Genomic DNA, 72,089 nt, shown 5'->3' with positions numbered 1-72,089 from the left:
ACTGGCGATCAAATTACAAACGATTCATAACCGTGTGGTACAATCATTGAGAATGATGAGTTTATGACCTCCATACTTTGTGGCGAATCCACATTGTAACGCATTTGCACTATTTATTTGATATCTTTAAAGAATTCATATTGTAACGAGAATGATGTGTTGACCTCCATACTTTGAAAAAAATTACGTGTATTTCCAAGGATTTTCCCCATATTTCATGATGTGTCCCTATACTTTTTTTAGTGGGCTTCACCGTAATTTGTAAAAGTTACATGGAGATCCCCGACAGTAACGAGCGTTAAATAAATTCGTTAATTTAGTCACGTGCAAAGCACATGAAGGGTAAAATTTTCATTCTACCCTCCATTCCGTTTTCTCTTTTTTGTTTCATTTTATCTTCATCTTCATCCGTTTCTTTCATTTCTTTACCCCAAATTAATTCATTTTTCATTTCTTTCTTTTTTTACTGTACCTTAGTAATAACCACACATTAATTATTCATAATCAACTTACACACTAACTTAATTTACCATTGACCATGCATAATAAGTTTTGTTAAATTTAGTTTAAGGACTAAGGTTAGATAAATCCTATTTAAAAAATACAAATCATACATATTGAAAACTTCAAATAAGAAATCACAAGTATAAATCAAATACTCATCACATGTACCCATTAAAAGATACTATTTTTGACAAAAAAAAAAAAATTAAAAAAAAAAAGAAAATAAAAAATAATTATAGCCTAGGCATTTCATCAAGGGTGAAAAAGACCCTTTAAAAGAATAAATAAAAACCGACTCGGGATTGCCTCGCACCTAGAAAGCAAAACGAAACAAACCTGACACAATAATTACTAATAATACTGTCTAAAAGCGAGTTGATCTAGGAAAGGACTATCGAACCAACAAACTAAAAAACACTAACAAGCACAGAAACAACAAACAATAACAAAAGCAAAACTAAGTCAAAGACCCAGAATACCCCTGCGTCAAGGACGCCTTCGTTCCCCTCTTATTCGATTTGATGAACTTACCCCTCACTTGCTTATACAAAACCGTGTGACCCACTTGCTTGCAGAACGATGCTTGATGCACCTAAAGATCTTCCTCATTAATGTGAAGATCAAAACTTAAGCTCAAACACTTTCAACATCGACACTCAAGATCTGGGTTTGTTCTGTTAGGATAGTCACGCGATTGCAGGAGTCTTTTTAAATCCGAACATCATAAACATCACCGGAATGTATTTGCTGATCTAGATGGTTATATATGTGATCACCAGAATATGTATGCAGACCTGAATCATTAAAACTGATTACTTTTTTAACGCCAAGTGCTAATTGAAGGAAGTTATAGATGAAGAAATGATGTGCTCATTTATGTTAGTAAGGTATTAATCAAGAGGGAAGTAGATTTCAGTACAGAAGGGGGAAAGAAGAAGTAATTTTTTTAAAAAAAATTTACAAAAGTTAAGTTCAGTGAAAAATATGAACATTTAAAAAAAAACATTTTGTGATGAATGTTATTACATTGACCAAAAAATGCTCGGAGAATAACATTCATCACCATTTATCGTGATGAATGTTATTCTTCGAGTATTTTCCGGTCAAAATAATACTAACATTCATCGTTAAGTGCCTTTTATAAATGTTTATATTTTCACTTGATCTTAGCATTCATAAATAACTCCTTTTTAAAAAAATGGGAAAAAATGAATTCCCTTTTTCCCTCGTAAAATTCACTTTCCTCCTCATTAGGCCACCATTAACTCTGCGCATGACGTCACAGGCAGGGCGTGCACTTTTTGCCAAAAAGTGTAAATAGACTGTGAATAGACAGGGTCATAATCCGACAACCATTAACCCAAAATGTCAAGGTTTTGTGTCAAAATTCAATAGGGTCCACGTCTTTTATATTTTAACATTTTATTATTTAAATTTAATACATTATTTAATAAATATAAATTTAATATTCATAAAATAAAAAAATTTACATTTGGAAAAAAAATTTAAAAAAACAAAAACATAAAAAAAAAGACTACTCGTCGTCGGACGATTCTTCGTTTTGTTGCGGTGGTGGTGGATCGAGCAAGTACTTGTATTTGTCGAGGAACACTTTTTGAAGCCCTTCGATCATATTTTTGCGGGTTTGGTGGTTGATTCCCGATGAGTATGGATGTGAAGATTGAAGAAAAGAGAGAAGATGAGTATGGATGTGAAGATGAAGATATGGATGGAAGGATATAAATATATAAATTTTCGGAATAAAAAAAAAAAAAATAAACTGTCATGTAGTCGTTGTGACGGGAACCAGCGAATCAGAAAACGCCACGTGGGTTTGATGTTTTATTTCGTTTCGCTGCCGACTGACGCCCCGGAGGTGTTGGTAGTGACGCCGTGTTGCAGGCGTCAGAGGGCGTCAGCGAGCCTGACGGGATAACTCTGACGCCACTTTAATGGTGGTCTTAGCGCAAGTTAGTAATTTACTATTTACTATTTTGTAGTTTACCAAAAACAAAATCAAAGACTAAAGAAGATTTTTAGAATCCAAGAAAATAATACTCCCTCCGTCCCATATTATTTCATGACCCATCCTATTCCATCTGAACGAATACATTTCATTTGGTTACATCGCGAGGTACTTGACCTCTATATGATACATTTTACAAACATTGCATTCGTTTTAAAAAAAAACAAACTTTCATTACATCGAAAGTTGACGGCATACATACCATATCATAATATATCCAACTATAATTGACTTAATAATAATCTTGATGAACTCAACGACTCGAATGCAACGTCTTTTGAAATATGTCATGAATGACTCCAAGTAATATCTCTAAAATGAGCAAATGCACAGCGAAAGATTTCTTTAATACCTGAGAATAAACATGATTTCAAGTGTCAACCAAAAGGTTGGTGAGTTCATTAGTTTATCGAAATCAATCATTTCCTCATTTTAATAGACCACAAGATTTCATATTTCCATTTCTCATAAACATCATGCATAAAAATCATTCATATGGATTGAACACCTGGTAACCGACATTAACAAATGCATCTAGAATATCCCCAAAAAATAAAATCGAAGTACTAAAGCAGTTCAAATTCTCTAACTGGGGCTTGTCAAGGCCCATAGATCTATATTTAGGATTCGCGTCAATTGGTGGCAATTATAATAAACACCAATTCTTAGGCTACCAAGTTCAACAAGGGCGATATCCGGTATAACAATTCAACTATAGAATGTAGTTTCGATTACTTGTGTCTATTTCGTAAAACATTTATAAAAGCAGCGCATGTATTCTCAGTCCCAAACATATATATTGCAAAAGCATTTATAAAGGGAGCAAATGAAACTCACCTAGTGTATTTTGTAGTAAAAATACATATGACTATATTGAACAATGCAGGATTGGTCTCGGATTCACGAACCTATATCATTTATATATATATATTAAAATATATAATGGAAATTACATAATTTTATTTATTAATATTTATTATTTATTTACATATTTAGTTATATAGGATTTATATTAAATTCCATTCAAAAAAACATATACTTATATTATATCTAATTTATGTATATAATTAAAATAGTTAATATTTATATAGTTATGTATATACATAGGATTAATATTATATTAAAAATCAATAATTTGTTATATGTAAATATTTATATAAATAATCTTAATATATATAATTATATGTAATGTTATGGTAGTGTAATAAGTATACTCTTATATAGGAATTACTTATTTGTTATAGTAATATTGTTACTAATAGCAATCTATATGATAATTTTATTAATATTATAAATTTTGATAAAAATGATAATAATAATAATAATAATAATAATAATAATAATAATAATAATAGTAATAATAACAATAATTATATTAACTATAATAATAATGATCTTTCTAATAATGATCATAATAATGATATTAATAATAATGATAATAACAATATTAAAAATAATACTTATGCTAATGATAATGATGATAATACTAATAATTATAAAAAGGATACTAATACTAATATTAATGATAATAGAACTAGTTTGCGTTATTTTCATAGTAATGATAATAATGATGATCCTAATTATAATAATACTTATAATAACAATAATAATGATGATAATAATAATAATAATAATAATAATAATAATAATAATAATAATAATAATAATAATAATAATAATAATTATAATAGTAGTAGTAGTAGTAGTAGTAGTAGTAGTAGTAGTAGTAGTAGTAGTAGTAGTAGTAGTAGTAGTAGTAGTAGTAGTATGAAGACTACCTCACAAAGAGTTCCAATAAAAAAATAATTATAGTTGCCCACGCCCGGGCTCGAACCCGAGAACTCTCGCTAACCCAATATGAAATATCCCGTTCATATTGATTATAAACGTTCCATATTAATTGATTTCGTTGCAAAGTTTTGACCTCTATATGAGACGTTTTTCAAAGACTGCATTCTTTTTTAAAACAAACCATAACATTTATTTTATCGACAAGGTTAAAAGGACACCACCTAGATTATCCAGAAATGATAATCTAAAAATATCACACTTACACACTACCAATACATATTGGTTTACAATATTAATGTGTTACAACAAAGTAAATCTCGAATGCAGTTTTAAACAATATTATACAAGCATGTTGACACCAAATCCTGTCCATATTTTAGCATGCAACAGCGGAAGCTCTTAATAATCACCTGAGAATAAACATGCTTTAAACGTCAACAAAAATGTTGGTGAGTTATAGGTTTAACCTATATATTTATCAAATCGTAATAATAGACCACAAGATTTCATATTTCAATATACATCCCATACATAGAGATAAAAATCATTCATATGGTGAACACCTGGTAACCGACATTAACAAGATGCATATAAGAATATCCCCTATCATTTCGGAAAATCCTTCGGACATGATAAAAATGAATTCGAAGTACTAAAGCATTCGGTACTTTGGATGGGGTTCGTTAGGCCCAATAGATCTATCTTTAGGATTCGCGTCAATTAGTAGATCGGTTTACTAATTCTTAGGCTACCAAGCAAAAGGAGCATATTCGGCTTCGATCATTCACCCATATAATGTAGTTTCAATTACTTGTGTCTATTTCGTAAAACATTTATAAAACTGCATGTATTCTCATCCCAAAAATATTAGATTTTAAAAGTGGGACTATAACTCACTTTCACAGATTTTTACTTCGTCGGGAAGTAAGACTTGGCCACTGGTCGATTCACGAACCTATAACAAATATGTACATATATATCAAAGTATGTTCAAATTATATTTACAACATTTTTAATATGTTTTACTGTTTTAAGTTTATTAAGTCAGCTGTCCTCGCTAGTAACCTACAACTAGTTGTCCACAGTTAGATGTACATAAATAAATCGATATATATTATCTTGAATCAATCCACGACCCAGTGTATACATGTCTCAGGATAGATCACAACTCAAAGTATATATATTTTTGGAATCAACCTCAACCCTGTATAGCTAACTCAAACATTACTGCATATAGAGTGTCTATGGTTGTTCCAAATAATATATATATATATGGGTCGATATCATATGTCAAAACATTTGTATACGTGTCTATGGTATCCCAAGATTACATAATACATTAGAATACATGTATAATACAATATGAGTTAGCTATGATATGATTAATATAGATTTGTTATCAATTTTCACGTAGCTACAACAAACAAAATTATCCAATCTTGTTTTACCCATAACTTCTTCGTTTTAAATCCGTTTTGAGTGATTCAAGTTGATATGGTTTCATATTGAACTTAAGTTTATGAATCTAAACAGAAAAAGTATAAGTTTATAGTCAGAAACAAGGTTACAAGTCAATATTATAAGAGGTAGTCATTTCAGTTGAAAGAACGATGTCTTGATGACCATTTTGAAAAACATACTTTCACTTTGAGTTTAACCATGATTTTTGGATATAGTTTCATGTTCATAAGAAAAATCATTTTCTCAGAAGAACAACTTTTTAATCAAAGTTTATCATAGTTTTTAATTAACTAACCCAAACCAGCCCGCGGTGTTACTACGACGGCGTATATTCGGTTTTACGGTATTTTTTGTGTTTTTAGGTTTTAAATCATTAAGTTAGCAAAATCATATAGATATAGAACATGTGTTTAGTTGATTTTACAAGTCAAGTTAGAAGGATTAACTTTTGTTTTCGAACAAGTTTAGAATTAACTAAACCATGTTCTAGTGATTACAAGTTTAACCCTTCGAATAAGGTAGTTTTATATATATGAATCGAATGATGTTATGAATATTATTACTACCTCAGGTTTTGTGGATAAACCTACTGGAAATGAGAAAAATAGATCTAGCTTCAAAGGATCCTTGGATGGCTTGAAAGTTCTTGAAGCAAAATCATGACACGAAAATAAGTTCAAGTAAGATTTCCACTCGAAATAAGATTGTTATAGTTATAGAAATTGAATCAAAGTTTGAATATGAGTATTACCTTGTATTATAAAGATATCTTACTGTAAATAAGAAAGATTTCTTGAGATTGAATGATCACTTGAAATGGATTTGCAAGATTGAAAGTAAGCTAGCAAACTTGGAAGTGTTGTTGGTGTGTTCTTGAGTAGTTGTTTTGTAACTTGGTTTATGTATGGATTTATGAACTAGATTAAGCTAGATTTTGATGAAGATGATGAAAAACACTTAGAACAATGGAAGAACACTTGAGAGAGAGTAGTTTGATGCATGTAAGTTGTAAAATGAAAGTGTGTATGTGTGTGTTCATTCACGTGAATATGGTGTCACCATATAGGCTCCATTAGTTTGTAATTTTGTATAATCATTCATGCTAGTTACCAAATGATGGTTTCCACATGGTTTGGTGACTCACATGGGCTACTAATAGCTGATAATTGGAGTGTATATACCAATAGTACATACATCTAGAAGCTGTGTATTGTACGAGTACGAATACGGGTGTATACGATTAAAATTGTTGATGAAAACGAATGAGGATGTAATTGTAAGCATTTTTGCTGAGTAGAAGTACTTTGATATGTGTCTTAAAGCCTTTCAAAAGTGTTTAAACATATTTAAATATACTACATGTATATACATTTTAACGAAGTCGTTAAGTCATCGTTAGTCGTTACATGTAAGTGTTGTTTTGAAACCTTTAAGTTAACGATCTTGTTAGATGTAATTAATCCATTGTTATTATACCTAAATGAGATTGTAAATTATTATGTTAACATAACAACATGGTGTAAAAATATATCTTAACATCATTTATATATGTTAAAATACTATTACAAGGATAATCGTTACATATATGTCTCGTTTCGAAATTCTTAAGTTAGTAGTCTTGTTTTACTTATGTAGTTCATTGTTATCATACTTAATGATATATAAAATTATCATTTTATCCTATTAATGTAGTGCAACCATATCTTAATATGATACATATGTATTTAGTAAGACGTTGTTATAACGATAATCGTTATATATATCGTTTCGAGTTTCTTAACTTAGTAATCTCATTTTTATGTATATAACTCGTTGTTAATGTAGTGACCCGAACTTTTCCATGTTTATATATATTAAATGAAATTGATATTTATATGATTAAGTGTTTCCAACATGTTAAGCAATCAAACTTGTTAAGACTTGATTAATTGAAATAGGTTTTATATAGACAATTGACCACCCAAGTTGACCGGTGATTCACGAACGTTAAAACTTGTAAAAACTATATGATGTCATATATATAGATATATATATATAGTTAACATGGTATTATGATAAGTAAACATATCATTAAGTATATTAACAATGAACTACATATGTAAAAACAAGACTACTAACTTAATGATTTTGAAACGAGATATATATGTAACGATTATCGTTGTAATGACATTTAATTGTATATATATCATATTAAGATATATTAATATATCATAATATCATGATAATGTAATAATTTAACATCTCATTTGATATAATAAACAATGGGTTAACAACACTGTAGTGACCCGAACTTTTCCATGTTTATATATATTAATTGAGATTGATATTTACATGATTAAATGTTTCCAACATGTTAAGCAATCAAACTTGTTAAGACTGATTAATTGAAATATGTTTCATATAGACAATTGACCACCCAAGTTGACCGGTGATTCACGAACGTTAAAACTTGTAAAAACTATACGATGACATATATATGGTTATATATATATTTAACATGTTTTTATTATAAGTATGTATCTCATTAGGTATTTTAACAATGAGTTATATACATAAAAATGAGACTATTAATTTAAGAAACTCGAAAACGATATATATAACGATTATCGTTATAAAAACGTCTTACTAGGTACATATGAATCATATTAAGATATTGATACACTTGGTTAATTATGTTAAATGATAAGTAAATATATTATTAAGTGTATTAACAATGAAATACATATGTAAAAATAAGACTACTAACTTAATGATTTCGAAACGAGACATATATGTAACGATTATCGTTGTAACGACATTTAACTGTATATACATCATACTGAGATATATTATATATCATAATATCATGATAATATAACAATTTAACATCTCATTTGTTATAATAAACAATGGGTTAACAACATTCAACAAGATCGTTAACCTAAAGGTTTCAAAACAACATTTACATGTAACGACTAACGATGACTTAACGACTCAGTTAAAATGTATATACATGTAGTGTTTTAATATTTATTCATACACTTTTGAAAGACTTCAAGACACTTATCAAAATACTTCTACTTAACAAAAATGCTTACAATTACATCCTCGTTCAGTTTCATCAACAATTCTACTCGTATGCACCCGTATTCGTACTCGTACAATACACAGCTTTTAAATGTATGTACTATTGGTATATACACTCCAATGATCAGCTCTTAGCAGCCCATGTGAGTCACCTAACACATGTGGGAACCATCATTTGGCAACTAGCATGAAATATCTCATAAAATTACAAAAATATGAGTAATCATTCATGACTTATTTACATGAAAACAAAATTACATATCCTTTATATCTAATCCATACACCAACGACCAAAAACACCTACAAACACTTTCATTCTTCAATTTTCTTCATCTAATTGATCTCTCTCAAGTTCTATCTTCAAGTTCTAAGTGTTCTTCATAAATTCCAAAAGTTCTAGTTTCATAAAATCAAGAATACTTTCAAGTTTGCTAGCTCACTTCCAATCTTGTAAGGTGATCATCCAACCTCAAGAAATCTTTATTTCTTACAGTAGGTTATCATTCTAATACAAGGTAATAATCATATTCAAACTTTGGTTCAATTTCTATAACTATAACAATCTTATTTCAAGTGATGATCTTACTTGAACTTGTTTTCGTTTCATGATTCTGCTTCAAGAACTTCGAGCCATCCAAGGATCCGTTGAAGCTAGATCCATTTTTCTCTTTTCCAGTAGGTTTATCCAAGGAACTTAAGGTAGTAATGATGTTCATAACATCATTCGATTCATACATATAAAGCTATCTTATTCGAAGGTTTAAACTTGTAATCACTAGAACATAGTTTAGTTAATTCTAAACTTGTTCGCAAACAAAAGTTAATCCTTCTAACTTAAATTTTAAAATCAACTAAACACATGTTCTATATCTATATGATATGCTAACTTAATGATTTAAAACCTGGAAACACGAAAAACACCGTAAAACCGGATTTACGCCGTCGTAGTAACACCGCGGGCTGTTTTGGGTTAGTTAATTAAAAACAATGATAAACTTTGATTTAAAAGTTGTTATTCTGAGAAAATAATTTTTATTATGAACATGAAACTATATCCAAAAATTATGGTTAAACTCAAAGTGGAAATATGTTTTCTAAAATGGTCATCTAGACGTCGTTCTTTCGACTGAAATGACTACCTTTACAAAAACGACTTGTAACTTATTTTTTCGACTATAAACCTATACTTTTTCTGTTTATATTCATAAAATAGAGTTCAATATGAAACCATAGCAATTTGATTCACTCAAAACGGATTTAAAATGAAGAAGTTACGGGTAAAACAAGATTGGATAATTTTTCTCATTTTAGCTACGTGAAAATTGGTAACAAATCTATTCCAACCATAACTTAATCAACTTGTATTGTATATTATGTAATCTTGAGATACCATAAACACGTATACAATGTTTCGACCTATCATGTCGACACATCTATATATATTTCGGAACAACCATAGACACTCTATATGTGAATGTTGGAGTTAGCTATACAGGGTTGAGGTTGATTCCAAAATATATATAGTTTGAGTTGTGATCAATACTGAGATACGTATACACTGGGTCGTGGATTGATTCAAGATAATATTTATCGATTTATTTCTGTACATCTAACTGTGGACAACTAGTTGTAGGTTACTAACGAGGACAGCTGACTTAATAAACTTAAAACATCAAAATATATTAAAAGTGTTGTAAATATATTTTGAACATACTTTGATATATATGTATATATTGTTATAGGTTCGTGAATCAACCAGTGGCCAAGTCTTACTTCCCGACGAAGTAAAAATATGTGAAAGTGAGTTATAGTCCCACTTTTAAAATCTAATATTTTTGGGATGAGAATACATGCAGGTTTTATAAATGATTTACAAAATAGACACAAGTACGTGAAACTACATTCTATGGTTAAATTATCGAAATCGAATATGCCCATTTTTATTAAGTCTGGTAATCTAAGAATTAGGGAACAGACACCCTAATTGACGCGAATCCTAAAGATAGATCTATTGGGCCTAACAAACCCCATCCAAAGTACCGGATGTTTTAGTACTTCGAAATTTATATCATATCCGAAGGGTGTCCCGGAATGATGGGGATATTCTTATATATGCATCTTGTTAATGTCGGTTACCAGGTGTTCACCATATGAATGATTTTTATCTCTATGTATGGGATGTGTATTGAAATATGAAATCTTGTGGTCTATTATTATGATTTGATATATATAGGTTAAACCTATAACTCACCAACATTTTTGTTGACGTTTTAAGCATGTTTATTCTCAGGTGATTATTAAGAGCTTCCGCTGTCGCATACTTAAATAAGGACGAGATTTGGAGTCTATGCTTGTATGATATTATGTAAAAACTGCATTCAAGAAACTTATTTTGTTGTAACATATTTGTATTGTAAATCATTATGTAATGGTCGTGTGTAAACAGGATATTTTAGATTATCATTATTTGATAATCTACGTAAAGCTTTTTAAAACCTTTATCTATGAAATAAAGGTTATGGTTTGTTTTAAAAATGAATGCAGTCTTTGAAAAACGTCTCATATAGAGGTCAAAACCTCGCAACGAAATCAATTAATATGGAACGTTTTTAATCAATAAGAACGGGACATTTCAGTTGGTATCCGAGCGTTGGTCTTAGAGAACCAGAATTTTGCATTAGTGTGTCTTATTGAGTTTGTTAGGATGCATTAGTGAGTCTAGACTTCTACCGTGTTTACTTGAAAAATGATTGCTTAACAAATTTTGTTGGAAACTATATATTTTTAACATGTGAATATTATGTGATATATTAATCTCTTAACGCGTTTGATATTATGTGATAGATGTCTACCTCTAGAACAAGTCCCATTGACTCACCTAATAATAATGAAGAGTCAAATGTAAATTGGAATGATTCGTGGACTGATTCACAAGTTCCCGAAGAGGAACCGGAAGAAGAGTCAGAACCGGAAGAAGAATCGGAACCGGAAGAAGAATCGGAACCGGATGAAGAAATAGAACCGGTGGGGGAAATAATAAAACGGTTAAGTAAAAGAAAATCCTCAACCAACCGACCAAGGTTAATTATGGTCAATGGTGTTTCCGCCAAGGAAGCAAAATATTGGGAGGATTACCAATTCTCCGATGAATCGGATTCCGACGAGAATTCCGATGATGTTATAGAAATTACCCCAACTGAATTTAAAAAGGCAAAAGAAAATAATAAGGGAAAGGGCATAAAAATAGAGAAATCTAATTCCAACCCCAATGAACTTTATATGTATCGTCAACCCCCAAAGTCCTTAAGTTGTAACAATGACCCGGGAACCTCTAAACCACCAGGTTTTTCTAAACCAATGTGGAAAACGACGGCTCGTATTAGGGGAACATCATATATCCCTAGAAACTTGGCAAAACGAACCAAAACCGAAGAAGAAGAAACAAGCGAGTCGGAATAAGATAGTTGTATTCGTGTGGTGTAATATATGTAATATAGTGTGCTTATGCTTTATGATATATGTAAAAATTGCTTGTATTAATAAGTATTTTTTTTTTTATGAATCTAACTCTTGTCTATTTTACAGTATAAAAACACAAAATGGATAGACAACCCAATATTTTAAGAGACCTACCCGGAGACATGATTGATGAAATCTTGTCTAGAGTCGGTCAGAATTCTTCGGCACAACTATTTAAGGCGAGATCAGTTTGTAAGACATTCGAAGAACGTTCCAAGAATGCCTTGGTTTATAAAATGCTTTCGTTCGAAAGATGGGGGGTATCACATTGGGAAATCCATAAGTTACGATGTGTTTACTTTGACGCATATATTGCGGGGAACCCAAATGCTATTTTACGCAATGGGTTAAGAAATTATTTTGACTCAATATATCCGAAAATTGGACTTCGTGATTTAGAAAAAGCGGCTAACATGCAACATAAAGAAGCATGTTATGCTTACGGATTAGTAATGTTCGCTTCTCACCAAAGTGAGAACAAGAACATCGGGCTACAACTATTAAACAAAACATTTCCACAAGTGATGGAGTCGGTAATTGGGGTAAGAAATGAGGTTTTTAGATTGTTACGGGACTGTTGGACATTACGTAACCCTCGTCCCTTTGACGACGTTACAACACGCTGTCTTATCAACGGCCATAACGGTTATGTTCCACAAGACCAAGGATGGGAAGTAATCCTAGTAAAACCAGAATGCATGACTTGTTTCTGGACGTATGAATTACGTGTCTTTATTGCCTTTGCTGAACGACTTGTGTACTAGCTAGAATTATCTTCACAACCATCTTGTATCAAATTTATTGTGTGCTATATTTCATGCTATATGTAAAATAAGAGGTATTGTAAGTTTGTAAAATATTGTGTAAAAGTTTGAACGCGAAATATTATTATAATCAGTTTTTCATATAGAATTGTAGTAGTTGAATTGTATATTAGCTACTAAGTATGAACTTAACGGGTAGGTACTACCCGAATTTAAACTTATAAAACGCTAATATGAAGAAAAAGCTTTTATAAATGAGTTCATATTATGCTACGAAATACTATTAACTACTCTTAATATTCTGTATGATTAACTTGTTCCATTTGACTATTTTGAAGGAAATGGCACCGACTACTCGACACACCGTGAATATGAATGAAGAGGAATTCCGTACTTTTCTAGCTTCAAACATAGCCGCAGTACAGGCTGCACTACATACCAACAATAACCTTAGATCTAGTAGTACAGGAAATCGTGTAGGATGCACCTACAAAGAATTCACTGCCTACAAACCTTTGGAATTTGATGGAACCGAAGGACCGATCGGATTGAAACGGTGGACCGAGAAGGTCGAATCGGTGTTTGCCATAAGTAAGTGTACTGAAGAGGACAAAGTGAAGTACGCTACGCATACCTTCACAGGTTCTGCGTTAACATGGTGGAATACCTATCTAGAGCAAGTAGGACAAGATGATGCGTACGCACTACCGTGGTCAGCATTCAAGCACTTGATGAACGAGAAGTACCGTCCCAGAACCGAGGTCAATAAGCTCAAGACAGAACTTAGAGGGTTACGAACCCAAGGATTTGATATTACCACGTACGAAAGACGATTCACAGAATTGTGCCTATTGTGTCCGAGAGCATTCGAAGATGAGGAAGAGAAGATCGACGCATTTGTGAAAGGATTACCGAAAAGAATCTAAGAAGATATAAGTTCACACGAGCCCGCCTCTATACAACAGGCATGTAGAATGGCTCACAAACTAGTGAACCAGATTGAAGAAAGAATTAAAGAACAGACTGCTGAAGAGGCCAATGTGAAGCAAGTCAAAAGAAAGTGGGAGGAAAACGGTGATAAGAATCACCAATACAACAACAACAGCAATTACAACAATAATCGCAACAATTATCCCAACAATCGCAACATCAATCGCAACTACAAAAAACGGCCCAACAACAACAACAACAACAACAACAACAACAACAACAGCAACAACAACTACAACAATCATCCCAACAACAATAATAACCGCAACAACAACAACAATCAGAAGCAGCTATGCCAAAGGTGTGAAAAGTATCACTCGGGGTTCTGCACCAAATTTTGCAACAAGTGTAAAAGAAATGGTCATAGCGCGGCGAAGTGTGAGGTCTACGGACCAGGGGTTAATAGAAAGAAAGGAACAAATGGTGTCGGAACGAGTAATGGCGGAGCAAGTAGTGTCGGAGCAAGTTATGCCAATGTAGTTTGTTATAAATGTGGAAAACCAGGCCACATTATTAGAAATTGCCCGAACCAGGAGAACACGAATGGACAAGGCCGCGGAAGAGTTTTCAATATTAATGCGGCAGAGGCACAGGAAGACCCGGAGCTTGTTACGGGTACGTTTCTTATTGACAATAAATCTGCTTACGTTTTATTTGATTCGGGTGCGGATAGAAGCTATATGAGTAGAGATTTTTGTGCTAAATTAAGTTGTCCATTGACGCCTTTGGATAGTAAATGTTTACTCGAATTAGCAAATGGTAAATTAATTTCAGCAGATAATATATGTCGGAATCGAGAAATTAAACTGGTTAGCGAAACATTTAAGATTGATTTGATACCAGTAGAGTTAGGAAGTTTTGATGTGATAATCGGTATGGACTGGTTGAAAGAAGTGAAAGCAGAGATCGTCTGTTATAAAAATGCAATTCGCATTATACGAGAAAAAGGAAAACCCTTAATGGTGTACGGAGAAAAGGGCAACACGAAGCTACATCTTATTAGTAATTTGAAGGCACAAAAACTAATAAGAAAAGGTTGCTATGCTGTTCTAGCACACGTCGAGAAAGTATAAACTGAAGAAAAGAGCATCAATGATGTTCCCAATGCAAAAGAATTTCCCGATGTATTTCCGAAAGAATTACCGGGATTACCCCCACATCGATCCGTTGAATTTCAAATAGATCTTGTACCAGGAGCTGCACCAATAGCTCGTGCTCCTTACAGACTCGCACCCAGCGAGATGAAAGAACTGCAAAGCCAATTACAAGAACTTTTAGAGCGTGGTTTCATTCGACCAAGCACATCACCGTGGGGAGCTCCTGTTTTGTTTGTCAAGAAGAAAGATGGTACATTCAGGTTGTGTATCGACTACCGAGAGTTGAACAAACTTACCATCAAGAACCGCTACCCACTACCGAGAATCGACGACTTATTTGATCAACTACAAGGCTCGTCTGTTTATTCAAAGATTGACTTACGTTCCGGGTATCATCAAATGCGGGTGAAAGAAGATGATATTCCAAAGACTGCTTTTAGAACACGTTACGGTCATTACGAGTTTATGGTCATGCCGTTTGGTTTAACTAATGCACCAGCTGTGTTCATGGACCTTATGAACCGAGTGTGTGGACCATACCTTGACAAGTTTGTCATTGTTTTCATTGATGACATACTTATTTACTCAAAGAATGACCAAGAACATGGTGAACATTTGAGAAAGGTGTTAGAAGTATTGAGGAAGGAAGAATTGTACGCTAAGTTTTCAAAGTGTGCATTTTGGTTGGAAGAAGTTCAATTCCTCGGTCACATAGTGAACAAAGAAGGTATTAAGGTGGATCCGGCAAAGATAGAAACTGTTGAAAAGTGGGAAACCCCGAAAACTCCGAAACACATACGCCAGTTTTTAGGACTAGCTGGTTACTACAGAAGGTTCATCCAAGACTTTTCCAGAATAGCAAAACCCTTGACTGCATTAACGCATAAAGGGAAGAAATTTGAATGGAATGATGAACAAGAGAAAGCGTTTCAGTTATTGAAGAAAAAGCTAACTACGACACCTATATTGTCATTGCCTGAACGGAATGATGATTTTGTGATTTATTGTGACGCATCAAAGCAAGGTCTCGATTGTGTATTAATGCAACGAACGAAGGTGATTGCTTATGCGTCTAGACAATTGAAGATTCACGAACAAAATTATACGACGCATGATTTGGAATTAGGCGCGGTTGTTTTTGCATTAAAGACTTGGAGGCACTACTTATATGGGGTCAAAAGTATTATATATACCGACCACAAAAGTCTTCAACACATATTTAATCAGAAACAACTGAATATGAGGCAGCGTAGGTGGATTGAATTGTTGAATGATTACGACTTTGAGATTCGTTACCACCCGGGGAAGGCAAATGTGGTAGCCGATGCCTTGAGCAGGAAGGACAGAGAACCCATTCGAGTAAAATCTATGAATATAATGATTCATAATAACCTTACTACTCAAATAAAGGAGGCGCAACAAGGAGTTTTAAAAGAGGGAAATTTAAAGGATGAAATACCCAAAGGATCGGAGAAGCATCTTAATATTCGGGAAGACGGAACCCGGTATAGGGCTGAAAGGATTTAGGTACCAAAATTTGGAGATATGAGAGAAATGGTACTTAGAGAAGCTCATAAAACCAGATACTCAATACATCCTGGAACGGGGAAGATGTACAAGGATCTCAAGAAACATTTTTGGTGGCCGGGTATGAAAGCCGATGTTGCTAAATACGTAGGAGAATGTTTGACGTGTTCTAAGGTCAAAGCTGAGCATCAGAAACCATCAGGTCTACTTCAACAACCCGAAATCCCAGAATGGAAATGGGAAAACATTACCACGGATTTCATCACTAAATTTCCAAGGACTGCAAGTGGTTTTGATACTATTTGGGTAATAGTTGATCGTCTCACCAAATCAGCACACTTCCTGCCAATAAGAGAAGATGACAAGATGGAGAAGTTAGCACGACTATATTTGAAGGAAGTCGTCTCCAGACATGGAATACCAATCTCTATTATCTCTGATAGGGATGGCAGATTTATTTCAAGATTCTGGCAGACATTACAGCAAGCATTAGGAACTCGTCTAGACATGAGTACTGCCTATCATCCACAAACTGATGGGCAGAGCGAAAGGACGATACAAACGCTTGAAGACATGCTACGAGCATGTGTTATTGATTTCAGAAACAGTTGGGATCGACATCTACCGTTAGCAGAATTTTTCTACAACAACAGCTACCATTCAAGCATTGAGATGGCGCTGTTTGAAGCACTTTATGGTAGAAAGTACAGGTCTCCGATTTGTTGGAGTGAAGTGGGGGATAGACAGATTACGGGTCCGGAGATTATACAAGAAACTACCGAGAAGATCATCCAAATTCAACAACGATTGAAAACCGCTCAAAGTCGACAAAAGAGCTACGCTGACATTAAAAGAAAAGATATAGAATTTGAAATTGGAGAGATGGTCATGCTTAAAGTTGCACCTTGGAAAGGCGTTGTTCGATTTGGTAAACGAGGGAAATTAAATCCAAGGTATATTGGACCATTCAAGATTATTGATCGTGTTGGACCAGTAGCTTACCTACTTGAGTTACCTCAACAACTCGCGGCTGTACATAACACTTTCCACGTCTCGAATTTGAAGAAATGTTTTGCTAAAGAAGATCTCACTATTCCGTTAGATGAAATCCAAATCAACGAAAAACTTCAATTCATCGAAGAACCCGTCGAAATAATGGATCGTGAGGTTAAAAGACTTAAGCAAAACAAGATACCAATTGTTAAAGTTCGATGGAATGCTCGTAGAGGACCCGAGTTCACTTGGGAGTGTGAAGATCGGATGAAGAAGAAATATCCGCATCTATTTCCAGAAGATTCGTCAACACCTTCAACAGCTAAAAATTTCGGGACGAAATTTATTTAACGGGTAGGTACTGTAGTGACCCGAACTTTTCCATGTTTATATATATTAATTGAGATTGATATTTACATGATTAAATGTTTCCAACATGTTAAGCAATCAAACTTGTTAAGACTGATTAATTGAAATATGTTTCATATAGACAATTGACCACCCAAGTTGACTGGTGATTCACGAACGTTAAAACTTGTAAAAACTATACGATGATATATATATGGTTATATATATAGTTAACATGTTTTTATTATAAGTATGTATCTCATTAGGTATTTTAACAATGAGTTATATACATAAAAATGATACTATTAATTTAAGAAACTCGAAAACGATATATATAACGATTATCGTTATAACAACGTCTTACTAGGTACATATGAATCATATTAAGATATTGATACACTTGGTTAATTATGTTAAATGATAAGTAAATATATTATTAAGTATATTAACAATGAAATACATATGTAAAAATAAGACTACTAACTTAATGATTTCGAAATGAGACATATATGTAACGATTATCGTTGTAACGACATTTAACTGTATATACATCATACTGAGATATATTATATATCATAATATCATGATAATATAGCAATTTAACATCTCATTTGTTATAATAAACAATGGGTTAACAACATTCAACAAGATCGTTAACCTAAAGGTTTCAAAACAACATTTACATGTAACGACTAACGATGACTTAACGACTCAGTTAATATGTATATACATGTAGTGTTTTAATATGTATTCATACCCTTTTGAAAGACTTCAAGACACTTATCAAAATACTTCTACTTAACAAAAATGCTTACAATTACATCCTCGTTCAGTTTCATCAACAATTCTACTCGTATGCACCCGTATTCGTACTCGTACAATACACAGCTTTTAGATGTATGTACTATTGGTATATACACTCCAATGATCAGCTCTTAGCAGCCCATGTGAGTCACCTAACACATGTGGGAACCATCATTTGGCAACTAGCATGAAATATCTCATAAAATTACAAAAATATGAGTAATCATTCATGACTTATTTACATGAAAACAAAATTACATATCCTTTATATCTAATCCATACACCAACGACCAAAAACACCTACAAACACTTTCATTCTTCAATTTTCTTCATCTAATTGATCTCTCTCAAGTTCTATCTTCAAGTTCTAAGTGTTCTTCATATATTTTACAAGTTCTAGTTACATAAAATCAAGAATACTTTCAAGTTTGCTAGCTCACTTCCAATCTTGTAAGGTGATCATCCAACCTCAAGAAATCTTTGTTTCTTACAGTAGGTTATCATTCTAATACAAGGTAATAATCATATTCAAACTTTGGTTCAATTTCTATAACTATAACAATCTTATTTCAAGTGATGATCTTACTTGAACTTGTTTTCGTGTCATGATTCTGCTTCAAGAACTTCGAGCCATCCAAGGATCCGTTGAAGCTAGATCCATTTTTCTATTTTCCAGTAGGTTTATCCAAGGAACTTAAGGTAGTAATGATGTTCATAACATCATTCGATTCATACATATAAAGCTATCTTATTCGAAGGTTTAAACTTGTAATCACTAGAACATAGTTTAGTTAATTCTAAACTTGTTCGCAAACAAAAGTTAATCCTTCTAACTTAAATTTTAAAATCAACTAAACACATGTTCTATATCTATATGATATGCTAACTTAATGATTTAAAACCTGGAAACACGAAAAACACTGTAAAACTGGATTTACGCCGTCGTAGTAACACCGCGGGCTGTTTTGGGTTAGTTAATTAAAAACTATGATAAACTTTGATTTAAAAGTTGTTATTCTGAGAAAATGATTTTTATTATGAACATGAAACTATATCCAAAAATTATGGTTAAACTCAAAGTGGAAGTATGTTTTCTAAAATGGTCATCTAGACGTCGTTCTTTCGACTGAAATGACTACCTTTACAAAAACGACTTGTAACTTATTTTTCCGACTATAAACCTATACTTTTTCTATTTAGATTCATAAAATAGAGTTAAATATGAAACCATAGTAATTTGATTCACTCAAAACGGATTTAAAATGAAGAAGTTACGGGTAAAACAAGATTGGATAATTTTTCTCATTTTAGCTACGTGAAAATTGGTAACAAATCTATTCCAACCATAACTTAATCAACTTGTATTGTATATTATGTAATCTTGAGATACCATAGACACGTATACAATGTTTCGACCTATCATGTCGACACATCTATATATATTTCGGAACAACCATAGACACTCTATATGTGAATGTTGGAGTTAGCTATACAGGGTTGAGATTGATTCCAAAATATATATAGTTTGAGTTGTGATCAATACTGAGATACGTATACACTGGGTCGTGGATTGATTCAAGATAATATTTATCGATTTATTTCTGTACATCTAACTGTGGACAACTAGTTGTAGGTTACTAACGAGGACAGCTGACTTAATAAACTTAAAACATCAAAATATATTAAAAGTGTTGTAAATATATTTTGAACATACTTTGATATATATGTATATATTGTTATAGGTTCGTGAATCAACCAGTGGCCAAGTCTTACTTCCCGACGAAGTAAAAATCTGTGAAAGTGAGTTATAGTCCCACTTTTAAAATGTAATATTTTTGGGATGAGAATACATGCAGGTTTTATAAATGATTTACAAAATAGACACAAGTACGTGAAACTACATTCTATGGTTGAATTATCGAAATCGAATATGCCCCTTTTTATTAAGTCTGGTAATCTAAGAATTAGGGAACAGACACCCTAATTGACGCGAATCCTAAAGATAGATCTATTGGGCCTAACAAACCCCATCCAAAGTACCGGATGCTTTAGTACTTCGAAATTTATATCATATCCGAAGGGTGTCCCGGAATGATGGGGATATTCTTATATATGCATCTTGTTAATGTCGGTTACCAGGTGTTCACCATATGAATGATTTTTATCTCTATGTATGGGATGTGTATTGAAATATGAAATCTTGTGGTCTATTATTATGATTTGATATATATAGGTTAAACCTATAACTCACCAACATTTTTGTTGACGTTTTAAGCATGTTTATTCTCAGGTGATTATTAAGAGCTTCCGCTGTCGCATACTTAAATAAGGACGAGATTTGGAGTCTATGCTTGTATGATATTATGTAAAAACTGCATTCAAGAAACTTATTTTATTGTAACATATTTGTATTGTAAATCATTATGTAATGGTCGTGTGTAAACAGGATATTTTAGATTATCATTATTTGATAATCTACGTAAAGCTTTTTAAAACCTTTATCTATGAAATAAAGGTTATGGTTTGTTTTAAAAATGAATGCAGTCTTTGAAAAACGTCTCATATAGAGGTCAAAACCTCGCAACGAAATCAATTAATATGGAACGTTTTTAATCAATAAGAACGGGACATTTCAAACACTTAACAGGATCGTTAACCTAAAGGCTTCAAAACAACATTTACATGTAACGACTAACGATGACTTAACGACTCAGTTAAAATGTATATACATGTAGTGTTTTAATATGTATTGATACACTTTTTAAATACTTCAAGACACTTATCAAAATACTTCTACTTAACAAAAATGCTTACAATTACATCCTCGTTCAGTTTCATCAACAATTCTACTCGTATGCACCTCGTATTCGTACTCGTACAATACACAGCTTTTAGATGTATGTACTATTGGTATATACACTCCAATGATCAGCTCTTAGCAGCCCATGTGAGTCACCTAACACATGTGGGAAACATCATTTGGCAACTAGCATGAAATATCTCATAAAATTACAAAAATATTAGTAATCATTCATGACTTATTTACATGTAAACAAAATTACACATCCTTTATATCTAATCCATATACCAACGACCAAAAACACCTACAAACACTTTCATTCATCAATTTTATTCATCAAATCGATCTCTCTCAAGTTCTATCATCAAGTTCTAAGTGTTCTTCATAAATTCTATAAGTTCTAGTTTCATAAAATCAAGAATACTTCCAAGTTTGCTAGCTTACTTCTAATCTTATAAAGTGATCATCCAACCTCAAGAAATCTTTCTTATTTACTGTAATATATCTTTCTATTATAAGGTAATACTCATATTCAAACTTTGATTCAATTTCTATAACTATAACAATCTTATTTCGAGTGGAAATCTTACTTGAACTTGTTTTCGTGTCATGATTCTGCTTCAAGAACTTTCAAGCCATTCAAGGATCCTTTGAAGCTAGATATATTTTTTTAATTTCCAGTGGGTTTATCCACAAAACCTGAGGTATTAATGATGTTCATAACATCATTCGATTCATATATATAAAACTACCTTATTCGAAGATTTAAACTTGTAATCACTAGAACATAGTTTAATTAATTCTAAACTTGTTCGCAAACAAAAGTTAATCCTTATAACTTGACTTTTAAAATCAACTAAACACATGTTCTATATCTATATGATATGCTAACTTAAGGATTTAAAACCTGAAAACACGAAAAACACCGTAAAACTGGATATACGCCGTCGTAGTAACACCGCTGGCTGTTTTGGGTTAGTTAATTAAAAACTATGATAAACTTTAATTTAAAAGTTGTTCTTCTGGGAAAATGATTTTTCTTAAGAACATGAAACTATATCCAAAAATCATGATTAAACTCAAAATGGAAGTATGTTTTCCAAAATGGTCATCTAGACGTCGTTCTTTCGACTGAAATGACTACCTTTACAAAAACGACATGTAACCTGTATTTCCGGCTACAAACTTATACTTTTTCTGTATAGATTCATAAACTTAAGTTCAATATGATACCATAGCAATTGGATTCACTCAAAACGGATTTAAAACGAAGAAGTTATGGGTAAAACAAGATTGGATATTTTTACTTGTTGTAGCTACGTGAAAATTGGTAACAAATCTATACAAATCATATCTTAGCTAACTTATATTATATTATACATGTATTCTAATCTATTATGTAATCTTGGGATAACATAGACACGTATGCAAATGTTTTGACATATCATATCGACCCATCTATATATATTATTTGGAACAACCATAGATACTCTATATGCAGTAATGTTGGAGTTAGCTATACAGGGTTGAGGTTGATTCCAAAAATATATATACTTTGAGTTGTGATCTAGCCTGAGACGTGTATACACTGGGTCGTGGATTGGGTCAAGATAATATATATCAATTTATTTCTGTACATCTAACTATGGACAACTAGTTGTAGGTTACTAACGAGGACAACTGACTGAAAATATTTAAAACATTAAAACGTATTAAAAATGTTGTAAATATATTTTGAACATACTTTGATATATATGTACATATTTGTTATAGGTTCGTGAATCGACCAGTGGCCAAGTCTTACTTTCCGACGAAGTAAAAATCGGTGAAAGTGAGTTATAGTCCCACTTTTAAAATCTAATATTTTTGGATGAGAATACATGCAGCTTTATAAATGTTTTACAAAATAGACACAAGTACGCAAAACTACATTCTATAGTTGGATTATTAAACCGAATATCGCCCTTCAAGTCTGGTAGCCTAAGAATTAGGTAAATGGCCCCAAATTGACGCGAATCCTAAAGATAGATCTATTGTGCTTAACAACCCCCATTCAGGTTATGGATGGTTTAGTACTTCGAGATTATTATACAGATGAGAGGTTCTGTTTTGGGGATATTCTATGCATTAAGTTAACGTCGGTTACCAGGTGTTCAACATATGAATGATTTTTATCTCTATGCAGTTTGCGAAATGCCTGATAAGAGATGTGTTATAAAAATGAAATCTTGTGGTCTATGATCATAAACATAGCATTGTACATGTATATTTTATTGGCTAAAGGTCAAAGGAAAAACTACGCGAATTATAATGCAAAGTTGTGGAATGTTCGCTGAAAGTAAGTTCAGCGGTTATGTTTTCGCATTAATGCAAGACCGCGGTTTAATCCGCTGAGTTTCCGCGGATAGTTAAGTAACTCGCAGACCGCGGATATTTCGATTCCTATAAATAGAGAGCTTGGCCTCTCATTTATGGGTTGTTGATTCTCTGCCATTTTGCCTAAGCCTTTGTAATTTCCACTTGTGATCTTGCCCAAGGGATTTTTACACCGCGCAAAGGTGAATTAAGCTAATTAACAATCAAGACCGGGTCGGGGTGGTTGATCACTTGATAGTTAAAGTGAAAGACGATAATCGGGGCCCAAAATAATCATCAAACATTCCATCCTCCATTACAATCTTATTGCACTCAATCCGTAATTAAGTAACATCATTAATTAAGGATTGATCAATTGGCGCCATCCGTGGGACACGTTTTACGAATTAAACTGAAAATTTTTTGTTTTATGCCGTTAAAACAATTAATTCGACGTTTTAATTTCAATCGTGTTTTTGTTGTGATGATTTGCAGGTGCATACATTTAAAATCGGTGGCGAATTTCTTGATTGCTTAGAATTATGAGTAATATTGGAAATAATAGTGATGTAGTGGTCGCTGTGCGAGCGAATGCCCAAAAAAGAGGGAAAAAGCGAAAGTCCGCTAAAATGTATAATAATTGGCAATTTGCGCCAATTAGTTTTCCGAAAATGCAGAGCGATGATTTCTCTGAAATGCCGATAATGGTATCGTGTAAAATCGCGGAAGCTGATATCACAGTCATGAAAGTCCATGTCGACAACGGCAGTAGTGTTGATATTATTTACGAACAATGCTTCGCTCAGTTGCCAGAAAGTATTAAAACAAACCTGCAAACAACTACAGTTTCACTAACCGGTTTTGCAGGAGAATCTTTATTACCTATAGGTGTTTTGTCATTAAACATCGAGTTAGCTGATGTTAATGATGACGCTTTGGTACGACAAGCGCGATTAGATTTTTATGTTATGCGAGCCTCTTCTTGCTATAACATGCTGCTGGGGAGAACCGCTATAAGTAAATTTGGAATTGTCCCATCTACAATTCATGGCATGATTAAGTTTCCAACATATAAGGGAGTTGCCACAATATGTTCAATGAGCATTATGCCTATTTGTGTGGCTGTTAACGTAAAAACCACAGGGCAAGAACCTGTTGATGGTGCGGATGTTATGGAAATAATTAATCCAGCATATCCAGAACAGAAAATCAAAGTAGGACGCAATGTTAGTGCGGATACTAGAAAGCAAATTGTGCAATTACTTGTCCAGTATATGGATGTTTTTGCTTGGTGTGAAAACGATATGACTGGTGTTCCGCGTCATATTGCGGAACACAGGCTTAATGTGAATCCAGCTCTAAAACCCGTAGTGCAAAAGCGAAGGGGTATGGCCCCAGATCGCGTAAAATGGTTGTGTGAAGAAGTAACAAAATTGGTAAGAGCCGGAATTTTGCGCGAAGTCCAATACCAATCATGGATTGCGAATCCAGTATTGGTGAAAAAACCTGATGGTTCTTGGAGAATGTGTATTGATTACAAAGATTTGAATAAAGCGCGCCCCAAGGATAATTATCCGCTTCCAGAAATTGATTTAAAAGTTCAATCTTTACATGCTTTTCCATATAAATGTTTTCTGGATGCGGCAAGCGGATATCATCAGATTCCTATGGCTCAAGAAGACACAGATAAAACCGCATTTCATACTGGCAAAGGCATATATTGCTATATAATGATGCCTTTCGGTTTAATCAATGCGGGTGCAACATATCAACGGTTGATTGATACCGCATTTGATAAACAAATATGGAGTAATCTTGAAGCTTATGTAGATGATTTAGTCATCAAAAGTGCGACACAAGAACGAATCATTGAAGATATGCGAGAAACATTTGACAGATTGCGAAAAATAAACATGAAGCTTAATCCGCTAAAATGTAGTTTTGGCGAAACTGAAGGAAAATGTGATGACCCGGAAATTTCTGACCAAATTTAAACTTAATCTTTAACGTTTCCGACACGATAAGCAAAGTCTATGAAGTTGAATCCTAAAATTCTTGAACTATTCAGTTACCCTTCGATTGTTCTCAACAATTCGCGAACAATTATATGTAAATAGATACATATACTATAACTTGAAAACGTAACAAAGTGTTAAGTAAATGATACTGTGCATTAAACTTATTGGTTTGATTATCTGATTGATATATTCAACTACGAAGTTAAAATATTATGCCAAACGATTGAATTAAAAGATATTTATTAGGTGTCTTAATGATTATGATATTGTTACGGGTCTCTGTTGTGAGGTCCACACTTATTTGAGAAATTATTCCTTTTTAATGGTATTCGAAATAAATGGTAAAGTGTTTGTTTAAATAACGTAATTTGGAGACATACAATAATAAGGAATATTAACTGTTGGAATTAGATATATGAATAACTTGCGATATGTATTTTAAAACGTGTTTATTAATATTGAAAATATATATTTAACAATACGATAAAATATAATATTCACTTGGTCATAAAAACGAATTGTTATTATATATATTAACAAATAGCGAGACGATGATTTATAGAAGTAAATGACCAAAATACTCGAAAGTTTAAGATATACTTTGAGTGGTATAGTTTATGGACAATTTAAGACTATATTTTGACAAAGGTACGAGTCGCGAAACGTAATGTACAAGTTTTCTCAGCGTATGAAAGGACGTTCGAAAAATCGAAACCGGGACATAAGTCGAGTGATGATGTACGACTTATCGGAACAAAAATTACAAGTCAACTATGCATGTGAATTTAATATAATATATAATTAATTATATAAATTAAATATATTATATATATAATTAAATAATATGTCGACAAGCAAGAAAACAAATGAAAGTGAGCTGTCCAGACAGACCATGCGATCGCATGGCATTTGCACTGAAAGCCCATGCGATTGCATGGGCATCAGATTCAGCAAACATGTATAAAAGCTCGACCGTTTCTGATTTTTGATGCATTCCATCCATCTCTCTCACACACTCTTATATTTATATTTATTATTATTATTATTATTATTATTATTATTATTATTATTATTATTATTATTATTATTATTATTATTATTATTATTATTATTATTATTATTATTATTATTATTATTATTATTATTATTATTATTAAGATTAATATTATTATTAATCTTATTAGTATTATCAGTAGTATAATAATTATTAGTATTATACATAAAATACTACGACGAGGTTATGTCCAAATGTTTTCAAAATGGATTTTTCGAGCGGGATAGAGCTAAGAAAATTATGAGTTATAGCTATGGAGGTTATGGGAAATATTCATGGGTATTGTTCGCAAGTCAAACCTAGTGTTTATCATCTCCGTTACGTCTACGTACTGTCCTACAATATTGAATCTCAATATTGATACGTTGAGATCTACGATTATTTGGTATTCCGAGTTTTGGTCACATTTCGGTGAACAACTTTATGTGCTGCTAAGGTGAGTTCATTGATCCCTTTTTATACATATTTTTGGGCTGAGAATACATGCGCTGTTTTATAAAATGAATACAAAAACTAAAACTGATTTGAGTGAGTTTCATATGATCCCTTTTACTCAATATATTTTTGGGCTGAGAATACATGCGACTGTTTATAAATACTGAAAATACTAGATTTATATGCGTGAGTTTCATTTGCTCCCTTTTTAATTGCTTTTGCAATCTATATTTTTGGGCTGAGAATACATGCACTTTATTTTAAACGCAATGGATACAAGTACATACTAAATTCTACACCGAGTTAGAACCGAAAATCCCTTAGCTTTGGTAACTAGTAACTTTCGGTTATAAGAACTGGTGGGTGCGAGTAGTAGTATATGGATCCATAGGGCTTGATATCCCCGTCCGAGCTAGAGCGCTAGCCTTTTAACGGACGTATGCTATTTGATAAGCGTACACGTTGGTTTGCGTGTATTATTAAGATGATTATACAAAGGGTACAAATTATATATACGTTAAGTTTAGTTACCAGGGTGCTCAATTTCGTAGAATATTTTGATAAACGTTTCTGGATGAAACAACTGAAATCTTGTGATCCATCTTTATATACAGATTATGCGAAACATACAAACTATGAACTCACCAACCTTTGTGTTGACACTTGTTAGCATGTTTATTCTCAAGTTCCCTAGAAGTCTTCTGCTGTTTGCTTATATGATAGACAAGCTATGTGCATGGAGTCTTACATGGCATATTTTTCAAAAAAACGTTGCATTCACCAAATCATCACCATGTATCTTATTTTGACTGCATTGTCAATGGAAGTACTGTTGTAAACTATTATTTACGATGATTGTCTATATGTAGAAATCATCAGATGTCGAAAACCTTTGATTTATATATTCATATATGGTTTGCCTTTTCAAAAGAATGCAATGTTTATAAAACGTATCATATAGAGGTCAAATACCTCGCAATGAAATCGATGAATGACGTGTTCGTCCATATGGATTTGGAGCGATCGTCACAGTTGGTATCAGAGCATTGGTCCTAGTGAACCAGGTCTTGCATAAGTGTGTCTAACTGATAGTTGTTCGGATGCATTAGTAAGTCTGGACTACGACTGTGTCTGCATGTCAAAAGTTTTGCTTATCATTTCTTGTCAGAAATTACCTGTCTATCATCTTAATTCTAAATGTGTCTTATTACATTGATTGCATAGATAGTGTATAGACAAAATTCATATCTTGGCATATCTATTACAGTAAACTTTGACTGCCATCTTCCAAAAATTTCTCCGTAATTTACGGAATTTTGGTATTATATATACATATGTAAATTATGTATTGAAGAGTACCAATCTAAATTCTATAATCTATTTCATATCAAAAATCATCTCTCTAATTATACAAGATGGATCCCGTATCTAGTTCAAATTCCTTAAATTCCTACAGCTATTCCGATATGGATATTCACCTGAACTCTGAAGAAAGTGTAACCGGAATGGATCAACCAATCAGCCATAACCTATTCTGGATGAATTGGGGATGGGTTCGTAGCCTACTTAATCATTGGAGACAAGAAGAAGGTGATCTCTTCTATCCACCACATTCACCTCTTGGCGAAGAACCTGAAGCACTTACCGGCGAACCTATTCGTAATACTATTTTCTCTCTCATTTCCAGAGTATCTCATCATGATTATATACTATCCCATATTATAAATCTTATTTATCCGATCGTCCGAACCACCGATCATCCCGGTATAATAGAAGAAGTCAACGAGCTTCGTGCTCGGGTAGTGACTTTGGAGAATATGGTACAAGGGTTACGAACACCAGCAGCAGCACCCGCAGCATAATTGGTACCACCATCATCCACACCAACAGGATCATTACCACCATCAACAACCACATCCGCATCGCACGCCTCAACATCACAATCTGTACCTCGAATATCAACATCATACGCACCATAGGTACCAAGAAGTACCAGCAACGACAAACGATGAAGTATGGATTCATAACTTCATCGGAGAAACATTCTACGGCGATTATGTAATTTCTAAAGTTTAGAGATTATCTATTCTAGCCTTAACCCTAAATTAGATAGAGTAGAAACCCTTATCCGAATGATGTAAGATACAAGCTAGACTTGTTTTACCAACAACATCAACAGTACCCTTAGCCTCACCAGCACAGTCAGTGCTGTCAACATCGTCAGAATCAGCAGCACCTCTAACATCACAAGCTCTGTCAGTTCAATAAAGCACCGTAGACATCATTACGAGTCAACAATGAGTATATGGTATCAATGAGTTATGAAGTAATAACTCAATTCATCTAAAGAATTTATATGTATATCTTATATATATAAATTTTAAAACCATCATGAATCTTTTCGTACTAAGCTATTACGTGTGAATTTTAAGGGGTAGATACTACTCGGTTAATTCATATTACTAATATGCTATGATGTACATCCTTCATTAACAACTTAACCATCGTTAACTACAAATATCCGTTTCAACTCAATGAATTCCATTTCATAATGAACTTAGTGTATTAATCAATTACATGTTTGATTTTACACTTTTATCTTCGATGTACTCGAAACTTTCTAGAAAACATCATTTATATCTTATGAAGTTCATAAGAATTCCACGAGCATCAACATCCTTCACCGAGGAATAAGAATAAATAATGAAGTATTGATTTCATTAGTGAAATACTCCGCGAAGATTATGTAATCCTTAATGTTTTAGAGATTATTCATTCAATTCAAAAATTAAATGAGCTTAATATGATATTAACTCATCAAATCTGTATTACATCTGAAGAAAATATACATACATATATTTTCATAAAGACGGTAATAAAAAAAAATCTTTTGTACAAAGTATTAATTGTGAAATCTTTAACGGGTAGGTAATACTCGGGAAATATATAAGTTCACAATTAATATGTTATACTGTACATTCTTCAACTTTGATTCAAAAATTATTAACTATGCTCACAGCGATATACAATAGTTTCCATACAAATTCAATTACATATTCTGATTTTGGAAAATCAGAATCCAAGCCAAGATTTAACAGAAAACATCACTCTTAGATTCTTACATCTTTCAAATGCTATACTTTGACTTCAAAACTGTGCTAGAACATCACTTATATTCATAAACCCAGAAAAAAAAAATTGTATCGTTCAAAATTCTAGAACATCATATGTATCTTGACAATTACAATCTTCATGCAAACCCTTCAAACTTTTGAAAACACCTCGGATTGATAACCAACGATTCGGTTATGATAACTTTGAATGCTGATGAAGCAGCAAAAACTGTAAACGACCTTAACAGCCAAAAGTTTGATGATAAAGAATAGTGTGTTGGCAAAGCTCAGAAAAAGAGAAGGTTTGGAACTGGAAAACGGATTGAGCAAAGTATGAAGGAGGCTGTGGATAAATCACAAAGACTAAACCTGCCTTCAAAGAATCCAAATTATTCAGTATCTGCTGAAGCCATTAACGAATACCTTGCTTCCGAATGTAAACCCTTGCGGACAATATTCTTCATCATCCTCTGATATTAGAAATTCTAAGATATCATCGTATCTTTCATTATAAATATCCTCCATATTTCTGGAGATAATTCCATAATCATTCTTATCGGAAACCAATTTTCTCCTTGCGATATCTGTGTAACACCATAAAAGAAACTATTTTAGTTTCTAAATTCTGAAACCTTCGAGTTTAAAATATGAATATTTTTGAAGTGGTGTTGGGAGCTGAAGCATGAGTTAGTATAATATAATGACACTTGATCAATGTGATTATATTACAGTAAGTCATGCTGAGTTTCTAATGGAACGTGATAAATGTTCACAGATCATACCCTCATCATGAACCATGTTACATAACTCTTTCATTCTATTTAACCTCTAAAACATATCAAGAAAATATTTTTCTTAATGATTCATTTTTTTCCGAGGTATTCTGGTAATTTGACAAGTCAGATTGTGCCATTACCGTTTCTTTCTTAGAATATTAATTATATTCATTCCGAAATTAATACCTACGAATTCTGGACCATTATTCGCTTGACTTAAAGTCGGGAAGAGAAAAATAAAGCATGAAGCTCCGAAATATAATGGAAAATATAAAGCCCGAAAACAACCCCGAAATTACAAACTGTGTATATCAATGCGTATAGCAATATAAAGGCACGGGAGAATGAAAAATAATATAACCCCAAGGTAATAGTAGAAGAAAATAACCTCCTCTGGTGGCAGATGAAAAAGAAGAATGATAGATATGAAAGTTAGGAGTATATCAAGAATCAGAACTGGATGAAGCATTTTCACAATCTATTAAGAAGTATTAAATAAGGAAGAAGATTATAGGAGTGATGAAAATAAATGAAACGGAAGAGGTCAATTTATAGCGAAATATCAGACATAGCAATCGAGGCAGATTACGCATTTAATCAAAGAAAATCCTAATTTTCGCAAATTCCGAAGAATCAAATCTTATTTAGATAATGAAGATTTTCTATTCCTTAAATTCCGGAAATCAATCGTTACTACGTCAACAGTTAAGGCGAATCTCTATTTCTTCAATTCACTATTTTACGATAACTTCCCTCATACGCTTCGAGTAATCGAATTGTTTTATCCATATTATTCAATGGTGATAAAAATTACATTTATCAACTCATATTCGTCATGAAAACATTTTTATTGTTAGCCATGATGACCTCACTCAAATTTCGGGACGAAATTTCTTTAACGGGGAGGTACTGTGATGACCCGGAAATTTCTGACCAAATTTAAACTTAATCTTTAACGTTTCCGACACGATAAGCAAAGTCTGTGAAGTTGAATCCTAAAATTCTTGAACTATTCAATTACCCTTCGATTGTTCTCAACGATTCGTGAACAATTATATGTAAATAGATACATATACTATAACTTGAAAACGTAACAAAGTGTTAAGTAAATGATACTGTGCATTAAACTTATTGGTTTGATTATCTGATTGATATATTCAACTACGAAGTTAAAATATTATGCCAAACGATTGAATTAAAAGATATTTATTAGGTGTCTTAATGATTATGATATTGTTACGGGTCTCTGTTGTGAGGTCCACACTTATTTGAGAAATTATTCCTTTTTAATGGTATTCGAAATAAATGGTAAAGTGTTTGTTTAAATAACGTAATTTGGAGACATACAATAATAAGGAATATTAACTGTTGGAATTAGATATATGAATAACTTGCGATATGTTTTTTACAACATGTTTATTAATATTGAAAATATATATTTAACAATACGATAAAATATAATATTCACTTGGTCATAAAAACGAATTGTTATTATATATATTAACAAATAGCGAGACGATGATTTATAGAAGTAAATGACCAAAATACTCGAAAGTTTAAGATATACTTTGAGTGGTATAGTTTATGAACAATTTAAGACTATATTTTGACAATGGTACGAGTCGCGAAACGTAATGTACAAGTTTTCTCAGCGTACGAAAGGACGTTCGAAAAATCGGAACCGGGACATAAGTCGAGTGATGATGTACGACTTATCGGAACAAAAATTACAAGTCAACTATGCATGTGAATTTAATATAATATATAATTAATTATATAAATTAAATATATTATATATATAATTAAATAATATGTCGACAAGCAAGAAAACAAATGAAAGTGAGCTGTCCAGACAGACCATGCGATCGCATGGCATTTGCACTGAAAGCCCATGCGATTGCATGGGCATCAGATTCAGCAAACATGTATAAAAGCTCGACCGTTTCTGATTTTTGATGCATTCCATCCATCTCTCTCACACACTCTTATATTTATATTTATTATTATTATTATTATTATTATTATTATTAAGATTAATATTATTATTAATCTTATTAGTATTATCAGTAGTATAATAATTATTAGTATTATACATAAAATACTACGACGAGGTTATGTCCAAATGTTTTCAAAATGGATTTTTCGAGCGGGATAGAGCTAAGAAAATTATGAGTTATAGCTATGGAGGTTATGGGAAATATTCATGGGTATTGTTCGCAAGTCAAACCTAGTGTTTATCATCTCCGTTACGTCTACGTACTGTCCTACAATATTGAATCTCAATATTGATACGTTGAGATCTACGATTATTTGGTATTCAGAGTTTTGGTCACATTTCGGTGAACAACTTTATGTGCTGCTAAGGTGAGTTCATTGATCCCTTTTTATACATATTTTTGGGCTGATAATACATGCGCTGTTTTATAAAATGAATACAAAAACTAAAACTGATTTGAGTGAGTTTCATATGATCCCTTTTACTCAATATATTTTTGGGCTGAGAATACATGCGACTGCTTATAAATAGTGAAAATACTAGATTTATATGCGTGAGTTTCATTTGCTCCCTTTTTAATTGCTTTTGCAATCTATATTTTTGGGCTGAGAATACATGCACTTTATTTTAAACGCAATGGATACAAGTACATACTAAATTCTACACCGAGTTAGAACCGAAAATCCCTTAGCTTTGGTAACTAGTAACTTCCGGTTATAAGAACTGGTGGGCGCGAGTAGTAGTATATGGATCCATAGGGCTTGATATCCCCGTCCGAGCTAGAGCGCTAGCCTTTTAACGGACGTATGCTATTTGATAAGCGTACACGTTGGTTTGCGTGTATTATTAAGATGATTATACAAAGGGTACAAATTATATATACGTTAAGTTTAGTTACCAGGGTGCTCAATTTCATAGAATATTTTGATAAACGTTTCTGGATGAAACAACTAAAATCTTGTGATCCATCTTTATATACAGATTATGCGAAACATACAAACTATGAACTCACCAACCTTTGTGTTGACACTTGTTAGCATGTTTATTCTCAGGTTCCCTAGAAGTCTTCCGCTGTTTGCTTATATGATAGACAAGCTATGTGCATGGAGTCTTACATGGAATATTTTTCAAGAAAACGTTGCATTCACCAAATCATCACCATGTATCTTATTTTGACTGCATTGTCAACGGAAGTACTGTTGTAAACTATTATTTACGATGATTGTCTATATGTAGAAATCATCAGATGTCGAAAACCTTTGATTTAAATATTCATATATGGTTTGCCTTTTCAAAAGAATGCAATGTTTATAAAACGTATCATATAGAGGTCAAATACCTCGCAATGAAAATGAATGACGTGTTCGTCCATATGGATTTGGAGCGATCGTCACAGAATTTTTTTGGGATATCTTGTTACAGAGCAAGGTATTCAAGCTAATCCGAAAAAGATCGCGGCTATAGAAAATATGACCGCGCCGAAAACGGTCAAAGAAGTTCAAAGTTTGACGAGAAAACTAACCGCATTAACGCGCTTCTTGTCTAAAGCTGCCGAAAGGCAGTTGCCATTTTTCAAAACTCTGAAAGGGTGCTTGAAGCAAAAGAATCTTGTTTGGTCTAGCGAGGCAGAATCTGCGTTTCAGGAGATGAAAACGTTGTTAAAAACTTTGCCTACACTAACAGCGCCGGTTCATGGCGAAACTCTTTATCTTTATATTGCAGTAGCAAACGAAGATTTTGGCTCAGTTTTGATTGCGGAAAGGGACAAAATATAAAAGCCAGTGTATTTTGTTAGTAAAGCTCTTACGGGGAGTGAAATAAACTATGCGCCAATTGAAAAGTTTGTGTATGCACTCATTTTAACAACGAGAAGGCTACGAAGATATTTTCAAGGGCATCCTGTGCATTTATTAACTAATCTACCAATCAGGTAAGTCTTAACAAAGCCAGAGATATCTGGTAGACTCGCATTATGGGCGGTAGAATTAGGTGCTTATCAAATATCTTACCTTCCGCGTAGCGCGGAAAAAGGACAAGTTATGGCGGATTATCTCGCTGAACTGTCTGGAGAGTTGGAGGTGATTAATGAGCGAACCGCACTAAAACCTGAACACGGTGAAACTTGAGATTTATTTACTGATGGTGCTTCGTGCGCAGAAGGTGCAGGTGCGGGTTTAGTTTTGGCAAGTTCAAGCGGTGAAGAGCACACTTATGCTCTGCGGTTTAATTTTGACGTAACAAACAATGAAGTAGAGTATGAGGCATTGCTTACAGGTTTAAATATTGCGCGAAAAATGAATATTGTTAAGTTACGTGCATTTATGGATTCGCAGTTAGTAGCGAATCAGTTTAATGGATCTTTTGACGCGCATGATCCGTCTATGCAGAAATACTTGCAGTTGTTGAAAGAAATGGCAATGCGATTTGAGCATTTCAAACTCGCGCAAGTGGCAAGAAGCCAAAACAAAAAGGCGGATGCGTTGAGCAAATTGGCTGCTTTAACATTCTCGCACTTTCAAAAACAAGTATGGGTTGAGGAATTACCAAGTAAATCAATAGATAGTGACTTAATGGTTGCATCTGTTACAGAAGAACAGCAAAATTGGATAGATCCAATTCTACAATATATCCGCAGTAATATTCTGCCAGATGATGGTCGCGAAGCCCGTTTAGTAAGAGAGCGAGCACCGATGTATATCAACCAAGATGATATCTTATATCACAAATCATATTGCGGGCCAATGATGCGTTGTGTCGGTCCAATCGAGGCAGAAATGATTATAGAAGAAGTGCATAATGGTACTTGTGCACTGCATTCAGGCTACAAAACTATCGCAGCAAAAATTATGCGAATGGGATACTTTTGGCCATCCCTCTACCGCGATGTAGCAAAAATTGTTAAACGCTGTAAAAGCTGCCAAAGGCATGCTCCGCAGAATCGAATGCCGCGGCATGATATGATTCCTGTTAATTCACCATGGCCGTTTAATAAATGGGCTATTGATATTGTAGGGCCATTTCCTGCCGGTCCTAGAAATGTTAAATTCCTGATTGTAGCGATTGATTACTTTACCAAATGGGCTGAAGCTAAGGCGGTTCGCACTATTACTGGTGTGCAAGTGCGAAATTTTGTATGGGAATACATTGTTTGCCGATTTGGCATTCCGCGAGAATTGGTTAGCGATAATGGTGCTCAAATAGCGAAAGATCCTTTTAAGGCATGGTGCACTGATTTAAATATTATACAAAAGTTTACGTCAGTGGCGTACCCGCAAGCCAATGGGCTGTGTGAAGTAACCAACCGCGATATTGTGAGTGGTATTAAAAAGAGGTTATGCGAAAGGCGAACTGGTTGGGTAGATGAATTACCCAATGTGTTATGGGCACATCGCACTACTTTCAAAAAGAGTACAGGCGAAACACCTTTTAGTTTGGTATATGGTTCTGAGGCAGTAATCCCCGCAGAAATTCTGGTACCAACGCATCGAATTGCTAACTTTGATGGCGAAGCAAATGATGTTGCGTTGAGCAAAAATCTAAATTTCATAGAAGAGCGGAGATTAATGGCTGCTATTAGAGAAGCGAATAATAAGCAGCAAATTGCTAAGTATTATAACAAAAGAGTGCGTGCTTTGTCTTTCGCTATAGGCGAATAGGTGCTGCGAAACAATGAAGCAAGCAGAGCAGAAAATCTTGGCAAGTTGGGTCCTAATTGGGAAGGCCCTTATCAAATTGTGGCAATTAATGCCGCAGGCTCATATAAGCTCGCGGATATGGAAGGGCGAGTTTTACCTAATGCGTGGCATGCTGTTTTGGTAAAGAGATATTATGCGTAGTTTTGCAAAAAAATATCAAAGCTATATGTGCAAAGTGCGACATTGAATTCAAGGCATATGGTTGATATGCTTATTAGGTGTTTTTGTTTTTTATTTTTCTTGCAAGTCTTGATCACGCTTGTAGGAATTTTAAAAAATAAGCACTTGTAAAAATATGCGAAAAGCTTATTTGTGAAATACGAATAGTTATGAAATGTTTTAAAGATTGTTTCATAATGATTATAGTATTTCGCAATGTTTAAATAGCAAAGTGATGAAATTGCCCACTTTTGCATACAAATTATTGCGAAAGGAATTTTATATCCTAAGTGTTTGATGTTGCCAATGCTTAGATGCTTCGCAATGCTAATCAATTGCCTAAGGATCGTTTCGGCGGACTTAGAAGATTCATAACGTATAAGCATATACACATACAGATTGTTTCGCAAAAGTACGCATTTATTATGTGCACAATAATATATGTTGGAAATTGCAAAGGACAAGTTTGTGTTATGAATGTTGATAATGAAAGCGCTATAAAAATAGAAGTACTTGCAAAAATATGAAACAGCGAAATTTTCTTAATAATGTTGTAGAGGTAGCTGCGTGCTGTTATACAAAGTGCGTACTAATCCTTGGTTAAGTCAAGCTTGATGATGTCATCTGCAGTGACATTTTCTTGCTCACTTATTGCGGTTATCTTGGGGAGGGGAATTTCGGCTATGCCCTGCTGAGCAACCGCGTATGCTGATTTCACATCTTCCAGTGAGCAAAGGCGATCAGCTAATGCAGATGGTAGTGGGTCTGGCAGTGGGCAGCGAATAGCAATCTCATCCATAAATTCAACCCTCTCGCATAGCCTTAATGCGGCAGCAAATGTTGAAAAATTTACAGAAACAGGCTTGGAATTGAGAATCTTTCTAGCCAGTTCAGGGAGATGTTGGCGAACCTTGGTGAACTCAAGTTCCGCAGAGGCTTTAGCAGCAAGAGCGTTGTCTCGCTCTGTTGTTAGTTTCGTCACATTCTCCGACAGTGCTTTAATGGTGTCCTGCAGTTGGTTTTCTTTCTCAGTCGCAGTAGCAACCTGTTGTTTCAAGTCATCAACGGTGGTTTTTGATGCGGTTAGCTCATGAGAAAGATTAGCACAGCGTTTTTCGCTGTCTTCAGCTTTGATCTTCTCAACATTATACTTTAGTTGTTCAGCTTCAAGAACATTGAAAAATTGTTCTTGAGGGCATATAACGTCATATGCTGAATTGAAGCACATGTAGAAATTTTGAACAAAACTATTATGCGCGTCTAGCACAGAGAGTTTAGAGAACTCACGGCGAAGCTCGCCGGGGATTGCTAACTTCATCTGTTGGTGCTGATCCAGAGCAGCAGCAGATGAAGCACAAGTATATCCTGCTAAACCATCAATCCGCACTCCATAAGCGTCAGGTGGAGTGCGGAACAATTCGGTGATTTGATCAAGAGTGTTCGGGCTTACAAAGAAATGATCACCAGAAGAATCGCCTGCAAAATAACATCGTTGGTTAGTTGGTCAAATAAAACTAATGTATATTTTACGTATGCAATAACAATACGCAATATACCAGTTTGCTGGTCCCCTTCGTGTTCCGATATAACTGGATTGTCGTGAGGGGGGGGTCTCCTGTTGTTTATGTTTTTTGCTTTGCGAAGACGGCGGTGTTTGTAACGACCGCTTGGTAGAGCTCGGCTTTGTATAGGGAGATTTGGAGGTTAAATCGACGATTGGAATGGGTTGCTTTTCTTTTGATGATGACGATTTAGCTTCCGGGTTTGTTAATAGTTTGGTGATCAAGGTTTTTGGATCAGCCTTCCTATCTAACTCGTTAATCTTCATTTTAAATTAAAGAAGAGCTGCAAGTAATGGTTAAAATGATAAAGATTGACTGACGATTTGAGAAATTTTCTGATACTTTGGAAAATGAGTAGTGAATTTGTGATTTCAGGTCACAATATATATAGGCGATGGAGTTAATTATGTTAATTATCTATTGAGATAATTCAAACGGTAACATTGACTGTTATAACGGTAACAAAGATAATGCGAAATATGTTTCAATGCGAATAATGGTCAGATCAAACTGCGAATTTTTAGAGTTCATCATGATGCATTTGTTTCGCAATATGTATCATAATAAACTGGGGGGACTTGATCATATACATAGCATTGTATATGTATATTTTATTGGCTAAAGGCCAAAGGAAAAACTACGCGAATTATAATGCAAAGTTGTGGAATGTTCGCTGAAAGTAAGTTCAGCGGTTATGTTTTCGCATTAATGCAAGACCGCGGTTTAATCCGCTGAGTTTCCGCGGATAGTTAAGTAACTCGCAGACCGCGGATATTTCGATTCCTATAAATAGAGAGCTTGGCCTCTCATTTATAGGTTGTTGATTCTCTGCCATTTTGCCTAAGCCTTTGTAATTTCCACTTGTGATCTTGCCCAAGGGATTTTTACACCGCGCAAAGGTGAATTAAGTTAATTAACAATCAAGACCGGGTCGGGGTGGTTGATCACTTGATAGTTAAAGTGAAAGACGATCATCGGGGCCCAAAATAATCATCAAACATTCCATCCTCCATTGCAATCTTATTGCACTCAATCCGTAATTAAGTAACATCATTAATTAAGGATTGATCGGTCTATTATTATGATTTAATAATATGTAGGTTAAACCTATAACTCACCAATAATTTTGTTGACGTTTTAAGCATGTTTATTCTCAGGTGATTATTAAGAGCTCCCGCTATTGCATACTAAATTAAGGACAAGATTTGGAGTCCATACTTGTATAATATTGTTTAAAAACTGCATTCGAAGACTTATGTTAATGTGTAATATTATTGTAAACCATTATGTAATGGTCGTGTGAAAAACACTATATTTTGTATCATCATTATTTGATAATCATCCTAATATTTTAAAGGTTATGGTTTGTTTTAAAATCGAATGCAGTCTTTGAAAAACGTCTCATATAGAGGTCAAAACCTCTCGACGAAATCAATTAATATGGAACGTTTATAATCAATATGAACGGGATATTTCAGTTGGTATCCGAGCGTTGGTCTTAGAGAACCAGAAATTTGCATTAGTGTGTCTTATCGAGTTTGTTAGGATACATTAGTGAGTCTGGACTTCGACCGTTTTTTCTTTAAAAATGATTGCTTAACACTTTTGTTGGAAATTATATATTATTAACATGTAAATATTATGTGATATATTAACCTCTTAATGTGTTTGATATTGTGTGATAGATGTCTACCACTAGCACAAATCCCATCAACTCACCTAATAATAATGAAGAGTCGAATATAATTTGGGAAGATTCACAAATTCCCGAAGAGGAACTGGAAGAAGAGGAACCGGAAGAAGAGGAACCGGAAGAAGAGGAATCAGAAGAGGAGGAACCGGAAGAAGAAGAGGTTCTGGAAGAAGAAATATTGATACCTATAGTAAATCGATTAATTAAAAGAAAATCCTCAACCAACGGACCAAAGTTAATAATGGTCAATGGTGTTTCCGCCATGGAAGCAAAATATTGGGAAGATTATCAATTTTCAGATGAATCGGATCCCGATGAGGATTCCGATGATGTTATAGAAATTACCTCAACCCAATTTAATAAAGCAAAAGAAAATAATAAGGGAAAAGGTATAAAAATAGAGAAACCCGATTCCAACCCCGATGAACTTTATATGTATCGGCAACATCCGTATTTCCTAAAATGTAACAATGACCCGGGAACCTCTAAACCACTAGGTTTTTCTAAACCATTGTGGAAAACGATAGCTCGTATTAGGGGAGCATCATATATCCCTAGGAAGTTAGAAAAACGAACCAAGTCCGAAGAAGAAGAAACGAGTGAGTCGGATTAAAGAGTTGTAATCATGTTGTGTAATATATGTAATATAGTGTGCTTGTACTTTTATGTTCTATGTAAAAATTGCTTGTATTGTTTGTTAATTATCTTTTACGAATCTAATCCTTGTCTATTTTATAGTATAAAAACAAAATGGATGTTAAGGGTAGACAACCGAATATTTTAGAAGACCTACCAGAGGATATGATTGAGGAAATCTTGTCTAGAGTCGGTCAGAATTCATTAGCACATTTAGTTATGGCGAAATTAACTTGTCAAACATTTGAAAGACTTTCCAGAAATGCCTTAGTTTATAAAAGGCTTTCCTTTGATAGGTGAGGTATATCACATTGGGGAGACCGTAAGTTACGCTGTGTTTTCTTTAAAGCGTTAAATGCGGGGAACCCAAATGCAATTTTACGCTACGGGTTAAGAACCTATTTTGACTCAACATATCCCAACATAGGATTTCGTGAGTTAGAAAGAGCTTCTAACATACAACATAAAGAAGCATGTTATGCTTACGGGTTAATAATGTTCGCTTCTCATCAAATTGAGAAAAAGAACATTGGGTTGCAACTTTTAAATAAAACATTCCCACAAGTGATGGACTCGGTAGTTGAGATGAGAAACAAGGTTTTCAGATTATTACGGGGATGTTGGACATTACGAAACCTTCGTCCTTTTGACGACATTACAACATGCTGTCTTATCAACGGTCACAACGGTTATGTTCCACAAGACCAAGGATGGGAAGTAGTCATAGTAAAACCAGAATGCATGACTTGTTTCTGGACGTATGAATTACGTGTCTTTATTGCCTTTGTTGAACGACTTGCGTATTAACTAGAATTTTCTTCGCAACTGTTTTGTATCAGAGTTTTTATGTGCTATATTTCATGCTATATGTAAAATAGCGGTATTGTAAGTTTGTAAAATATTGTATAAAAGATTGAATGTGAAATATTATTATAATCAATTTTCATATAGAATTGTAGTAGTTGAATTGTATGTTAGCTACTAAGTATGAACTTAACGGGTAGGTATTACCCGAATTAAAACTTATAAAACGTTAATATGAAGAAAAAGCTTTTATAAATGAGTTCATATTATGCTACAGAATACTATTGACTACTCTTAATATTCTATATGATTAACTTAATTCTTTTGGCTATTTTTGAAGGAAATGGCACCGACTACTCGTCAGAACTTGAACATGAGTGAGGAAGACTTCCGTGCTTTCCTTGCAGAAAATATAGCCGCAGTACAGGCTACAATACAAAACAACAATAACTCAGGGTCTAGCAGTGGAGTTAACTCCACAGGAAACCATGTAGGATGCTCCTACAAGGCTTTCACTGCCTGTAAACCTCTAAAATTCGATGGAACTGAAGGACCAGTCGGACTGAAACGATGGACCGAAAAGGTCGAATCTGTGTTTGCTATAAGAAAATGTGATGAGGAAGATAAGGTAAAGTACGCCACGCATACCTTCACATGTACTGCGTTAACATGGTGGAATACCTATCTTGAACAAGTGAGACAAGATGCTGCTTATGCACTACCGTGGTCAGCATTCAAACACTTAATGAATGACCAGTACCATCCCAGAAACGAGGTTAATAAGCTCAAGGTAGAGCTTAGAGGGTTACGAACACAAGGGTTTGATATTACCACGTACGAACGACGATTCACAGAGTTGTGCCTATTGTGTCCGGGAGCGTTCGAAGATGAAGAAGAGAAAATCGACGCATTTGTAAAAGGGTTACCGGAAAGGATCTAAGAGAATATAAGTTCACACGAGCCCGCCTCCATACAAAAGGAAAGTTGAATGGCTCATAAACTTATAAATCAAATTGAGGAAAGGATTAAAGAACAGGCGGCCGAAGAAGCCAATACGAAACAAGTCAAGAGGAAATGGGAAGAAACCAGTGACAAGGGTCACAATTTCAATAATCAACCCAACAATCATAACTACAATCACACCAATTTTCGCAACAACAAATGCAACAACAACAACCACCCCAGCAACAACTACAACAACCGTTTCAGCAATAATAACAACCGCAACAACAACAATTCCAACAATAACAGCAAGAGACAGAAATTCTGCCAGAGATGTGAAGGATACCATCCAACTGGGCTCTGTACATCAGTATGTACTAAGTGTAATAGAAAGGGCCATGGTGCGACAAAGTGCGAAATCTACGGATCAATGGCTAAGGGAACAAATAATGCCGGAACAAGTTATGCAGACATTACCTGTTTAGGATGCGGAAAGAAGGGCCATTACAAAAATATGTGTCCAAATCTGGGGGATAATAATGGGCAAGGCCGAGGAAGAGTCTTCAACATTAATGCGGTTGAAGCGCAGGAAGACCCGGAGCTTGTTACGGGTACGTTTCTTATTAACAATACATCTGCTTATGTTTTATTTGATTCGGGTGCGGATAGAAGCTATATGAGTAAGGATTTCGGTGCTAAATTAAGTTGTCCATTGACGCCTTTGGATAATAAGTTTATACTAAAATTAGTAAACGGTAAATTAATTGCAGCAGATAATATATGTCAGAATCGAGAAATTAAACTGGTTAGCGAAACATTTAAGATTGATTTGATACCAGTAGAGTTAGGGAGTTTTGATGTGATAATCAGCATGGACTGGTTGAAAGAGGTGAAAGCAGAGATCGCATGTTACAAAAATGCAATTCGCATTGTACGAGAAGAAGGAAAACCCTTAATGGTGTACGGAGAAAAGAGCAACGTGAAGCTAAATCTTATTAGTAATTTGAAGGCACAAAAGTTAATAAGAAAGGGTTTCTATGCTGTTCTAGCACACGTTGAGAAAGTACAAACTGAAGAAAAGAGCATCAATGATGTTCCCGTCGCAAAAGAATTTTCCGATGTATTTCCGAAAGAATTACCGGGATTACCTCCACACCGATCTGTTGAATTTCAAATAGATCTTATACCGGGAGCTGCACCAATAGCTCGTGCTCCATACAGACTCGCACCCAGCAAAATGAAGGAACTTCAAAGCCAATTACAAGAACTTCTAGAGCGTGGTTTCATACGACAAAGTACATTACCATGTGGAGCTCCTGTTTTGTTTGTCAAAAAGAAGGATGGTACATTCAGATTGTGTATCGACTACCGAGAGTTGAACAAACTTACCATCAAGAACCGTTACCCACTATCGAGAATCGATGACTTATTTGATCAATTACAAGGCTCGTCAGTTTATTCGAATATTGATTTACGTTCTGGGTATCATCAAATGTGGGTGAAGGAGGACGATATTCTGAAGACTGCTTTCAGAACGCGTTACGGTCATTACGAGTTTATGGTTATGCCGTTTGGATTAACTAACGCACCAGCTGTGTTCATGGACCTCATGAACCGTGTGTGTGGGCCATATCTCGACAAGTTTGTCATTATTTTCATTGATGACATACTTATCTACTCAAAGAATGATCAAGAGAACGAAGAACATTTGAGAAAAGTGCTAGAGTTTTTGAGGAAAGAAAAACTGTACGCTAAGTTTTCAAAGTGTGCATTTTGGTTGGAAGAAGTTCAATTCCTCGGTCACATAGTGAACAAAGAAGGTATTCAGGTGGATCCAGCAAAGATTGAGATCGTTGAAAAGTGGGAAACCCCTAAAACTCCGAAGCATATACGACAATTTTTAGGACTCGCTGGTTACTATAGAAGATTCATCCAAGATTTTTCAAAAATAGCAAAACCCTTGACTGCATTAACGCATAAAGGGAAGAAATTTGAATGGAAGGATGAACAAGAAAAAGTGTTTCAATTATTGAAGAAAAAGTTAACTACGGCACCTATATTGTCATTGCCTGAAGGGAATGATGATTTTGTGATATATTGTGACGCCTCAAAGCAAGGCCTCGGTTATGTATTAATGCAACAAACGAAGGTATTTGCTTATGCGTCTAGACAATTGAAGATTCACGAGCAAAATTATACGACACACGATTTGGAATTAGGCGCTGTTGTTTTTGCATTAAAGACTTGGAGGCACTACTTATATGGGGTCAAAAGTATTATATATACCGACCACAAAAGTCTTCAACATATATTTAATCAGAAACAACTGAACATGAGGCAGCGCAGGTGGATTGAATTGTTGAATGATTACGACTTTGAGATTCGTTACCGCCCGGGGAAGGCGAATGTGGTAGCCAACGCTTTGAGTAGAAAGGACAGAGAACCCATTCGAGTAAAAGCTATGAATATAATGATTCACAATTGTAACAACCCAAACCAAATTGCAAATGAAAACCCCACAACTTGAATAACTTAATTACACAAATGTACAAGGAAAATATTCGGGTCTTACAACTCTCCCCCACTTGAATCGGAACGCGTCCTCGCGATCCAAGCCGCATGACAAGCGGGAAGATAAACCAACACGAATTCTTTGGGCACCCAAGTGAACTCGGAACCTTTACTCCGACGCCATTGAACTTTAAAAGTCCTTACCTCTTTATTTCTCAACATTTTCACCTTCTCATCAAGTATAGCAATCGGCTCTTCAACATAATCTAACTTATTGTTTAGCTCAATTTCGTCTAATGGCATCCATGAAGAATCATCCGCAAGACACTTACAGAGATTGGAAACATGGGAAGTATTATGAATCCCCGCAAGCTCTTCGGGTAATTCCAAACGATACGCGACTTCACCAACACGAGCTAAAACCTTAAATGGTCCAATAAATCGAGGAGCTAACTTTCTCCATTTTCGAAACCGAATAATCCCTTTCCATGGCGAAACCTTAAGCATCACCATGTCACCTTCTTGAAATTCGATCGTTCGTCTACGTTTGTCGGCATACGACTTTTGCCTATATTGAGCCTTTTTCAAATGCTCTCGAATCATATCAATTTTGCTATTCATCTCTAAGACCAAATCGGTACTCCCGATTTCCTTTTGTCCCACTTCACCCCAACAAATTGGGGTTCGACACCTACACCCATAAAGCATCTCATATGGCGGCATCCCGATACTAGTATGATAACTATTATTGTACGAGAATTCCACCAAAGGTAAGTGCTCGTCCCAACTATCACCAAAATCAATAATACACGCCCGTAACATATCCTCTAAAGTTTGATTCGTACGTTCGGTTTGACCGTCCGTTTGAGGGTGATACGCCATGCTCAATTTCAATTGTGTACCCATATCTTCATGAAACTTTTCCCAAAACCGAGATGTAAAACGAGTATCTCGATTCGAAATAATCGATATAGGAACTCCTTGTCGAGAGATGACTTCCTTGATAAACAAATTAGCCAAGGTCTCCGACGATATCGCTTCCTTAATAGGAAGAAACAAAGCACTTTTCGTCAATCGATCAACTATCACCCAAATTGAATCAAATTGGGTTCTCGCCGTTTTAGGTAACTTTGTAATGAAATCCATGGTAATGTGCTCCCATTTCCATTTCGGGATTTCTAACGGTTGTAACTTACCATACGGCTTTTGGTGCTTGGCCTTAACTTGCAAACACGTGACGCATTGCTCAACATACTTTACAACATCACGTTTCATGCCCGGCCACCAATAATCCTTCCTCAAATCAAGATACATCTTCGTTGCGCCTGGATGAATGGAATACTTTGACTTATGTGCTTCATCAAGTAGCACTTGTCGATAATCACCCATCTTAGGCACCCACACTCTTCCTTGAAAAGACAACAAACCACGCGAGCCCATAGTAATGAACTCCGATTGCCCCATGATTCGTTCCACATGCTTGTTGTGAACGTAAGCCTCTATTTGAATCACACCAAGTTTTTCAAGAAAATTGTTAGTAATAATCATACGTAACAATCCCAATCATAAAGCCGGGTGGTGACTCTTTCGACTTAACGCATCCGCGACCACATTCGCCTTGCCCGGATGATAAAGTATTTCGCAATCATAATCTTTCACCACATCCATCCACCTACGTTGGCGATAGTTCAAATCTCGTTGATTGAAGAGGTGTTTCAAACTCTTATGATCCGAATAAATCGTACTCTTGACACCATACAATTAATGGCGCCAAATTTTTAACGCATGCACAACCGCCGCCAACTCAAGATCATGAGTCGGATATCTCGTTTCGTGTTCCTTTAGTTGTTAAGAGGCATAAGTGATGACTTTACCTCTTTGCATTAGAACACACCCGAGCCCATTTAACGAAGCATCATAATAAACCGTCATGTCTTCCACTCCTTCCGGCAACACTAACACCGGAACTTGGCACAACTTCTCTTTTAGCAATTTAAAAGCAATTTCTTGCTCGTTCTCCCAAGTAAATCTCGCGTTCTTCCTTGTCAATTTCGTCAATGAAGAAGCGATCTTAGAAAAGTCTTGGATAAACCGACGATAATAACCGGCAAATCCGAGAAAATTTCGGACTTTCGTAGGAGTAGTCAGTTGTCTCCAACTCATCACCGTCTCTATCTTCCCCGGATCTACTTGAATACCGTCTTTGTTTACAATGTGGCCAAGGAATTGAACCTCCCTTAGCCAAAATTCACATTTGGAGAACTTAGCATACAACTTCTCCTTTCGTAACGTCTTCAATACTTCGCGCAAATGACGTTCATGTTCGTTCATACCTTTCGAGTAGACTAGTATGTCATCAATAAACACAATCACCGACTTGTCCAACATATGTTGGCACACTCGGTTCATAAGATCCATGAATGCCGCCGGTGCATTCGTAAGACCAAAAGGCATAACTACAAACTCAAAATTCCCATAACGCGTTCGAAAAGCCGTTTTCTTGATATCTTCCTCACGGACCCGCATTTGGTGATAGCCGAACCGTAGGTCAATCTTTGAGAAATACGTCGCACCTTGGAGTTGGTCAAATAAATCGTTGATCCGAGGCAATGGAAAACGATTTTTGATCGTCACTTTATTCAACTCCCAGTAATCGATACACATCCGTATACTACCATCCTTCTTTTTCACGAATAAGACCGGAGCGCCCCATGGCGAAGCACTCGGTCGAATAAAACCCTTCTCAAGTAACTCTTGGGTTTGATTTAACAACTCTTGCATTTCCATCATCGCTAAACGATAAGGAGTTTTAGCAATGGGAGTAGCTCCCGGGACCAACTCAATGCGAAATTCAACTTGTCTTTCCGCCGAAACACCCGGTAACACGTCCAGAAAAACGTCTTCGAATTCACTAACCACCGGAATTTCATGAATGGGTGGTGGCTCTTCACGAGTATCAACAACATGGGCAAGAAAATCCATGCCACCACTACCGAGGAGACAACGTGCCCGTGCAAAAGTGCATATCGGCACAAGTCTTCTACACTTATCACCGTGAATAATTAACTCTCCCCCACTTGGGGCCTTTACACGAATAAATTTTTCATGGCATGCAATATCGGCTCTATTATGATCGAGCCAATCCATACCAACAATGATATCGAAATCGCCTAAAGTCATCGGGATAAGATCAATCTTAAAGTTTTCGGCACCAAAAACGACATCACAATTTTTACACACATCAACCACTAGCACCGTCTTGCCATCCGTGACTTCTACCGGACGACTTAACTTAGCTAACGGTCTATTAAGTCTAGGCACAAATTTTGGAGATACAAACGACAAATTTGCACCGCTATCAAATAGGATCCTTGCCGGATTAGAGTTAACCATAAAAGTACCTGAAACAACTTCGTTGGATTGCTTGGCCTCCTCATTCGTCATCAAATAGTTACGACGCCGAGCCGTGTGTAACGACCCGCACTTTTTCGATCGTTCTATACTTATAAGATTAATATTTACATAAATTAAACCTTACCAACATGATAAGCAATCCAAATTGTCGAGACTTATGTTTTTCGAAAAGAGTTTTACACAACGTTTGACCGTCTAGTTTGACCGATGATATCACGAACTATACAATATATGATAATTATACGTTTGTGTATATATATGTATATATACATATTTAACATGACCTAAGAATGTTTTAATATCTCATTTTAACAATAAGTTATAAGTATATTTTGAAACTACTAACTTAAGTTTTCAAAACGATACCCATACGTAACATTATTTGACTTAAATACTTATGACCTATAATGTTTATACATATATCGTATAAGTAATGTATTTAATCACTTTTAAAGACTTAAATACATAAAACAATATAAGTATATTTACAAAAGATAGCTATATTTGAATCCTCGTTCCGTTTTCTCAAAGATTTCTATACGTATACCTAGGGTATATGTACCCGTATCATACGCAGCTTCTAGATGTATTTACTATTGGTATATACCAATAAAAATCTGCTCCTTAGCAGCCTTAAATGATTAAGAAACATGTAGAACCAACCATTTGTCAAGTAGCATGAATTATTTAGCAAGAAAACAAAGTTAGGTATCTTTTTTTTCCTTTATAACCTAAAAACGTTTTTATGCATGCACACCATTTCTTCACCCCATTTTCTCATACTTACACTTCCATTTCTCTCTCAAAATACTCTTAACTTCATACTTGATCATCTCCAAGCATTTTCCCCATCATTTAGCTTCAAAAACAACACTTAAACCTCATAAGAAAACCTTACAAAAACACTTCAAGAAATCCTTCCAAGAACACCAACTTACTTCCAATCTTTCATCCACTTCCATCACCCTTTTGGTTCTAGGTTCTTACTCCTCTTTTACAACAACCTTGTCCAAGGAACTTGAGGTAGAATCTATGTTCATAACCTTATTCGATTCATATATATATAGCTATCTTATTTTGTGGTATAAAATTTTAACAACAAGAACATAGTTTGAATGTTTTCAAACTTGTTTGCAAACTAAATAGATCCTTCTAACTTAACTTTTAAAATACTCCAAGACCTGTAATATAACTTAAATATATGCTAATTTAACAAGGTATAACTTGGTTTTTCAAAGATTATCTTAAAAACTGTTTTTACGACGTCGGAGTGCCACCGGGGGCTATTTTGGGTTGGATAATTAAAAACCATCTTAAACTTTGAATTGGAGGTTTATTTTCTGGAAAAATGATTTTTACTATGAATATGATAACACATAAAAATTTCATGATTTAACTCAAAGTATAAGTATTTTTAGAAAAATAATCATTTAAGGTTGTTTACATGATGGAAAATGATTAACTTCATAAGTATCACTAAAGTTTGACCTATGCCGTGTGATTTTGAATACAAACTAAGGTATTTACAGTTCATAGTCTTAAAGAGGGACTCGATCCAAGGAGATGGCAAGTTGAATCAACAAAAACGGAGTTGTAACGAAGAAACTATGACCGAAACAAAATCGGATATCCAAGACTAGTTTAGCCACGAAAATAATTGGGAAAAATTAAATAAATCACATCCTTTTAAGTTAACATGATATTTTATATATATGTACTTATAATTCAATTTTATATGGTTCAGGATCACCTGTAAACAACACGAGAAGATTAATCATAAGATCCCATGATTGTACGCAACACGTCATTTGACAACACCGGTACTTTATGTACGCAACACGTCATTTGACAACACCGGTACCGTGGGTTAAGATTAATCTCGACCAATACATATACAATGGGGTTTTATTTATTTCGTTGGGGGTTTTATTTATTTCATTGCGGGTATATTAAACATCTAAAAATGAACCATTAAAATTGAATTACTAACAACGAACTGCTAACTACGGACTAAGGAATTATTCAAAGTATTAAAAGTATAACAAGTATATATATGTGACGTTTGTTTAAAAAGAAAAGGTATTGATATATTATATATGGATAGGTTCGTGATATCAACCGGAGACCAAGTCAAATTATATATATATCTTCAAGACGAAAGTGAGTATATAGTCCCACTTTTAAACTCTAAATATTTTGGGATGAGAATACATGTATTTTATGTTTTACGTTATGGACACAAGTAACTGAAAAATATATTCTACGTTGAGTTGTACCACTGGCATACTTCCCTGTAGCTTGGTAACTGTTATTTACAGCGGTATTGTAAACGCGAATCCTGTTGATAGATCTATCGGGCCTGACAACCCCAACCGGACTGGACGACCAGTATTCAACGGTTGCACAGTACTTCGTTTTGTGACTACACTTGGTACGGTGTAGTAAGATTTCATAATAAAGGGAATATGCGACGTGATTAAATGTTAAGTATGGTTACCAAGTGCTCAACCACTTAGAATATTTTTATTAAACTGTTTATATACGAAATCTTGTGGTCTATATATATATATATATATTGCTGCCGGCATTAAACCTATATCTCACCAACTTTATGTTGACCTTTTAAAACATGTCTATTCTCAGGTGATTACTAAAGCTTCCGCTGCATTATGTTGAATTTGAGCAGGATCTTGCGTACGCATATTTGTGTCAAAAATAAAACTGCATACCCAAGGATTTGTGTTGTAAAATATGCTCGAAATCGTGTTGTTATCATTATATGTAAAGTTTGTAAGTCGAAGATTATCGCTAAACGATAATCATCTTTTTATTGTCTAAAGCTTGTAACAAAAATAATGGTTATGGTTTGTAATGTATAATATATGCAGTTTCTCTTTTAAAAATGTCGCATATAGAGGTCAATACCTCGCAATGAAATCATACGTTATCTAACACGTTCTTATGGTTAAGGACGGGTTATGACATGTGGTATCAGAGCGGTGGTCTTAGCGAACCAGGTTTGCATTAGTGTGTCTAAACCGATAAGTCGTTAGGATACATTAGTAAGTCTGGACTTTGACCGGGTCTGATTTCAAAACCATTGCTTATCATTGTTGGTTAAAATTTATATGTAAATATTATGTAGTACTAATGGGTTAGTTGTTGTGTGATAGATGTCGGGCTCAAAACTTGTCATCACGTTCAGTGACTCCGAACCAGAATCTTCAGATGGTGTTCCAGTCATTAACCTATCCGATGACGAAAATAATATCTTTGGGGAAGACTCACAAATTCCGGATGAACCGACTATAGAGAACCCAGAAAGTGAACCCGAGGAGGAAAGTGAACCCGAGGAGGAAAGTGAACCCGAGGAAGAAATACAGGAAATTACAAAAGAAGAGTTCGAACTAGGAAAGAAACGAAAGGCTAATGAATTAGAAAATTCAAATCCTGAGTTTAATAAGGATGATGTGGCACCAACTCCACTAGACACTACCACCCCTATTCCCGCTATTCCTATTCGTTCTATCCCGGCATCCAGTTCTTCAGTCCCACAGCCAAAATATAGGCAGACAGCCAGGATAAGCGTTAAGCGATTCTTTGAACCTAAACGTCCTAGAAAATAGACCAAACGATGCGCTGCCGTATTAAACCATGGGATCATATAATGTTTTGTATAATATTATTAGTGTGGTTTGCTTAATGTTCGATGTAAGATAAGCATATGTAAAATAGTGAAGTGTGAAATGCAATAATTTTCCATGGTTAAGTATTATTTAGATGGTAGTAATTTATTCTGTACTAAGCTATTAAGTATGGGCATTAACGGGTAGGTACTACCCTAGATATAATTATAAAACGCTAATAAGAAGAAAAGGCTTTTATAATAATACCTGGTTCATATTATTAATAAGCTATAATGTACTGTAAATATACACTACATCTATAATATTCCATGTGAATAATTATTTTCTTTTCATTCTTATAGAAGAATATGGCGCGATTGAACCGAATGACGGAACAAGAAATCCAGGAACTCATCAATCAGCGAGTGAACGACAGAATGTTATGGGTCGAGGCTGCAAGAGGTGCTGCAGTTAACCCAAATCCTCGTGTGGGGTGCACTTACAAAACTTTTCAAGCTTGCAAGCCCTCATCATTCAGTGGAACAGAAGGACCGATCAGTTTAACCCGGTGGATAGAAAAGATGGAGACTGTGTTTAAAATCAGTGGTTGTGTTGAAAAGGACATGACCAAGTATGCATCGTGCACTTTACAAGATAGTGCACTCACGTGGTGGAAAAATTATGTGAAGGCTGTAGGAGGAGATGTAACTTATGATACTCCTTGGGAAGAATTCAAAACAATGTTAATCAACGAGTATTGTCCAAGGAACGAGGTTAGGAAGTTGGAAGATGAATTACGAAGCCTGAAGGTTGTTGGTACTGAAATCACCAACTACAATCAGCGATTCATGGAATTAGTTTTGCTATGTCCTGAATTGGTTCCAACCGAAGAACGGAAGATTGAAATGTACAAAGATGGTTTGCCCAAAAAGGTCAAGGCAAACGTTACAGCATCGAAACCTAAGACAATTCATGAAGCTATAACCATGGCAAACGAGCTAATGGATCAGGTCATCATGGATAAGAAAGCATCCAATACTGATGTGAAGGTATCAGGTAACAAAAGAAAGTGGAATGGAAATTATGATCGAGGTAACCAACAACAATCTTTTAAGAAACAAGAAACCATACAAGGTGCAGGTAGTGGTTCAAGCTTTGGTTACAAAGGACAAAATCCTTTATGCAACCGATGCCACAAACATCACTCTGGCTACTGTAATGTGGTATGCAACAAATGTAATCGAAAGGGTCATCTTGCTGAAGATTGTAGGGCTCTCGTTACAAATACAAATGGTACCAAGACTCCTGCCACCAATGCAAATAGAACTGCTTTGGCTACCATTAATTGTTATGGGTGTGGAAAACAAGGTCACTATAAGAGCCAGTGTCTGAATCCAGAGAAGAATAATGGATCTGCACGTGGAAGAGCATTTGTTATTAATGCTAGAGAGGCGTGTGAAGACCCGGAGCTTGTTACGGGTACGTTTACCATTAATAACTTATCCGCATCTATTATATTTGATACTGGTGCTGATAGAAGTTACGTGAGTAGAGGCTTTTACGCTAAATTGAATTGTTCATCATTACCTCTAGATGCTAAGTACATGATTGAGTTAGCTAATGGTAAACTAATTAAAGCCGATAAAATTTGCCGTGATTGTAAAATAAATTTAGCCGAAGAAACATTTAAAATTGACTTAATACCCGTAGAATTAGGAAGTTTTGATGTAATAGTCGGCATGGACTGGATGTCCAAAGTAGGAGCTGAAGTTGTGTGTGCCAAGAAGGCAATTCGCATTCCTTGTAAGGATAGAATGCCGGTGATGATTTATGGAGAGAAGGGTAACTCAAAGCTAAAACTCATTAGTTATTTGAAAGCTCAAAAGTGCTTGAAGAAAGGGTGCTATGCTATCTTAGCACATGTTAATAAAGTCGAAAAGAAAGAAAAAGAGAAGTGCATCAACGACGTGCCTGTGGCAAGAGATTTTCCTGAAGTTTTTCCGGAAGAGTTGCCGGGATTACCTCCATTTAGATCTGTAGAATTTCAAATAGATTTAGTACCAGGAGCCGCACCAGTGGCTCGTGCTCCATATAGACTTGCACCGTCCGAGTTAAAAGAACTTCAGAGTCAGTTAAAAGAATTACTGGATCATGGATTCATACGACCAAGTACTTCACCGTGGGGAGCTCCGATTCTATTTGTTAAAAAGAAAGACGGATCTTTCCGAATGTGTATAGATTATCGTGAATTAAATAAGTTAACTATCAAGAATCGGTATCCACTACCTAGAATTGACGACTTATTTGATCAACTCCAAGGATCATGTGTGTACTCGAAAATTGACCTAAGATCGGGCTATCATCAATTACGTGTCAAAGAAGAAGATATACCGAAAACTGCTTTTCGGACACGTTATGGTCATTACGAATTTTTGGTCATGCCGTTTGGGTTGACAAATGCGCCAGCTGTATTCATGGACCTCATGAATCGAGTTTGTAGTCCATATTTAGATAAGTTTGTTATCGTTTTCATTGATGATATTCTTATCTATTCCAAGAGTGAGCAAGAGCATGAGCAGCATTTAAGGTTGATATTAGAGTTGTTAAGAAAAGAACAGCTATATGCTAAATTTTCTAAATGTGCTTTCTGGTTGAAAGAAGTGCAATTTCTTGGCCACGTTGTTAGTAGCAAAGGAATTCAGGTTGATCCAGCAAAAATTGAAGCCATTGAAAAATGGGAGACTCCTAAGACACCAATGCAGATACGCCAATTTTTGGGTTTAGCCGGTTATTATAGAAGGTTTATTCAAGATTTTTCCCGAATAGCTAAGCCGTTGACAGCATTAACGCAAAAAGGGAAGAAATACGAATGGACCTCGGAGCAGGAGAACGCATTTCAATTACTGAAGAAGAAGTTAACTACGGCGCCTATTTTATCGTTACCTGAAGGGAACGATGATTTTGAAATATATTGTGACGCTTCGCGACAAGGTTTTGGTTGTGTTCTTATGCAACGAAAGAAAGTTATTGCATACGCATCCTGACAATTAAAGATTCACGAGCGGAATTATACGACGCATGATCTAGAACTGGGAGCAGTCGTGTTTGCATTGAAGATATGGAGACACTACTTGTATGGGGTTAAATGCACTGTGTTTACTGATCATAAAAGCCTTCAACATATTTTCGATCAAAAACAGCTGAACATGAGGCAACGTAGGTGGGTTGAGTTAATAAATGACTATGATTGTGAAATTCGTTATCATCCCGGGAAAGCGAACGTGGTGGCCGACGCTCTAAGCAGAAAGGAACGAGAACCAATTCGAGTACGAGCGATGAACATAAAAATTCGCATGAATCTCAACTCACAAATCAAAGAAGTTCAACGAGAAGCACTTACTAAAGAAAATATAGGAAATGAAATAATGAAGAAGTATGAGAAGCAACTCATTATGCGGGAAGATGGAATTCGATATTTTGCAAATCGTATTTGGGTACCGAAGTTGGGTGGATTAAGGAAGTTGATATTGAACGAGGCACATAAGACAAGATATTCGATACATCCTGGAGTTGGAAAGATGTACCAAGATCTTAAGACGCATTATTGGTGGCCTAATTTGAAGACAGACGTTGCAACATATGTTGGGGAATGTTTAACTTGTTCCAAAGTCAAAGCAGAACACCAGAAGCCGTCAGGGTTACTTCAACAACCAGAAATTCCAGAATGGAAATGGGACGGTATTACCATGGATTTCATCACGAAGTTACCAAAGACTGCCTGGGGATACGACACCATTTGGGTGATTGTTGATCGTCTCACCAAGTCTGCACATTTCTTGCCTATGAAGGAAACGGATAGAATGGAGAAACTATTACGATTGTATATAAAGGAAATTGTTTCAAGGCATGGAATACCTATTTCCATTATATCTGATCGTGATAGTAGATTTACCTCAAAGTTCTGGCAATCACTACAGGAGGCCCTAGGAACTCGTTTGGATATGAGCACCGCATATCATCCGCAAACCGACGGGCAGAGTGAAAGAACAATTCAGACTCTTGAAGACATGCTCAGGGCATGTGTGATCGATTTTGGAAACGGATGAGATAAATATTTACCATTAGCAGAATTCTCGTATAATAATAGTTATCATGCGAGCATTAAAGCTGCGCCATTCGAAGCATTGTACGGAAGGAAGTGTAGATCTCCTATCTGTTGGAATGAAGTAGGAGATCGACAATTAACTGGTCCCGAGATCATACATGAAACTACTGAAAAGATAGTACAAATCAAGGAGAGATTGAAAACAGCCCGTAGTCGCCAAAAGAGCTACCCCGATGTCCGAAGGAAACCATTAGAGTTTCAGATCGGTGACATGGTTATGCTAAAGGTGTCACCTTGGAAAGGTGTAATACGTTTCGGTAAAAGAGGTAAACTGAACCCAAGATATGTAGGCCCGTTCAAGATCATCGAACGCATTGGACCGGTAGCTTATCGACTCGAGTTACCGCAACAACTCGCCGGAGTACATAATACCTTTCACGTCTCGAACCTTAAGAAGTGTCTTGCAAAGGAAGACCTCACCATTCCTCTTGAAGAAATCCATGTCGACGAGAAACTACAATTCGTCGAAGAACCAATCGAAATCATGGACCGTGAAGTTAAACAGCTCAAGCAGAGCAACATACCGATCGTTAAGGTTCGTTGGAATGCTCGAAGAGGTCCCGAGTTTACGTGGGAACGGGAGGATCAGATGAAACAAAAGTATCCACACTTGTTTCTCGATGACGCAAAATAGGTACAATTTTAAAATTTCGGGACGAAATTTATTTAACGGGGAGGTAATGTAACGACCCGCACTTTTTCGATCGTTCTATACTTATAAGATTAATATTTACATAAATTAAACCTTACCAACATGATAAGCAATCCAAATTGTCGAGACTTATGTTTTTCAAAAAGAGTTTTACACAACGTTTGACCGTCTAGTTTGACCGATGATATCACGAACTATACAATATATGATAATTATACGTTTGTGTATATATATGTATATATACATATTTAACATGACCTAAGAATGTTTTAATATCTCATTTTAACAATAAGTTATAAGTATATTTTGAAACTACTAACTTAAGTTTTCAAAACGATACCCATACGTAACGTTATTTGACTTAAATACTTATGACCTATAATGTTTATACATATATCGTATAAGTAATGTATTTAATCACTTTTAAAGACTTAAATACATAAAACAATATAAGTATATTTACAAAAGATAGCTATATTTGAATCCTCGTTCCGTTTTCTCAAAGATTTCTATACGTATACCTAGGGTATATGTACCCGTATCATACGCAGCTTCTAGATGTATTTACTATTGGTATATACCAATAAAAATCTGCTCCTTAGCAGCCTTAAATGATTAAGAAACATGTGGAACCAACCATTTGTCAAGTAGCATGAATTATTTAGCAAGAAAACAAAGTTAGGTATCTTTTTTTTCCTTTATAACCTAAAAACGTTTTTATGCATGCACACCATTTCTTCACCCCATTTTCTCATACTTACACTTCCATTTCTCTCTCAAAATACTCTTAACTTCATACTTGATCATCTCCAAGCATTTTCCCCATCATTTAGCTTCAAAAACAACACTTAAACCTCATAAGAAAACCTTACAAAAACACTTCAAGAAATCCTTCCAAGAACACCAACTTACTTCCAATCTTTCATCCACTTCCATCACCCTTTTGGTTCTAGGTTCTTACTCCTCTTTTACAATAACCTTGTCCAAGGAACTTGAGGTAGAATCTATGTTCATAACCTTATTCGATTCATATATATATAGCTATCTTATTTTGTGGTATAAAATTTTAACAACAAGAACATAGTTTGAATGTTTTCAAACTTGTTTGCAAACTAAATAGATCCTTCTAACTTAACTTTTAAAATACTCCAAGACCTGTAATATAACTTAAATATATGCTAATTTAACAAGGTATAACTTGGTTTTTCAAAGATTATCTTAAAAACTGTTTTTACGACGTCGGAGTGCCACCGGGGGCTATTTTGGGTTGGATAATTAAAAACCATCTTAAACTTTGAATTGGAGGTTTATTTTCTGGAAAAATGATTTTTACTATGAATATGATAACACATAAAAATTTCATGATTTAACTCAAAGTATAAGTATTTTTAGAAAAATAATCATTTAAGGTTGTTTACATGATGGAAAATGATTAACTTCATAAGTATCACTAAAGTTTGACCTATGCCGTGTGATTTTGAATACAAACTAAGGTATTTACAGTTCATAGTCTTAAAGAGGGACTCGATCCAAGGAGATGGCAAGTTGAATCAACAAAAACGGAGTTGTAACGAAGAAACTATGACCGAAACAAAATCGGATATCCAAGACTAGTTTAGCCACGAAAATAATTGGGAAAAATTAAATAAATCACATCTTTTTAAGTTAACATGATATTTTATATATATGTACTTATAATTCAATTTTATATGGTTCAGGATCACCCGTAAACAACACGAGAAGATTAATCATAAGATCCCATGATTGTACGCAACACGTCATTTGACAACACCGGTACTTTATGTACGCAACACGTCATTTGACAACACCGGTACCGTGGGTCAAGATTAATCTCGACCAATACATATACAATGGGGTTTTATTTATTTCGTTGGGGGTTTTATTTATTTCATTGCGGGTATATTAAACATCTAAAAATGAACCATTAAAATTGAATTACTAACAACGAACTGCTAACTACGGACTAAGGAATTATTCAAAGTATTAAAAGTATAACAAGTATATATATGTGACGTTTGTTTAAAAAGAAAAGGTATTGATATATTATATATGGATAGGTTCGTGATATCAACCGGAGACCAAGTCAAATTATATATATATCTTCAAGACGAAAGTGAGTATATAGTCCCACTTTTAAACTCTAAATATTTCGGGATGAGAATACATGTATTTTATGTTTTACGTTATGGACACAAGTAACTGAAAAATATATTCTACGTTGAGTTGTACCACTGGCATACTTCCCTGTAGCTTGGTAACTGTTATTTACAGCGGTATTGTAAACGCGAATCCTGTTGATAGATCTATCGGGCCTGACAACCCCAACCGGACTGGACGACCAGTATTCAACGGTTGCACAGTACTTCGTTTCGTGACTACACTTGGTACGGTGTAGTAAGATTTCATAATAAAGGGAATATGCGACGTGATTAAATGTTAAGTATGGTTACCAAGTGCTCAACCACTTAGAATATTTTTATTAAACTGTTTATATACGAAATCTTGTGGTCTATATATATATATTGCTGCCGGCATTAAACCTATATCTCACCAACTTTATGTTGACCTTTTAAAACATGTCTATTCTCAGGTGATTACTAAAGCTTCCGCTGCATTATGTTGAATTTGAGCAGGATCTTGCGTACGCATATTTGTGTCAAAAATAAAACTGCATACCCAAGGATTTGTGTTGTAAAATATGCTCGAAATCGTGTTGTTATCATTATATGTAAAGTTTGTAAGTCGAAGATTATCGCTAAACGATAATCATCTTTTTATTGTCTAAAGCTTGTAACAAAAATAATGGTTATGGTTTGTAATGTATAATATATGCAGTTTCTCTTTTAAAAATGTCGCATATAGAGGTCAATACCTCGCAATGAAATCATACGTTATCTAACACGTTCTTATGGTTAAGGACGGGTTATGACACCGTGCCCGCCGCCTTTTCTAACTTCTTGACATGATCATTATTCAAATCGGGACATTCCGGCCTCTTGTGCCCCTCCTTTCCACAATTAAAACACGTGACCGACTTGGTCAAACAATCACGGGCGTAATGACCCGACTTCCCACAACTATAACAAGTAGGCGCAAAAGTATTTGAACCACCCTTCTTCACACTTTCGACGCTTTCGGACCCCTTATTGTTCTTGTTTTTCTTGTTTGAAAGGTTAGAATGACTAGAACCTTCAAACTTTCTTTTGGAAAAAGCGAAATCACTCTTTCTTGGAACCTCCGGGTCAAAACCCCAAGCCAATTCGTATAAATCTTCAAAAGACTTAGCCATACCCCGGCTAATCTTACCCTTCAACTCATCACTTAAAGTACGGTAGAAATCTAGCATCAACTTGTAATCATCGCCAACATACTCTGGACAAAAACGAGTCTTTGCCAAGAAGGTAGACTAGAGAGTAACCAAGTCCATTGAGCCTTGTTGCAAATTGTGCAACTCATCCCGGATTTTATCAAGATCGGAAGAAGTTCGGTATTCTTGGAAAAATTCTTTCTTAAACTCCTCCCATGTCAAGCACATGCATTGCTCTTCACCATATAATTTGATTTTATCGTCCCACCACAACTTGCCCTCTTCGCGCAACATGCTAGACCCATACCTCGTCTTCTTCTCGGGAGGACACTCCGCGGTACGAAACGCTCCCTCGATATCGGAAATCCAACAAGTGCTTTTCAATGGATCCCTCACCCCATTAAACATCGGAGGTTGAGTATCATTGAAATTTTTGTAGTGGAAGTCCCGCCTTCCACCCCCACCATTACCTTCACCCCCTTCGCCTCGAGGATAAATGTTTCTAGCCTCTAAAGCCTCCTCTATTGCGGCTTTCATTCGATCATTAATCATTTCGGTCACTTGTCCATCGACCGACTCTTGGAATACCTTTCGGACGTCGTCAAGAAAATCCTTCTTTAACCTTTTAAAGATGGCCTCAACCTTGGCCGTGAGTTCAATGTCCTCACTCGTACTTCCGTCATTGGTGTCGTGTCCATTTCTCATCTTCATTCAATAAAACAAAGTAAATTAAGCAATAAAACGAAAGGACTTAACACATATGTATATACATATACACCACACTACCCCATCTTGCTCAACAATCGTCGTACATCGCTTGTTTGACACGATTTGAACTCGTAACGATGGTAGCTAATCATTGTTACGCGAACACGTTGCATTAACTCGCTAGTACAATGTCCATCTCGCTTGATGTTTGCTAAACACAACACAAATCAATTAGCACAATGTTAGCTCACATAAATCAAAGCACTAACAATTCCCGATTAGACCCAAAGTCCTACAAGTCCCGCATAAAGCGTACACACAATAAAGTCTAAGTCTAGGCACCTATCTCAAGTCGCCTAAATCCCTTAAACCATGCTCTGATACCACTTGTAACAACCCAAACCAAATTGCAAATGAAAACCCCACAACTTGAATAACTTAATTACACAAATGTACAAGGAAAATATTCGGGTCTTACAACAATAACCTTACTACTCAAATAAAGGAGGCGCAACAAAGAGTTTTAAAAGAGAGAAATTTAAAGGATGAAATACCCAAAGGATCGGAGAAGCATCTTAATATTCAGGAAGACGGAACCCGGTATAGGGCTGAAAGAATTTGGGTACCAAAATTTGGAGATATGAGAGAAATGGTACTTAGAGAAGCTCATAAAACCAGATATTCAATACATCCTGGAACGGGGAAGATGTACAAAGATCTCAAGAAATATTTTTGGTGGCCAGGTATGAAAGCCGATGTTGCTAAATACGTAGGGGAATGTTTGACGTGTTCTAAGGTCAAAGCTGAGCATCAGAAAAAATCAGGTCTGCTTCAACAACTCGAAATCCTGGAGTGGAAATGGGAAAATATTACAATGGATTTCATCACTAAATTGCCAAGGACTGCAAGTGGTTTTGATACTATTTGGGTAATAGTTGATCGTCTCACCAAATAAACACACTTCCTGCCAATAAGAGAAGATGACAAGATGGAGAAGTTAGAACGACTGTATTTGAAGGAAGTCGTCTCCAGACATGGAATACCAATCTCTATTATCTCTGATAGGGCTGGCAGATTTGTTTCAAGGTTTTGGCAGACATTACAACAAGCATTGGGAACTCGTCTAGACATGAGTACTGCCTATCATCCACAAACCGATGGGCAAAGCGAAAGGACGATACAGACTCTTGAAGACATGCTACGAGCATGTTTTATTGATTTTGGAAACGGTTGGGATCGACATCTACCATTAGCAGAATTTTCCTACAACAACAGTTACCACTCGAGTATCGAAATGGCACCGTTTGACGCACTTTATGGTAGAAAGTGCAGATCTCCAATTTGTTGGAATGAATTGGGGGATAGACAGATTACGGGTCCGGAGATAATCTAAGAAACTACAGAGAAAATCATCCAAATTCAACAACGGTTGAAAACCACTCAGAGTCGACAAAAGAGCTAAGCGGACCTTAAAAGGAAAGATATAGAATTTGAAATTGGGGAGATGGTCATGCTTAAGGTTTCGCCTTGGAAAGGCGTTGTTCGATTTGGTAAATGGGGGAAACTAAATCCAAGATACATTGGACCATTCAAGATTTTAGATCGTGTCGGACCAGTAGCCTACCGACTTTAATTACCTCAACAACTCGCCGATGTACATAATACCTTTCACGTATCGAATCTGAAGAAGTGCTTAGCTAAAGAAGATCTCACTATTCCTTTAGACGAAATTAAAATCAATGAAAAACCACAATTCATTGAAGAACCCGTCGAGATAATGGATCGTGAGGTTAAAAGGTTCAAGCAAAACAAGATATTGTTAAGGTTCGATGGAATGCTCGTAGAGGACCCGAGTTCACCTGGGAACAAGAAGATCAGATGAAGAAGAAATACCCGCACTTATTTCCGGAAGATACGTCAACACCTCCAACTGCTCAAAATTTCGGGACGAAATTTATTTAACTGGTAGGTACTGTAGTGACCCGAACTTTTCCATGTTTATATATATTAAATGAAATTGATATTTATATGATTAAGTGTTTCCAACATGTTAAGCAATCAAACTTGTTAAGACTTGATTAATTGAAATAGGTTTTATACAGACAATTGACCACCCAAGTTGACCGGTGATTCACGAACGTTAAAACTTGTAAAAACTATATGATGTCATATATATGAATATATATATATATAGTTAACATGGTATTATGATAAGTAAACATATCATTAAGTATATTAACAATGAACTACATATGTAAAAACAAGACTACTAACTTAATGATTTCGAAACTAGACATATATGTAACGATTATCGTTGTAACAACATTTAATTGTATATATATCATATTAAGATATATTAATATATCATAATATCATTATAATGTAATAATTTAACATCTCATTTGATATAATAAACAATGGGTTAACAACACTTATCAGGATCGTTAACCTAAGGCTTCAAAACAACATTTACATGTAACGACTAACGATGACTTAACGACTCAGTTAAAATGTATATACATGTAGTGTTTTAATATGTATTTATACACCTTTTAAAGACTTCAAGACACTTATCAAAATACTTCTACTTAACAAAAATGCTTACAATTACATCCTCGTTCAGTTTCATCAACAATTCTACTCGTATGCACCCGTATTCGTACTCATACAATACACAGCTTTTAGATGTATGTACTATTGGTATATACACTCCAATGATAAGCTCTTAACAGCCCATTTGAGTCACCTAACACATGTTGGAACCATCATTTGGCAACTAGCATGAAATATCTCATAAAATTACAAAAAATATTAGTAATCATTCATGACTTATTTACATGTAAACAAAATTACACATCCTTTATATTTAATCCATATACCAATGAACAAAAACACCTACAAACACTTTTATTCATCAATTTTCTTTATCAAATTGATCTCTCTCAAGTTCTATCTTCAAGTTCTAAGTGTTCTTCACAAATTCTATAAGTTCTAGTTTTAGAAAATCAAGAATACTTCCAAGTTTGCTAGCTTACTTCCAATCTTGTAAAGTGATCATCCAACCTCAAGAAATCTTTCTTATTTACAGTAAGATATATTTATAATACAAGGTAAGACTCATATTCAAACTTTGATTCAATTTCTATAACTATAACAATCTTATTTTGAGTGGAAATCTTACTTGAACTTGTTTTCGTGTCATGATTCTGCTTCAAGAACTTTCAAGCCATCCAAGGATCCTTTGAAACTAGATATATTTTTCTCATTTCCAGGGGGTTTATCCATAAAAACTGAGGTAGTAATGATGTTCATAACATCAATCGATTCATATATATAAAACTACCTTATTCGAAGGTTTAAACTTTTAATCACTAGAACATAGTTTAGTTAATTCTAAACTTGTTCGCAAACAAAAGTTAATCCTTCTAACTTGACTTTTAAAATCAACTAAACACATGTTTTATATCTATATGATATGCTAACTTAAGGATTTAAAACCTGAAAACACGAAAAACACCGTAAAACTGGATATACGCCGCCGTAGTAACACCGCGGGCTGTTTTGGGTTAGTTAATTAAAAACTATGATAAACTTTGATTTAAAAGTTGTTCTTCTGGGAAAATTATTTTTATTAAGAACATGAAACTATATCCAAAAATCATGATTAAACTCAAAATGGAAGTATGTTTTCCGAAATGGTCATCTAGAAGTCGTTCTTTCGACTGAAATGACTACCTTTTCAAAAATGACTTGTAACCTGTATTTCCGACTATAAACTTATACTTTTTATGTATATATTCATAAAATTAAGTTCAATATGAAACCATAGCAATTGTATTCACTCAATACGGATTTAAAACGAAGAAGTTATGGGTAAAACAAGATTGGATATTTTTACTTGTAGCTACGTGAAAATTGGTAACAAATCTATACAAATCATATCTTAGCTAACTTATATTGTATTATATATGTATTCTAATATATTATGTAATCTTGGGATACCATAGAAACGTATTCAAATGTTTTGACATATCATATCGACCCATCTATATATATTATTTGGAACAACCATAGACACTCTATATGCAGTAATGTTGGAGTTAGCTATACAGGGTTGAGGTTGATTCCAAAAATATATATACTTTGAGTTGTGATCTAGCCTGAGACGTGTATACACTGGGTCGTAGATTGGGTCAAGATAATATATATCAATTTATTTCTGTACATCTAACTATGGACAACTAGTTGTAGGTTACTAACGAGGACAGCTGAATGAAAATATTTAAAACATTAAAACGTATTAAAAAATGTTGTAAATATATTTTGAACATACTTTGATATATATGTACATATTTGTTATAGGTTCGTGAATCGACCAGTGGCCAAGTCTTACTTCCCGATGAAGTAAAAAATCTGTGAATGTGAGTTATAGTCCCACTTTTAAAATCTAATATTTTGGGATGAGAATACATGCAGCTTTATAAATGTTTTACAAAATAGACACAAGTACGCAAAACTACATTCTATGGTTGGATTATTAAACTGAATATCGCCCTTCAAGTCTGGTAGCCTAAGAATTAGGGAAATGGCCCCTAATTGACGTGAATCCTAAAGATAGATCTATTGGGCTTAACAACCCCCATTCAGGTTATGTATGGTTTAGTACTTCAAGATTATTATACAGACGAGAGGTTCTGTTTTGGGGATATTCTATGCATTAAGTTAACGTCGGTTACCAGGTGTTCAATATATGAATGATTTTTATCTCTATGCAGTTTGCGAAATGCCTGATAAGAGATGTGTTATAAAAATGAAATCTTGTGGTCTATTATTATGATTTAATAATATGTAGGTTAAACCTATAACTCACCAACAATTTTGTTGACGTTTTAAGCATGTTTATTCTCAGGTGATTATTAAGAGCTCCCGCTGTTGCATACTAAATTAAGGACAAGATTTGGAGTCCATGCTTGTATAATATTGTTTAAAAACTGCATTCGAAGACTTATGTTGTTGTGTAATGTTATTGTAAACCATTATGTAATGGTCGTGTGAAAAACGCTATATTTTAGATTATCATTATTTGATAATCGTCGTAATATTTTAAAGGTTATGATTTGTTTTAAAATCGAATGCAGTCTTTGAAAAATGTCTCATATAGAGGTTAAAACCTCGCGACGAAATCAATTAATATGGAACGTTTATAATCAATATGAACGGGACATTTCAGTTAATATACCTAGTGAGATATTTACTTATCATAATATCATGTTAACTATATATATATATATATATATATATATATATATATATATATATATATATATATATATATATATATATATATATATATATATATGTATGTATATATATATACACACACACACACACACATATATCAACATGTCATTTTTATAAGTTTTATCGTTCGTGAATCGCCGGTCAACTTGGGTGGTCAATTGTCTATATGAAACCTATTTCATTTAATCAAGTTTTAACAAGTTTGATTGCTTAACATGTTGGAAACATTTAATCATGTAAATACAATTTTCATTTAATATATGTAAACATGGAAAAGTTTGGGTCACTACAGTACCTACCCGTTAAATAAATTTCGTCCCGAAATTTTAAGCAGTTGGAGGTGTTGACGTATCTTCTGGAAATAAGTGCGGGTATTTCTTCTTCATCTGATCTTCTCATTCCCATGTGAACTCGGGTCCCCTACGAGCATTCCATCGAACCTTAACAATTGGTATCTTGTTTTGCTTAAGTCTTTTACCCTCACAATCCATTATTTCGACGGGTTCTTCGATGAATTGAAGTTTTTTGTTGATTTGGATTTCGTCTAACGGAATAGTGAGATCTTCTTTAGCAAAACATTTCTTCAAATTCGAGACGTGGAAAGTGTTATGTATAGCCGCGAGTTGTTGAGGTAACTCAAGTCGGTAAGCTACTGGTCCGACACGATCAATAATCTTGAATGGTCCAATATACCTTGGATTTAATTTCCCTCATTTACCAAATCGAACAACGCCTTTCCAAGGTGCAACTTTAAGCATGATCATCTCTCCAATTTCGAATTCTATATCTTTTTTTTTAATGTCAGCGTAGCTCTTTTGTCGACTTTGGGCGGTTTTCAACCGTTATTGAATTTGGATGATCTTCTCGGTAGTTTCTTGTATTATCTCCGGACCCGTAATCTGTCTATCCCCCACTTCACTCCAACAAATCGGAGACCTGCACTTTCTACCATAAAGTGCTTCAAACGGCACCATCTCAATGCTTGAATGGTAGCTGTTGTTGTAGGAAAATTCTGCTAATGGTAGGTGTCGATCCCAACTGTTTCCGAAATCAATAACACATGCTCGTAGTATGTTTTTAAGCGTTTGTAGCGTCCTTTCGCTCTGCCCATCAGTTTGTGGATGATAGGCAGTACTCATGTCTATACGAGTTCCTAATGCTTGCTGTAATGTCTGCCAGAATCTTGAAATAAATCTGCCATCCCTATCAGAGATAATAGAGATTGGTATTCCATGTCTAGAGACGACTTCCTTCAAATACAGTCGTGCTAACTTTTCTATCTTGTCATCTTCTCTTATTGGCAGGAAATGTGCTGATTTGGTGAGACGATCAACTATTACCCAAATAGTATCAAAACCACTTGTAGTCCTTGGCAATTTAGTGATGAAATCCATGGTAATATTTTCCCATTTCCATTCCGGGATTTCGGGTTGTTGAAGTAGACCTGATAGTTTCTGATGCTCAGCTTTGACCTTAGAATACGTCAAACATTCTCCTATGTATTTAGCAACATCGGCTTTCTAACCCGGCCACCAAAAATATTTCTTGAGATCCTTGTACATCTTCCCCGCTCCAGGATGTATTGAGTATCTGGTTTTATGAGCTTCTCTAAGTACCATTTCTCTCATATCTCTAAATTTTGGTACCCAAATTCTTTCAGCCCTATACCGGGTTCCGTCTTCTCGAATATTAAGATGCTTCTCCGATCCTTTGGGTATTTCATCCTTTAAATTTCCCTCTTTTAAAACTCCTTGTTGCGCCTCCTTTATTTGAGTAGTAAGGTTAATGTGAATCATTATATTCATAGCTTTTACTCGAATGGGTTCTCTATCTTTTCTGCTCAAGGCGTCGGCTACCACATTTGCCTTCCCCGCGTGGTAACGAATCTCAAAGTCGTACTCATTCAACATTTCAATCCACCTGCGCTACCTCATGTTTAGTTGTTTCTGATTAAATATGTGTTGAAGACTTTTTTGGTCGGTATATATAATACTTTTGAACCCATATAAGTAGTGCCTCCAAGTCTTTAATGCAAAAATAACAGCGCCTAATTCTAAATCATGCGTCGTATAATTCTGCTCGTGAATCTTCAATTGTCTAGAAACATAAGCAATTACCTTCGTTCGTTGCATTAATACACAACCGAGACCTTGCTTTGAGGCGTCACAATATATCACAAAATCATCATTCCCTTCAGGTAATGACAATATAGGTGCCGTAGTTAACTTTTTCTTCAACAATTGACACGCTTTCTCTTGTTCATCTTTCCATTCAAATTTCTTCCCTTTATGCGTTAATGCAGTCAACGGTTTTGCTATTTTGGAAAAATCTTGGATGAATCTCCTATAATAACCAGCCAGCCCTAAAAATTGACGTCTGTGTTTCAGAGTTTTCGGGGTTTCCCACTTTTCAACGGTTTCAATCTTTGCAGGATCCACCTAAATACCTTCTTTGTTCACTATATGACCGAGGAATTGAACTTCTTCCAACCAAAATGCATACTTTGAAAACTTAGCGTATAGTTTTTCTTTCCTTAACAACTCTAGCACTTTTCTCAAATGTTCTTCGTGCTCTTGGTCATTCTTTGAGTAAATAAGTATGTCATCGATGAAAACAATGACAAACTTGTCAAGGTATGGTCCACACACTCGGTTCATGAGGTCCATGAACACAGCTGGTGCGTTAGTCAACCCAAACGGCATAACCATAAACTCGTAATGACCGTAACGCGTCCTAAAAGTAGTCTTTGGAATATCATCCTCCTTCACCCGCATTTGATGATACCCAGAACGTAAATCAATCTTCGAATAAACCGACGAGCCTTGTAGTTGATCAAATAAGTCGTCGATTCTCGGTAGTGGGTAGCGGTTCTTGATGGTAAGTTTTTTCAACTCTCGGTAGTCGATACACAACCTAAATGTACCATCCTTCTTCTTGACAAACAAAACAGGAGCTCCCCACGGTGATGTACTTGGTCGAATGAAACCACGCTCTAAAAGTTCCTGTAACTGACTTTGTAATTCTTTCATTTCACTGGGTGAGAGTCTGTATGGAGTACGAGCTATTGGTGCAGTTTCTGGTACAAGGTCTATTTGAAATTCAACGGATCGAAGGGGGGGTAATCCCGGTAATTCTTCAAAAATACATCGGGAAATTCTTTTGCGACGGGAACATCAATGATGTTCTTTTCTTCAGGTTTAACTTCCTCGATGTGTGCTAGAATGACGTAACAACCTTTTCTTATTAGTTTTTGCGCCTTCAAACTACTAATAAGATTTAATTTCGCGTTGTTCTTTTCTTCGTACACCATTAAAGGTTTTCCCTTTTCACGCATAATGCGAATCGCATTTTTGTAACAAACGACCTCTGCTCTCACCTTTTTCAACCAGCCCATGCCAATTATTACATCAAAACTCCCTAACTCGACTAGTATTAAATCAATTTTAAACGTTTCATCCCCCAGTTTAATTTCTCTATCCCGACATATATTATCTGCTGAAATTAATTTACCGTTTGCTAATTCGAGTAAAAATTTACTATCCAAAGGCGTCAATGAGCAACTTAATTTAGCATAAAAATCTCTACTCATATAGCTTCTATCCGCACCCGAATCAAATAAAACATAAGCAGATTTATTGTCAATAAGAAACGTACCCGTAACAAGCTTCGGGTCTTCCTGGCATTCTGCCGCATTAATATTGAAAACTCTTCCGTGGCCCTGCCCATTAGTATTCCCCTGATTCGGGCAATTTCTAATAATGTGGCCTGGTTTTTCACATTTATAACAAACAGGGTTGGTATAACTTGCTTCGACACTCTTCGTTCTGGTATTACTTGTTCCGACACTATTTGTTCCTTTAGTTCTGTTAAACTTTGGTCTGTAGACCTCACACTTTGTCGCGCTATGACCATTTCTTTTACACCTGTTTCAAAATGTCGTACAAAACCCCGGGTGATTTTCTTCACACCTATGACATGGCTGTTTTTGGTTTGTGTTGCCGTTGCTGTTATTGAGATTGTTATTGGGATTGTTATTATTGTTGAAACAGTTGTTGTAGTTGTTGTTGTTGTTGTTGGGACATTTGTTATAGTTTTTGTTAGGATTGCGGTTATTGTTGCGATTGTTGTTGCGGTTGTTGGGATAGTTGTTGCGATTGTGGTTGTAATTGTTATTGTTGTTGTACTGGTGACTCTTGTCACCGTTTTCCTCTCACTTCCTCTTGAGTTGTTTCATGTTGGCTTCTTCGGCCGCCTGCTCTTTAATTCTTCCCTCAATCCGATTAATGAGTTTATGAGCCATTCGAATTGCCTTTTGTATGGAAGCGGGCTCGTGTAAACTCACATCTTCGTGAATCCTTATTGGTAACCCTTTTACAAACGCGTCGATCTTCTCTTCTTCATCTTCGAACGCTCCCAGACACAATAGGCACAACTCTGTGAATCGTCGTTCATATGTGGTAATGTCGAACCCTTGTGTTCGTAACTCTCTAAGTTCTACCTTGAGCTTATTGACTTCGTTTCTAGGACGGTACTGCTCGTTCATCAATTGCTTGAATGCCGACCACGGTAGTGCGTAAACAACATTTTGTCCTACCTGTTCAAGATAGGTGTTCCACCACGTTAACGCAGTACTTGTGAAGGTATGCGTAGCGTACTTAACTTTGTCCTCTTCAATACACTTACTTATGGCAAACACCAATTCGGCTTTCTCGGTCCACCGTTTCAATCCAATTGGTCCTTCGGTTCCATCAAATTCCAAAGGTTTGCAGGCAGTGAATTCTTTGTAGGAGCATCCTACACGATTTCTTGTGGAATTAGTTCCAATGCTAGATCTGGAGTTATTGTTATTTTGTATCGCAGCCTGTACTGCGGCTATGTTTGCTGCAAAGAAAACACGGAAGTCTTCCTCGCTCATGTTCAAATTCTGACGAGTCGTCGGTGCCATTTCCTTCAAAAATAGCCCAAAAGAATTAAGTTAATCATATAGAATTTTATGAGTAGTCAATAGTATTTCGTAGCATAGTATGAACTCATTTATAAAAGCTTTTTCTTCATATTAGCGTTTTATAGTTTTAATTCGGGTAGTACCTACCCGTTAAGTTCATACTTAGTAGCTAATATACAATTCAACTACTACAATTCTATATAAAAAAACTGATTATAATAATATTTCGCGTTCAAATTATATACAATATTTTACAAACTTACAATACCGCTATTACACATATAGGATGAAATATAGCACATAATAACATTGCTACTCGGCAGCTATAAAGGCAATTCTAGTTAATACGCAAGTCATTCAGCAAAAGAAATAAAGACACGTAATTCATAAGTCCAGAAACAAGTCATGCATTCTGGTTTTACTAAGATGACTTCTGATCCTTGGTCTTGTGGAAAGTAACCGTTATGACCATTGGCTAGGCAGCATGTTGTAATGTCGTCAAAAGGACGAG

This window comes from Rutidosis leptorrhynchoides, chromosome 1, assembly GCF_046630445.1.
Source record: "Rutidosis leptorrhynchoides isolate AG116_Rl617_1_P2 chromosome 1, CSIRO_AGI_Rlap_v1, whole genome shotgun sequence".
In the NCBI taxonomy this organism is placed as follows: Eukaryota; Viridiplantae; Streptophyta; class Magnoliopsida; order Asterales; family Asteraceae; genus Rutidosis; species Rutidosis leptorrhynchoides.
Note: the sequence above shows the minus strand (reverse complement) of the source record.